This window comes from Bufo bufo, chromosome 1, assembly GCF_905171765.1.
Source record: "Bufo bufo chromosome 1, aBufBuf1.1, whole genome shotgun sequence".
NCBI lineage: Eukaryota > Metazoa > Chordata > Amphibia > Anura > Bufonidae > Bufo > Bufo bufo.
Window position 1 is genome coordinate 130,629,046 of NC_053389.1, and position 72,089 is coordinate 130,701,134.

Here is a 72,089-nt window from a genome sequence, read left to right on the forward strand (position 1 = left end):
TGTGGAGCTGCACACAGAGGACTTCACTGTGTGTTCCAGAAGAAGTGGGACCGTGTGTAGAGACCAGCCGGATCCCTCCTGCCAGAGGTGGAGAGCTGCATCTGTTGTGACCAGAGAGAGAAAGACAGACAAGCAAGCGATCAGACCTGGAGCCAGACTGCATCTTAGTGGATCCAAGAGAATCTGCAGAACTGTGAGTGGCACAGGTGCTTATCTGTGATAGGTTATAGAGTCAGGGACTTAGTCAGTGCGCTGTAGAAGTGTCCCCTGGGTAGCAGGGCTAGATAGGGAATAAGTGTGGAGAGTAGCCTGCAAGCTGACTGTTTGCTGTTTAGCTTATTCTTTTTCTATGCAAAATCTCATTACCACTGTTGTTGTTTTATGTTCACCTGTTCATACCATTCCTGTCATTGACCCATTGTGCCTCTGGTGCGGTGGTACTGTATTGTTACTCAGCTTTTCCGGCAGTTTCATTTTGCTCCTTAATAAAGCCGGCTTTTGCTTCAGTCTCCTTGTCCGCTGTACTGTACTTGAATCCTGCTTTGCGGTCTCTCCCACCTCTGACCGCTACACATGCTGTGTTTAAGTGATGGTAAATGTGGATCAATGGTTGTTTTAAAAATAATAAAAAGGCTCGTTCACGCCTGGGCAGCGGCAGAAAGTGCCAGGCGAGTGCTGGTGTTAATGGTAGAATAAGACTTGTATGCACGAGACCCACATTGCAGTCTGCGCATATGCTGGGACGAAGCAGAGTTGGGCGCTAATGGTTAAATGACTGTTGTTAGTATATTTTGTCCGGCTGTTTAGGGGCTTGTTGGGGGCTATTGCATATTGTTATTGGTGTAAGCATGTGCCTAGAATAGGTATGGTCGCATGTTTTCTGATACCTGTTACATACGGGACACGTTTATAGGTACACTATATGTCAATTAATTGGCGTTGCATCAGGGTTTATATTTCAACCACGTTTATGTTTTTCTTAGGCCAACACGAGGTGGTGTTGTGGTGACCATTGATATAAAAAAATAAAAATAAAAATAATAAGCACTCCTGCAGCATCATGTGGAGGTTCGTTCGCGCCTGGGCAATGGCAGAAGGTGCCAGGCGAGTGCTGGCATTCACGGTAGGATCGGACTTAGTTACACGGTCCGTGACTTGTAGCGCTCTGGGGCGAAGGGGTTTGGACGCTAATGGTCGAATGATTGTGGTTAGGATTGTTACCTTCAAAGCTACGTCCGTGTGTATGCATTTACATTTTGTCCTATACGCCATTCACTACTAGAGCTGCGTTCATGCGTCTGCTGTTGCATTACATTAATACTCTGCTCACTTTCAGATTGCATTCCTGGAACAGTTGGTGTCCGATCAGGGCCCTTGGCGAATGGTTGGAGTTAATTTAGGCCCTTCCAACAGATTCACCATTGTTTCAGTCTGCAGCTCTCAGGATTCAGACCTTCTCGTAATATGTTCATATGTTATTAGTCAACATAGGAGTAAATCGTTTCTGGTTACCGGCCACTCTTTCAATCGCATCAGAATTAGCCACCTCCATGAACGATGTGCCGGTGCACATGACAAAGAGGTAAGGTAGTTTGAAATCCCTGTGATATATACGGTATATTCCGCACGTTCATCGTGAGGGGTCTTTTGCGTTCAAAAGTGGGTGTCGTAACGGTATGTATATATTTACTCTAAACTAAGGTCTGCTCTTTTTGGCCCCTTTAGGCTGCCCTACCACAGCAGTTAAGGCATAACTCCACTGCTTGTTGTAGATAGGGTTAGATAGGTTAGGTTCACCTTTCTGATAGCCGATCCAATCACAACTCTGCTATGTGACGTTCTCTGGAACCTAAAGGAACATTACGATTAGAAATTGGTAATTCTTTCTTGGTAGCCTGTGCTGACCAGGTCAATTAACTTCTTAGGTGTTTAGATCAGCAGGCCCTTGCTCCTAATGTTTCATATGGTCTGGTCAGCTGTAGGCCCCCACTACAATGTTTCATACAGTCTGCTCAGCTGTAGGCCCTCACCTCCAATTTTTTGTGGGGTTAGCTGACATGGCATATTATTTTCTATGTTTCAGACTTGGAAGGAAACATAATTTGGTTTCCTTCAGTGGTGAATCTTTCACGCATGCGTTTTTTACAGGATTCTGGTTTTTATGTAGTGGCACATGGGTAAAAATGTCAATGTTTAAAAAAAAAAATATGTCAGGCTTGACTCCATTTTCTCCTCTCTCGTTTGAAGAAGCCTTTTCAGGAGATATTAGACCCTTTCACATTTGGGGCCTGGAGGAATTAAAATTGTATTCCTATTTTTCATTGTATGTGCCACTTTCCCTATACTTTTTTTGGGGTATACAATAGAATTCCAAGATAGTCTGATAGCAGCTTGTAATTGTGGTACAGTTCCATAATGTAAAGAGGCAACAAATGCTGACCGCAGTTCCCTGTGCTAACTCTGCTATGTGATGCTCTCTGGAACCCAAAGGAACATTAAAATGAGAAATTGGTCATTCTTTCTAGGCAGCCTGTGCTGACCGGTTCAATTAACTTTTTAAGTGTTTTGATCAGCAGGCCCTTGATCCAAATGTTTTTGAGGGTCACCAGTAGTGTTGATCACGAATATTCGAATTGTGAATTTTAATCGCGAATATCGGCACTTCGAGAATTTGCGAATATTTAGAATATCACTAAATATATTCGTAATCGCGAATATTAGATTTTTTTTTTTTTCTTAAATACCAGTTTATGCGAATTTTCGCAATCAAGAAAATAATGCCTGGAGATCATGAATTCGCGAATTTTCGAATATATGGCGAATTTTCGCCCAAATATTCGTAAAATATCGTGAATTCGAATATTGCCCCTGCCGCTCATCACTAGTCACCAGCAGGTCAATGATAATTTTTAAAGGGTGTGTATGATTCCCTCCTTTATGTGTAATAAAGGGTGCATTGTAGTGCCAGTTCCTTGTAATTTTTGGCAGCCCATTCACTTGGTGCATAGGCTTTATGAGTGTAGGAGTCCCACTACCTGAACAATTGTAGCACCATGTGAATGAGGCCCTCCTTTATGTGATATACAGGCTGTATCTCTTCTTCCTTGTAATTTCTGTTAGCACTTACACTGTATATACAATTGAATCTACAGGAAAGAATGTTTCCTAACAATTTTTCCTCTAAAAAGGATTTTTTTTTTTTTTTTGGGGGGGTGGTTTTGGGCGTTTTTTTGTCAGTCTGTAAAAGTGGCGTACATCTCGGACAACATGGTTCCCAGCAGCAACATTGGTGTCCAAGATGCATCCAGCTTTCAGACCTTTTCCTATGAACCAGGCACCCTTCCCTCATCCAAGCAGGGGGTGCCTGGTTGCCTCCCATTGACTTCCATTATACTCGGGTGCTCGGCCGAGCGCACGAATATCGCGATGTGTTCAGACCGAACACCCAAACACACAAACACTTTGGTGCTCGCTGATCACTAGTGTGCACATATTTACCCTCCTGGTGGAGGCTGGTGACAACCTCCTCCTCCTCTTCTTCATCATCAGGAGCTGGGGGGGGGGGGTAATACGGTTGCAGAGAGACCAGCCTCTTCGGCCTCCACCTTCACCATTTCGACAACATCAGGTGGTGGTGGAGCATCTGCATGCTGGGAGGGTCCAGCATGCTCTCCCTCCTCCTCCTCTTCCAATGCCGAGACCACAGCCACCACCATATCCTTTGTAGAAGGCCTGCGCCGTACAGAGGGAACTGGAACCCCTGTAATCACACAATGTTCAGAATTTAGATAAACAACTCAGAACTCATAACAAATGCAAATTCACCCCTTAATGACCGAGCCATTTTTATCCTTTCTGTCCAGGTCATTTTGAGCAAATCTGACATGTCACTATTAGAGTTGAGCGGACACCTGGACCCGAACTTGACCCCGAGCCCCATTGAAGTCAATGGGGACCCAAACTTTTGAGCACTAAAATGGCTCTAAAAATGTCATGGAAAGGGCTAGAGGGCTGCAAATGTCGTCAAAATGTGGTTAAGAGCATGGCAAGTTCTCTGCAAACAAATGTAGATAGGGAAATGACTTAAAATAACAAAATACGTAAAAATAAAAATCTTGATCTAGGAGGACCAGGTCCATATGGAGTAGGAGGTTGAGGAGGCGGTGGATGTGGCGGTGTAGGTGGAAGTGGCGGTGGAGGAGGTAGCCTACACTGCTTTTTGGTTTAAAATGTTTTTTTATTTTTTGAAATTAGGGTACACCCCAAAACATTGGGAAATAAAACCCTCCAGTCGTGCTAAACACACGTTCAGACAATACACCGGCTGCAGGGAAGGCCAGCACCTCCAAGGCGTAAAGGGCAAGCTCAGGCCATGTGCCCAATTTGGAGACCCAGAAGTTGCAGGGGCTGACCCCTGTCAGTTAGTTCGTGTAGGCGTGTGCATACTTACTGCCCCACGATGTCGCACGTCCCCGTGATGTTCACGATCCAATTTGATATCTGCTCTATCAACTTTCGATGTTCTTTTATGCGCCTACCATGGTGATCACGGGTGGCAGGGAATCTGGGTTCCAGGCCGGAGAGGGAGCGTGTGAAAAAGAGACCAAATTTAAGGGAGATAAATTTATAAAAAAAATTGGGGATCCAGCAGAAATGTGGGAAAAGCTATTCAGGCGCAAATGTGGGACAAATTACAGAAGCCCAAATGTGGGCCAAAAGAGTCAAGCGGAATTGTGGGAAAAGCTATTGAGGCGCAATTGTTGTCCAAAAGAGTATAGCGGAAAAGTGGGACAAAGTATTGAAGCTTAAATGTGGTACAACTTGCTTAAGTTTAAGCATTGAATCAAAGGAGGTGGCGCGCATCAATTAAAGAAGCATTTCAGAAATGTTATTCCCTGTCACCTATGCAGAGCAGGGGTTTATTCACGTCTAAAATTGTATGTCAACCCAAGAATGTAACAGAAAAATTACTGAAATTAATTAACCTGTCTACTTGGTACGATGACAGAAAACAATTGTTTATTGTCACCCTAAAATATAAAATAAAAATTATTGAAATTTATTAGGATGTCAACTAGGTAGAGGAGGGGTATATTACACCCAAAAATTGGTGAATTTGACCATAAAATGTAACTGACAAATGTTTTTTGTTTTTTTTACCGGTCTAATAGGTGGTACATCACACCAAAAAATTGCTGAATTTCAACTGAAAATGTAACTGACAATTTTTTATTTTATTGTTTAACCTGTCTACTAGGTATAGCAGTGGTACTTCACACCCAAAAATTGTTGCATTTCACCATAAAATGTAACAGACAAATTTTTTGAATTTATTTTACCGGTCTAATAGCTATAGCAGTGGTACTATATATACACCCAAGAATTGGTTAATTTCACCCAAAAATGTAAATGACAAATAAGTGAAATTATATAAAATAAAACATGTACAAAAAAAATAAAAAAAATAGATTTATGAGGTGGCGTTCCATCTGGAATAGGAGTTTGAGGAGGCGGTGGAGGAGGACGAGATAGCCAACACAGGTTTTTGGTTTTAATTTAATTTTGTAAAATTAAGGTACACTCCAAAAGAGTGTGAAATATCCAAAATACAAACATGAGCAATTGCGCTGCAGTATAACAATGGCTGGTTAGTGCCGGTATACATGTCTATTCTGGACAAGGTAAGGACAAGTCCTGAGGGATCCATGCCTGGTTCATTTTAATGAATGTGAGCTTGTCCACATTGGCTGTGGACAGGCGCCTGCGCTTGTCTGTGACACCCCCTGCCATGCTAAACACACGTTCAGATTATACACTGGCTGCAGGGCAGGCCAGCACCTCCAAGGCGTAAAGGGCAAGCTCAGGCCATGTGCCCAATTTGGAGACCCAGAAGTTGAAGGGGGCAGACCCGTCATTCAGTACAGTATGTGTAGACGTGTGCACACATACTGCTCCACCATGTTGGTGAAATGCTGCCTCCTGCTAAGACGTTCCATATCAGCTGGTGGTGCTGGTTGTTGTGGCGTGCTGACAAAGCTTTTCCACATTTCGGCCATGCTAACCCTGCCTTCTGAGGTGCTGGCGGTGCCCCAGCTGCGTTGGCGTCCTCGTCCTCTGCCTTCACCTTGTGCTTCCACTGTGTCCCTGCTGTCAGGTGGGAATGCCACCAGCATCGCGTCTACCAATGTGCGCTTGTACTCTCGAATCTTACGATCACGCTCCAGTGACGGAATTAAGGACAGTACGTTGTCCTTGTACCGTGGATCCAGCAGCGTGGCCACCCAGTAATCGGCACAAGTTAGAATGTGGGCAACTCGGCGGTCGTTGCGGAGACACTGCAGCATGTAATCGCTCATGTGTGCCAGGCTGCCCAGAGGCAAGGAAAAGCTGTCCTCTGGGGGAAGTGTATCATCTGTGTCCTCTGTATCCCCCCCATCCACGCACCAGTGATGGCCATGAGCTGGTCTGGGTGCCACCCTGCTGTGAACATAGTTCCTCCTCCTCAATCTCCTCATCCTCCACCTCCTCATCCTCCAGAACTGTGCCATGGCTGGACAATTGGGTTTGTGGGTGCAGGAAACCACCCTCGGAGCCACTTGGGAATGACTGGCCGGAAACCCTACGAAATGATCCCTCTTCCTCCTCCTCCTGTGCCACATCCTCTTCCATTATCGCCAGGAGCATTTTTTCAAGGAGGCATAGAGGGATAGTAACACTGAGAAAGGCGTTATCGGCACTGGCCATGTTGGTGGAGTACACAAAACAGCGCAACAAGAAACACAGGTCTCGCATGGAGGTCCAGTCATTAGTGGTGCTGTTCCGCCGAGCGACTCACCCATGCGTGCTGCAGCTGAAACACCACTATCGCCTACTGCTGCTGATGCTCGCACAATCTGGCCAGCATGTGCAAGGTGGAGTTCCACCTTGTGGGCACGTCGCATATGAGGCGGTGATTGGGAAGGAAGAAGTTATGCTGCAGCGCTGACAGGTGAGCAGCAGCAGGGTGAGAACGCTGAAAGCGCACATAGACGGCCCACACTTTATGCAGCAGCTCTGACATATCGGGGTAATTTTTAAGGAATCTATGTGCAGCGTCCCACACTGTGTGTTTGTGCACTGCTTAAAAGCACTTTTTACCTTGTCAACAGTATTATGTTGTAATGTATGATTTTGTATTAATATATCTGCAAAATCCCTGTTACCAGGCAGATTAGGTGTAATTTATACATCAATATAACAAAATAGCTAAGACAGGTGCACTCTGCGGTCTTACTAAACCCTCAAACTGATTTTAAAATTGAGAGATTAGTCAACATGTCCTACGGTGTAGAACATGTCTAAGCCCGGGCACCACGCCAAGGTTTCTCAAGTAGCCCGGGACCTAACACTCTCCTAACTGGGCCGTATGGGCAATACCAGGAGCCAGTGGGCAAATTACAGGAGCATGAGGCCGACTCACAAACAACTCACCAGTTACCTCCAGCATGTAACCATGCTTGCAATGGGAGGAGGGAGGAGTCTGCGAGTCCCACTCAAGACTGGCTGATATGGCCCAGGCCTCAGAGGTGCACCTAAATGTGGCCTGTAGATGGAAAATGCAGCATACGGGAAGGGTACCCGACACTGCTATATTATAATGTGTATCTCCCTTTAAGAAAGTTAGGCCTGCAGCAGGCAATTCATATTTCAGCCAGCAGAGGGAGCCCCCTGGTTAGTATAAGTAGGCCAGGGACTAGCCTAGGAGGTCAGTTAGAAGTTACTAGTTCAGAGTGAGTTCTGAGAGAGAGCTAGGACTGAGTAACCAGTGCAAATATTGCACCACTGGTGTGGAGGGTCATTCCCACCCAGTTCTCCAGGTTAAATATACCTGAGGTACTCCACGTATGAGCCTGTCTCTAACAATTTTGGGACAGAGCCGGTCTCCAGGAGAGAAGGGAATCTCCACAAAACCGCTGCTCAAGGGTCATCACCGGGATTTGGGTGTCTGGACCTTGAGAGGATTGTTTCCAGCCAGGAACTAAAGCAGGAGAGAAAGTAAGTGTACCCCTGCAGAGAGAATAGTTGCCTGAAGTATATTGCGGTATTTCAAGTAAGAGGAAAGCCCTGATCCTAGGAGGCCTGTCTTGAAAAGAGTCTTTTGCTACTGTGAATTATAGCCTGAACCACGGCTGTGACTGTATAGTAACGTGTGGAATAATCCTGGAACTGTACTACTGGCTGTTCATCCATTTTCGCATTTGTTCAGTAAAGTTAACCTGTTATACACATACGAGGACTGCTCAATTATTCCACCTATCACTACACGGTGTGCCACCGTTCAATTGGCACTGGCGTCACGACATTCATCACCTGCCTGTTCCAGTGTTGACCCGATTGAAGACGACAGTGAATCCCAGGTTAGTGGGTTGCCCTGCACTACGACTCCCCGCATACCCAAAGCGGCTACTGACCCCCTGGGATACTGCAAAAACAGGCACATTTAAATTGGAGTTTATACACCTCCAGGAATCTCTATATATACAAACTGAAAAGACCAGCGTGGTATTAGCAGGAGGTGCTCAAACCCACATGCAGTCGTGCATATATATAGGGGAGCAAATCCTGAACTTGTGGCCCTTTGCTAATGGCGATCCCCAGCAAAAATGCATACGGTGGAGGATGCCCGCAGCGAACCACAAGTACCACAATAGACATTTTACACAAGATAGCAATTATGTGGATGTGATAATTAATATAGCAATATAACAAAATAATAGCAAAGACAGGTGCACTCTGCAGTCTTAATAAACCCTCAAACTGATTTTAAAATTGAGAGATTAGTCAACATGTCCTACGGTGTAGGACATGTCTGAGCCCGAGCACCGCGCCAAGGTTTCTCAAGTAGCTCGGGGACCTAACACTCACCTACCTGAGCCGTATGGGCTATACCAGGAGCCAGTGGGCAAATTACAGGAGCATGAGGCCGACTCACAAACAACTCACCAGTTACCTCCAGCATGTAACCATGCTTGCAATGGGAGGAGGGAGGAGTCTGCAAATACCAACCACATTTACCCCTTCCCTGCCCAGCAGCATCAACCCCTGTTGGTGTAACCCCCTACAAATACCCTGGCACTGCATTGCATCTCTGCCCTTGCAGTACCAACCACATTTACCCCTTCCCTGCCCAGCAGCATCCAGCAGCATCAACCCCTGTTGGTGTAACCCCTGACCTCCCTTCCCATTACCTTGCCAACCCTGTTCCCCTGCTCCGCCCTGCTGTACCCCTGACTGTATTTCTGTGCCTGTGGCCTGCATTCACCCCTGCAGCGCCACCGTTAACCCTCGTTGTTCCCTTAGGAATAGGATTAGAACCAGGTGGGGTGGGCTGCTAATATATGTGTGTGTGTACTGTATTGGATAGCTTTGTGGGTGGAATTTGGGAACCGTGTAGTTTAGTGCTGTATTTATAGTACTGTATTGTTAGGGTATTGCGTGCGTAGTGTACTGTAGGTATTAATAAATATCTTGTTTTATTTGTAACTATCTGTGTTACGTGTGGTTATTAGCGATAGTTAGTTCAGTAAGGCGCATGCAGCTAGTTTAGTGATTGGCGTAAGGCAAAGTAGCATATTATTATTATTATAAAGGTATAAACAGGCAGAGTCATCGATAGACTGCTCCTTCTATTTATGAATATTAATTATTGATATTTGCATAAATATTGGTGATTAATATTCCCCCTTTACAAAAATGAACCAGGCATGGATCCCACAGGACTTGTCCGTACCTTGTGCAGAATAGACATTTATACCAGCCTCAACCATCCATTCTTGTACTCAAGTGCACTTATTCTTTGTTTTATTTTGTTATATATCCCAATATTTTGGGGGATACCCCAATTTTAAAATAAAAAATAACACAAATCAGTATTGGCTACCTATTCCTCATTCACCGCCGCTTCCACCTACACCGCCACATCCACCCATCCACCGCCTCCTCAACCTCCTACACCTAGATCCAGATTATTTTATGTTATTTTAAGTCATTTCCCTATCCACATTTGTTTGCAGAACAGTTGTCATGCTCTTAAGCACATTTTAATGCCTTTTGCAGCCCTCTAGCCATTTTAGTGCCCAAAAGTTCGGGTCCCCATTGACTTCAATGGGGTTCGGGTTCGGGGTCAAGTTCGGGTCCCGAACCCGAACTTTTTTTTCAAGTTCGGCCAAACTCGTCGAACCCGAACATCCAGGTATCCGCTCATCTCTAATTGGCACACTTTATAAGGGGGTATTTTTCTACTGGTGCACATTATAGGGAGAATTATTACTAGTATGGGCAATATTACTATTGAGGACATTGTTAACATTATGCCCTCTGGCAGATAATTATTACTATTAGTGAGACTTTGAAGAGCACTATTACTGTGGGGGGCATCATGGCACAGTATCAGCTTAGCACAATTATTTTTGGGGGATATTATGTTTACAATACTATTAGTGTTAGGGACACTATTTGCTGGGCACAGTTATTTTTAGGGCACTGTGTGCCAATAATTTGTGTAGTGGGCACTATCTGTGTGGTACTTGTATTTTAATGTGGACTGTTTTTGCCTTCCCAGATCATTATGTTTTTTTTGTTTTTATTTCCATTCACATATGACAGCCTATTTTTTTAGGGACAAGTTGTACTTTCTAATGGCACCATTTAATTTTGCATACAATCAGAATTTCGATGAAATTCGATACAAATTAGAATTTGTTGCACACCTCACCATAAGTATAGTAAATATAGAAGGATTGTAAAATAGTGTTCAGTGTTAGTGCTTAATTGATACATGATTCCACATTGTTTGTGCAGTGTCCCACTCCGTACCAGTAGTAGGGCCCTGTATATTTAAGGGTATTTGCTGAATGTCATTTTATGCTGTGTATGTATATAGTTGTGAATTCCTATTAACAGGCTGGTAACAAACACTGCAAATTAGTCACCACTAGATGGTGCTGGTACATTCCCCTTTAAAAGGGACAGGTGGCAGACAGGAGAAGAGGATAAGAGAAGTGTAGTATGAGGAAGTATGTTGTGAGGAGAGTCAGATGAAAGTTTACCATGTAGCTACCACTTTAGCCCACTTGACAATGGCCAGGTTGAGAGAGGCTGGAGGAGGAATAATCAGAAGCTACCCAGCATACACCAGAGTAGACTTGGATATAGAGCAAGTCTAGTGGAGATAGAAGCAGTTTTTAGCTTGTGGACTTCAAAGCACCTGGACACACCAGTAAGACTAAGCGCAAAGTTGTGTTTTACCACATTCCTCTATGGACCATATGGAACTATTTATGTTGGTAACCAGTACAAAGAATGGAGCAGAAGTTGTTTGCCTGCAGTTAGGGAGAACTGCCCTGTAGGTTGCAGAAAGGAAGAAAAACATAGAATATAAGATCATACCATTTTAAGTACCTGGCTGTTTGAAAGTGAACCAGTTGCCCAGTAAGCACAGATGAAGGACTCTGATACCAGCAAAAGGAAGCATAATAGTGTTATTAGCACATTGAAGCCTGTAGTACCATAACTGAGCCTGTTACCTGAAATTACAGCACAACTGAGATCAGAAGTGTATCCGAATACCTCCATGATAACTGAACCTGTACATCTATCTCAAGGCAAGTGATTCTCAGTAAATGTTCCAGTTATTTATTTAAACGGACTCCTCTTTATTTCTATCACTTCCTTTGCTCCCAAGGTTGCGGCGTCTCAAACCTCAGAAACCCTGCCTTCCCTGCACCTAAAACCCTGTACCATCAAGGGCACCTCAACTAACATCTGGCAGGAGGTCCCTGCCCCGAAGGAATCTGTTACCTTCCTTCCCATCACTGCATGCCGGCTCAGGGATCTGCAGATACTTAAAGAGGACTTTTCACCTCTCCTGACATGCCTATGTTAATAGCTTCATGCATTCCCCATGTAATAACAATTCTAGAGCATCTATTGTTATGGCTCTATCTTGTGCCATTTCTGTATTATTTGCACTAGAAGTTATGAATTGCTATTAGCCTTCAGTAAGGGTACAGAGGGGAGGTAACCAGTTGGGGAGGTAACCAGTTGGGGGGGGGGGGTGTACCTGCACAGTCTGACAATGGCAGAACTGATTGGATAGAGTCAGTCTGTGCAGGGACCCCCCCCCCCAACTGGTTACATCCCCTCTGTGCCCTTACTGAAGGCTAATAGCAATTCATTTATAACTTCTAGTAGAAATAATAAAGGAATGATACAACATAGAGCCATAAGACTACATGTTCCAGAATTGTTATTAAATCGGGAATGCATAAAGCTATTAAAACAGGCATGTCAGGAGAGGTGAAAGGTCCTTTTTAAGTATCAAGTACTACCTCATCAGGCAACCGCACTCAAACATTGCCCCTGTGGTCCCGGTCACTGCATTTGTCCCTGGCAAAATTTTGGATAAATGTGGCCTTTACCATGACCCTAGTTTTATGCTTAGCCTCAATGGTCAGTGTATTACTTAGCATGTTTTACTTGATGACTTTTTAACCTATTGCTGTGGTATGATATAAATATTTTCAGTCGATACCATCCTCGTTATGAGTTTTCTTGTTATTATTTCTACATCTCAATCAATACTGAAGCGCACAAACTGATCAATAATACTAAAGAATAATTAAAGGTTCTGTTACATAGGTAAAGATCCTGTATCGTTCTTAATTGTACACTGTAGTTGCAGACTCACATAGCTCATCAACTATAGCACTTGACCAGATATTATAAATTTAGTCTCATAAATTTTTACAAATTAACAGAATATGTGACGTGCAAGAAAAGGCAAATGGGGGTAAGATGGAAAAAAAAGTGCAAATGTTATCATTGTTGTTTTTGTCCTGTACTTAAAGGGTTTCTATCATCACAAAATTCGTTATGTGGCTGGCTGACATTAGCGATGTGCTAATGTCAGCAGTACATAACTGTAACTTTTATCCTACATGCCACCGTTCGCCCAGAAAACGAACATTTAAAATATGCAAATGAGCCTCTAGGTGCTATTGGGGCATTGCTGCAGCACCTAGAGGCTCCGTCTCCTCACCGTTTGGCACGCCCATTTTGCTTTGATGGACATCTCTGCTCTGCCCTTTGAAAGTAAAATCCTGCGCCGTCCCGTTTAGTATTCGTCGCAGGCGCAGTGAGGAAGCCGGCAGCAGGAGAGCGTCCTTCACTCACTGCGCCTGCGCCGAATACTAAACGGGACAGTGCAGGCACGGGATTTTACTTTCAAAGCGCATAAATTTGCTAATGTACGAGCTCCTATTCATTTTCATTCAGTACTCACACAATGACACTGCCACAATCATATGCAGCACTTCAGCAAAGGAATTATCCAGCTTTTTGTAATGCCTGTGGGTAGGGACAGACACAGACAGTGAGCCATGACCTTGAACTCAGCCCACTTTCCCTACCTAGTTGCAGTACAAGCCTTAGGTAGCAAGACTGCAACTGGTCAACTGCCTCTGCGCTACTTACTTGCAAACACCAAGAGACAAAAAATACAAAAAAAGGTCATATGTAAATGGATCAGAGGCAGACAGGCTATACAGTACTGAAAAAGAGACAGAGAGTGTTCAGAAGACAAGCCGATTTCAGAAGCAGATGGACAGTGCAGTACCAAATGAGAGACAGAGAGTGGTCAAAAGACAAGCCATGGTCAGAGGAACAAGCAATCCAATAAGCACAAGAACCAGGAACACAGCTAGTGGGTCACTGGCACTGGTTTATGGCCAGGAAGGGGTTTAAATAGAGCACCAAGTTCCATGATCAGAAGCTGGTGGGTCCATGACTCAGCGCTCCATTAGTCAGAAACACTACCACATAGTAATAGAGCAGCAGCTGAGCAATCACCCACTGCTAATCTCCTTCAGCACATGCCTGATGTAGGGAGAAACAGAGCATTGTTTTCTGTTGCTAAGGAATAAGGATGCAGTTGAGTCACCAGGGGCTGTGGCTTATTAATGCATCTCTCCCAGCGCAGCCATGCCAAAACCAGAGATTGCGCAGCTGGAACCTGGACAGGTGAGGTTCTGATGCTTTTTGAACATTTTAGCTGTTGATAGCAGCATACTATACATGTTGATAAATAATATTCGCCTGCTGCCTACCTCTCCATTCCAGCTCCCTGGGTCAATGGCTCCATTCAGGAGCCTTCCTGCCTGTAAGCGACCAGGATCACATGTGGTGCTGCAGCCAATGACCAGCCTCACCAGTGACATGTCTCCAAGCGCCACATGACCCCCATAGTGATGTGCCGCTTGGGGACACGTCATTGCTGTGGCCAGTCAGCAGATGCAGCAGCACAGATGTCCCCATCCCTCCAGATGTTTACAGGATGGGGCCCTTTGGACTACTGAAAATGATCCAAAAGTTGGACAACCCCTTTAACATAATCATGAGTGGGCAGACAAATGCTGACCAAAATATTAGAATACCCATCTAAACCGTTAGTGGACTTTGTTCATTGATCTATAAGATTGCCTTCATGCAGTCAGTGTTAGATCAGTGACCTTCATCAATGATTGTGAAAACCAGGTTTGGAGCCTCCAAAGAGATAAGATAAAATTAAAAGATTTGTACCTGTTCTGTGTTTTTGATCAGCACCTGGTATTGACTCACAAAAGTCACAATCACAATTAGAAATCACTGATAAAACACTGACTGTGTGAAAGCGGCCTTAAAGGGGTATTATCAACACGCCGTTTCATACTTACCTGCTCCCGACGCGCTGCCACTTCCTGGTTTTGGCACTCGGCAGGGGGCGGGCTCCATCTTGATTGAAGTCTTCTCCCGGCCAGGCCGCGCGCTGGACTGAACGCCCATGCCGAGGCCGTGCATGCACCCTGGTGACTTCTTCCTGGCAATTATACTATACTGGCCAGAAAGGAAATTACCATAGCGCATGCGCGGCCTTGGCGTGCGCTTTCGGGACTGCGCGCGGCCGGTAGAAGAGAAGTCGTCTGCGCAAGCGCGGCCACCGCGATTCCTGAGAAGGGCCGTAACCAGGGGAGACGGAAGACAACAGTCAGGTAAGTATATGTTTATTTTCTTCTAAGGGGTGGGAATTAGTTAATTAAATATATTTAGAAAAGTGATCACTGTTAAATCATTAACAGATTTAACAGTGATCATTAACATGAGAATACCCCTTTAAGCTTATTAGATGGCCAGATAATTGCACAGACCATTGCTAACAAGCGTTCGTCTGAACGCTCATTCGCGATGATCTGGCAGTGTAATACTGCCGTTGATTACCTGATAAATGAGCAAACGCTCGTTCATCGGTTAACTGGAATCTTTCAGCAGGTTTAAAAATCATTGTTTGCCGCAGCAGATCATGCCATCTAATCATGCTATCTTGCTGGCAAACAGTGATTGAGTATGGAGGCGAGTGATGGAATTAGTGATCACTCTTTCCCATACTGTGGAGGAGATTGCTGCATGCAATGGCAGCGCTCTCTTCTGCTGATGAGCGGGTGATTGTCAGGAAGGAACACTTCCTCCCCATCAGTTGCCTAGATGTTCTGCAGGTCTAATATAAGCTTTAGTCTGAAACTGTTTATTTTCAAGTTAGTTAAATATCGATGTCTTAATGTTCAGGGCCCCCTTCACACAATAAAAGTGGCTTTAGTCTGAGGCCAAAAACACAATAACGATACTGTCCTTATCACATATATCCTTGTCCTTACCAGAATCATAATGAAAAAAGCGCACAGGTCAATGACTGTCAAATAATCAGCACACTAGTCCCTTGCTGCTGTCATTACTCCATTATCTCATTGTCTACAGTGTGTTCTGTCCCTGCCTCCTTCACGTGTATGGTCACGATTTTGACATTAGATATTACAAGACAAGCTCACTCATCTCTTAGTGCTAACTTCAAGTCCATGGTCTGGCTAGTAGAGATGTTCCGAACTATTCGCTGGCGAACAGTTCCCGGCGAACATTGCTTGTTCGCGTTCGCCGCGGCGGGTGAACCGCATTCAGTTCTTTTTCTTTTTTTTTTAACACACACAGACAGCCAGGAGGTGCCGTAACTACCGGGGAAGCAGCTGCTTCGGGGCCCGACTGTTTATTTTTAAGTTAATTAAATATCAATGTCTTAATGTTCAGGGCCCCCTTCACAGCAGCAGTCTTAATGTTCAGGCCCCCTCGCTAATGTGATCTAATCTTACTGTATTCTAAAGTCTCCTGATGTGTCTGGGATTCGAACCCTCAACCTCCAATGTATCAGTGGCAAAGCATTTACCCTCACAACCATAAACAAGGCATTGCAACTGATTGAAAATACAGTATATGAGACTTCTACTGTTGTAGCTGGCTAAGTGTACATCTATACACATGACAGCTGCCCCAACACACCCAGCACTGCTATATCTCTATATGACAGCTGTCCCAGCACACTCAGCTCTGCTATATCTCTATATATGAGCAGCTGTCATGTGTATAGATGTACACTTAGCCAGCTATAACAGTAGAAGTCTCATATTTTTTCAGTCAGCAGCAAGGCATCTCTTATGGTCTTGTGGTTAGGTGCTTTGCCTCTGATACAGAAGGTCGTGGGTTCGAATCCCAGCAGAAACTTTTCTGACATACAGGGCGGGACACAGGAAGAGGCTGCATCGCATCGCTGACATGGAGGTAAGTAGAAGTGTTAATTATTTATTTTTTTAATACCTGACTGTTACTGCCATGGGGGGAGCGGGGGGCACTTGATACTGGCACATGGGGGTAGGGGGGTTGGCACCTGATACTGGCACCTGATACTGGCACCTGGGGGGGTGGGCACCTGGTACTGGCACCTGATACTGGCACCTGGGGGGGGTTGGCACCTGATACTGGCACCTGGGGGGGTTGGCACCTGATACTGGCACATGGGGGGGGGAGAGGCACCTGATACTGTGGATGGCACTGTTTAGGGTAGGGGGATCTGTGGATGGCACTGTTTAGGAGAGGGGGATCTGTGGATGGCACTGTTTAGGGGAGGGGGATCTTTGGATGGCACTGTTTAGGGGAGGGGATCTGTGGATGGCACTGTTTAGGGGAGGGGGATCTGTGGATGGCACTATTTAGGGGAGGGGGATCTGTTGATGGCACTATTTAGGGGAGGGGGATCTGTGGATGGCACTATTTAGGGGAGGGGGACCTGTGGATGGCACTATTTAGGGGAGGGGGATCTGTGGATGGCACTATTTAGTGGAAGGGGATCTGTGGATGGCACTATTTAGGGGAGGGGGATCTGTGGATGGCACTGTTTAGGGGAGGGGGATCTGTGGATGGCACTGTTTAGGGGAGGGGATCTGTGGATGGCACTGTTTAGGGGAGGGGGATCTGTGGATGGCACTATTTAGGGGAGGGGGATCTGTTGATGGCACTATTTAGGGGAGGGGGATCTGTGGATGGCACTATTTAGGGGAGGGGGATCTGTGGATGGCACTATTTAGGGGAGGGGGATCTGTGGATGGCACTATTTAGTGGAAGGGGATCTGTGGATGGCACTATTTAGGGGAGGGGGATCTGTGGATGGCACTATTTAGGGGAGGGGGATCTGTTGATGGCACTATTTAGGGGAGGGGGATCTGTGGATGGCACTATTTAGGGGAGGAGGATCTGTTGATGGCACTATTTAGGGGAGGGGGATCTGTTGATGGCACTATTTAGGGGAGGGGGATCTGTGGATGGCACTATTTAGGGGAGGGGGATCTGTGGATGGCACTATTTAGGGGAGGGGGATCTGTGGATGGCACTATTTAGGGGAGGGGGATCTGTGGATGGCACTATTTAGGGGAGGGGGATCTGTGGATGGCACTATTTAGGGGAGGGGGATCTGTGGATGGCACTATTTAGGGGAGGGGGATCTGTGGATGGCACTATTTAGGGGAGGGGATCTGTGGATGGCACTATTTAGGGGAGGGGGATCTGTGGATGGCACTATTTAGGGGAGGGGGATCTGTTGATGGCACTATTTAGGGGAGGGGGATCTGTGGATGGCACTATTTAGGGGAGGGGGATCTGTGGATGGCACTATTTAGGGGAGGGGATCTGTGGATGGCACTATTTAGGGGAGGGGGATCTGTGGATGGCACTATTTAGGAGAGGGGGATCTGTTGATGGCACTATTTAGGGGAGGGGGATCTGTGGATGGCACAGGGGGGGGCCCATAATTTTTTTTTGCTATGGGGCCCATGCATTTCTAGCTACGCCACTGAAGGACAGCATCCATCTTAGATTCATTCTGAAGCTGCAGTGTTAGTTAGAGCAGGGAGAGTGCTGCTGCTGCTGAATCAATAGGGAAATCGTTAGCTAGGCCAGTGTTCAGTGTCCACTGCAGTCCTCAAAGACTCATCTGCTGTAAGGACAGAGTCCTGACAGTACCCCAAAAAGCCCATTTTAGGGCTGGTACATCAGTCTGCTTTTATTTTATTTTTTCTATATATACACTGCGTGCAGAATTATTAGGCAAATTAGTATTTTGACCACATCATCCTCTTTATGCATGTTGTCTTACTTCAAGCTGTATAGGCTCGAAAGCCTACTACCAATTAAGCATATTAGGTGATGTGCATCTCTGTAATGAGAAGGGGTGTGGTGTAATGACGTCAACACCCTATATTAGGTGTGCATAATTATTAGGCAACTTCCTTTCCTTTGGCAAAATGGGTCAAAAGAAGGACTTGACAGGCTCAGAAAAGTCAAAAATAGTGAGATATCTTGCAGAGGGATGCAGCACTCTTAAAATTGCAAAGCTTCTGAAGCGTGATCATCGAACAATCAAGCGTTTCATTCAAAATAGTCAACAGGGTCGCAAGAAGTGTGTGGAAAAACCAAGGCGCAAAATAGCTGCCCATGAACTGAGAAAAGTCAAGCGTGCAGCTGCCAAGATGCCACTTGCCACCAGTTTGGCCATATTTCAGAGCTGCAACATCACTGGAGTGCCCAAAAGCACAAGGTGTGCAATACTCACAAGGTGTGCAAGACATGGCCAAGGTAAGAAAGGCTGAAAGACGACCACCACTGAACAAGACACACAAGCTGAAACGTCAAGACTGGGCCAAGAAATATCTCAAGACTGATTTTTCTAAGGTTTTATGGACTGATGAAATGAGAGTGAGTCTTGATGGGCCAGATGGATGGGCCCGTGGCTGGATTGGTAAAGGGCAGAGAGCTCCAGTCCGACTCAGACGCCAGCAAGGTGGAGGTGGAGTACTGGTTTGGGCTGGTATCATCAAAGATGAGCTTGTGGGGCCTTTTCGGGTTGAGGATGGAGTCAAGCTCAACTCCCAGTCCTACTGCCAGTTTCTGAAAGACACCTTCTTCAAGCAGTGGTACAGGAAGAAGTCTGCATCCTTCAAGAAAAACATGATTTTCATGCAGGACAATGCTCCATCACACGCGTCCAAGTACTCCACAGCGTGGCTGGCAAGAAAGGGTATAAAAAAAGAAAATCTAATGACATGGCCTCCTTGTTCACCTGATCTGAACCCCATTGAGAACCTGTGGTCCATCATCAAATGTGAGATTTACAAGGAGGGAAAACAGTACACCTCTCTGAACAGTGTCTGGGAGGTTGTGGTTGCTGCTGCACGCAATGTTGATGGTGAACAGATCAAAACACTGACAGAATCCATGGATGGCAGGCTTTTGAGTGTCCTTGCAAAGAAAGGTGGCTATATTGGTCACTGATTTGTTTTTGTTTTGTTTTTGAATGTCAGAAATGTATATTTGTGAATGTTGAGATGTTATATTGGTTTCACTGGTAAAAATAAATAATTGAAATGGGTATATATTTGTTTTTTGTTAAGTTGCCTAATAATTATGCACAGTAATAGTCACCTGCACACACAGATATCCCCCTAAAATAGCTAAAACTAAAAACTACTTCCAAAAATATTCAGCTTTGATATTAATGAGTTTTTTGGGTTCATTGAGAACATGGTTGTTGTTCAATAATAAAATTAATCCTCAAAAATACAACTTGCCTAATAATTCTGCACTCCCTGTATATATATATTGCAGTTACCTGCTCGTGTGTGAGAGGCCACAGGCCCACAGACTTTACTGTGTGCACACCACTCATATCGGGTGGCACAGTACCTTGCAGATAAAAAAGTCATGTAATTTTTACCCTTTAATATAATTGCAGTTGCCTGCCAGTGTGTGTCAGGCCCATAGACTGTACTGTGCCCACTGCCAGTGCCCACCACTCATATCGGGTGGCACAGTACTTTGCAGATAAAGTCATTTAATTTTTCCTCTGTAATATAATTGCAGTTGCCTGCCAGTGAGTGTCAGGCCCACAGACTATACTGTGCCCACTGCCCACCACTCATATAGGGTGGCACAGCACCCTGCAGATAAAAAAGTAATTTAATTTTTCCTCTGTAATATAATTGCAGTTGCCTGCCAGTGTGTGTCAGGCCCACAGACTGTACTGTGCCCACTGCCCACCACTCATATAGGGTGGCACAGTACCTTGCACGCATAGTACTACTAATCTAAAAAAAATGACAGGCATAGGCAGGCCACCCCGGAGGGGCCGTCGTGGTTGTGGTGCTGTGATTTCCTTTGGCCCTAGAATAATGCCCAGTGTTCAGAGGCCACGTACCCTGAACTCGAAAAATTCTGAGTTGACTTGCTTACACAGGACACCCAATCTTCTACAGCTTCCGCTCGGAACCTTGACGCACCATCCTCCTCCAGCTCCACTTCGGCCACCTCTCAAGTTACCACTCGCCCGCCCGCCGCCACCACCAACACTAGTACCACAGCCGCTTCACTTGATCTGTCAGAGGAGTTATTTACACATCAGTTGGAAGAAATGAGTGATGCGCAACTATTATTGCCAGAGGATGTAGATAACAGGGATATGTCTCAGTCAGGCAGCATTACACACATGGACGTACGGTGTGATGATGATGATGCTGTACCCGCTGCTGCTTCCTTTGCTGAGTTGTCAGATACAAGTGAAGCAGTTGATGATGACGATGTGTCCGTGGATGTCACGTGGGTGCCCGCTCGAAGAGAAGAAGAACAGGGGGAAAGTTCAGATGGGGAGACAGAGAGGAGGAGGAGACGAGTTGGAAGCAGAGGGAGGTTGTCGCAAGGAGCTAGTGGCATAGTCAGACAGCATGTATCGGCACCCGGGGTCAGCCAGACAGCACGCCAATCAACGCATGCTGTTGCCACCACCAGAATGCCGTCAATGCAAAGCTCAGCAGTGTGGCATTTTTTTTGTGTGTCTGCCTCTGATAACAGCAATGCAATTTGCAACCTGTGCCAAAAGAAACTGAGTCGTGGGAAGTCCAACACCCACCTAGGTACAACTGCTTTGCGAAGGCACATGATCTCACATCACAAACACCTATGGGATCAACACATGATGAGTACAAGCAGCACACAAACTCAAAGCCACCATCCTCCTCCTGGTCCAGCATCTTCAGCCACGTCAACCACTGCTGTCCTCCTTGCCCCCTCTCAACCACCCGCCACTCCGCCTCTCACCTTCAGCAGTTACTGCTCATCTGCCAACAGTAAGGTGTCTGTCAAGGAAATGTTTGAGCGTAAAAAGCCAATGTCACAGAGTCACCCCCTTTCCCGGCATCTGACAGCTGGCTTGTCGGAACTCTTAGCCCGCCAGCTTTTACCATACAAGCTGGTGGAGTCTGAGGCCTTTAAAAAATTTGTAGCTATTGGGACACCGCAGTGGAAGGTACCCGGCCGAAGTTTCTTTTCACAAAAGGCAATCCCCAACCTGTACTCTATTGTGCAAAAGGAAGTCATGGCATCTCTGGCACAGAGTGTTGGGGCAAGGGTCCATCTGACCACTGATACCTGGTCTGCAAAGCACAGTCAGGGCAGGTATATCATGTACACTGCGCATTGGGTAAACCTGCTGACGGCTGCCAAGCATGGAATGCGTGGCTCTGCAGAGGAGTTGGTGACACCGCCACGACTTGCAGGCAGGCCTGCTGCCACCTTCTCTACTCCTCCTACTCCATCCTCTTAGCTCACCTCCTCGGCTGAGTCCTCTTCTGCTACTGCGTCTTGCTCCACATCAACTGCACCCCCCCAGCTCCCCAGGGGCTATTCCACATCCCGGATACGACAGTGTCACGCCGTCTTCGGGTTGACTTGCCTGAAAGCAGAGAGTCACACCGGACCAGCACTCGTATCTGCCCTGAACGCACAGGTGGATCAGTGGCTGACCCCGCACCAACTGGAGATCGGCAAAGTGGTGTGTGACAACGGAAGCAATTTGTTGACGGCATTGAATTTGGGCAAGTTGACACATGTGCCGTGCATGGCACATGTGTTGAATATGATCGTACAACGCTTTGTGCATAAGTACCCAGGCTTACAGGACGTCCTCAAGCATGCCAGGAAGGTGTGTGGCCATTTCAGGTGTTCCTACACCGCCATGGCGCACTTTTCCGATATTCAGCGGCGAAACAACATGCCAGTGAGGCGCTTGATTTGCGACAGCCTGACACGTTGGAATTCAACACTCCTAATGTTCGACCACCTGCTCCAACAAGAAAAAGCCGTCAATGAGTATTTGTATGACCGGGTGCTAGGACAGCCTCTGCGGAGCTGGGTATTTTTTTGCCACTTTACTGGACGCTCATGCGCAATGCCTGTAGGCTCATGCGTCCTTTTGAGGAGGTGACAAAACTAGTCAGTCGCACCGAAGGCACCATCAGCGACATCATCCCATTTGTTTTCTTCCTGGAGCTTGCCCTGCGAAGAGTGCTGGATAAGGCCGTAGATGAGCGTGAAGAGGAAGAGTTGTGGTCACCATCACCACCAGAAACAGCCTTATCATCATCGCTTGCTGGACCTGCGGCAACGCTAGAAGAGGAGTCTAGGAAGAGGAATCAGAGGAGGAATGTGGCTTTGAGGAGGAGGAAGACCAACCACAGCAGGCATCCCAGGGTGCTCGTTGTCACCTATCTGGTACCCGTGGTGTTGTACGTGGCTGGGGGGAAGAACAGACCTTCAATGAGATCAGTGAGGACGAGGAACGGGACATGAGTAGCTCGGCATCCAACCTTGTGCAAATGGGGTCTTTCATGCTGTCATGCCTGTTGAGGGACCCTCGTATAAAAAGGCTGAAGGAGAACGACCTGTACTGGGTGGCCACGCTACTAGAGCCCCGGTATAAGCAGAAAGTGGCTGAAATGTTACCGAATTACCGGAAGTCGGAAAGGATGCAGCAGTTCCAAAACAAGTTAAAAAGTATGCTTTACACAGAGTATAAGGGTGATGTCACAGCACAACAGGAATCTAACAGGGGAAGAGGTGAAAGTAATCCTCCTCCTACCACGACCACGCCGGCAAGGACAGGACGCTTTACAGACGTGTTGTTGATGGAGGACATGCAGAGCTTTTTAAGTCCTACGCATCGCCACAGCCCTTCGGGGTCCACCCTCAGAGAACGACTCAACCGACAGGTAGCAGACTACCTCGCCTTAACTGCAGATATCGACAGTCTGAGGAGCGATGAACTCCTTGACTACTGAGTGTGCAGGCTTGACCTGTGGCCTGAGCTATCCCAATTTGCGATAGAACTTCTGGCCTGCCCCGCTTCAAGTGTCCTGTCAGAAAGGACCTTCAGCGCAGCAGGAGGTATTGTCACTGAGAAGAGAAGTCGCCTAGGTCAAAAAAGTTTAGATTACCTAGCCTTTATTAAGATGAATGAGGCATGGATCCCGAGGGACTGACAGTGGGGGATGCATTTGACTATAAAAGGCCTGCTGTATTTAATCTCTGCATGCCGGATGACTTGCGTGACTTCTCCACCACCAACTAGGGTTGAAGCAGCAATATTTTAGTGCACTTTCTGCCTGGAAAACATACATTTTTCTGGCCGCTGCAACAATACCTAGTTTTTCAGGCATGTGTACATGCCTAATTTTTCTGGCCTCTGGTGCTGCACTGTGGCTGCAAAAACAAAACAAAAAAAAAGGCACATACATGTGTCAATTCCCCTTCGTGATCGTTACCTTGTTGTGGTGAAGGGGCTTGCGTATCACAATGAAGCGAACACCTCTATGAGTTTGTTGGCAATGTTGACACACCCCAGATGATAAGGTCGTTGCTTCATTGTGAACAGACCAAAAGTGATCGGCTGAATAATTTTTCATAGAAAAAACATAAATTTTCTTTGTGATCATCTAAGGTGATCATTAAAGCCTACTATGCCAACAATGGGCCCACACTGCAGAATCATTGTTTTCTGGGTGACTTAACTGTCACTGAACTACCTCAGCATGACCATAGGCTTTGAAAAACCGCCATCGCCTGCAATCTCCCAAACGTGCGCACGAGCACAGTCATCACTACACCAAAATTGACGCATAGAGGAATAAAATTTGTCATGTGTGTCAACTATTGACAACTCTTTGCGGTTGTCTAAAATCTATTCGATACACCTCCCCTGATAGGGGACATAACAGGGATTAAACTGATAAGAATAGTACTACTTAATACACCACTCATATAGGGTGGCACAGTACAGTGCCCCAAATTGGAAGTAAGAGGACCGACTAACCATCTTTTTCCATCTCCTGGTTCCTAAAATCTATTCCATACACCAGCCCCTGATAGGGGACAAAACAGAGATTAAACCGGTAAGAACAGATTTTTTTAATAAAAAAAAAAAGAGGACAGCCTCTGCGGAGCTGGGTATTTTTTGGCCGCGTTACTGAACGCTCATGCACAATGACTGTAGGCTCATGCGTCCTTTTGCGGAGGTGACAAACCTGGTCAGTCAAACCCAAGGCAACATCATCGACCTCATCCCATATGTGTTTTTTCTGGAGCGTGCCCTGCGAAGAGTGCTGGATCAGGCCGTAGATGAGCATGAAGAGGAAGAGTTGTGGTCACCATCACCACCAGAAGCAGCCATTCGCGAACATTTGCGGAAATTCGCGTTCGCCGTTCGTGAACGGAAAATTTTATGTTCGCGACATCTCTACTGGCTAGTAAAGGATGCTATTTCGATCTACTGCATGACGCTGTCCATGTTTCATACAGTCCTGTTCTCACAAATCTCATTACATGATAAGACATATCACTGCCTCCTAGAGCAGTGTTCCTCATCTCCAGTCCTCAGGGCTCACCTACCGGTCATGGTTTGAGAAAAATCCCACAGAATGAATACCTGTGGTAAGTCCTGATGCACTGACACTAATTATATAGTAGGTGGGTCCTGAGGACTGAAACTGAGGAACTTTGTCCTAGAGCAGGGATGCTCAACCTGCGGCCCTCCAGCTGTTGTAAAACTACAACTCCCACCATGCTCTTCTGTAGGCTGATAGCTGTAGGCTGTCTGGGAATGATGGGAGTTGTAGTTTTGCAACAGCTGGAGGGCCGCAGGTTGAGCATGTCTGTCCTAGAGAATCAGCGAACTCCTCTCTCACTGCTGTTAACATTCCCACAGGGGAATGGGTGAATCCCTCAATGGGCCACTCACAAAGATATGTCCCCAGTCTCCCAGCACAGCATGTCAACCAGCAGGGCCGTCTTTAATATTGATTGGACCCTGGGCAAAAATTTACTTGGGCACCCTGGATCCTGCCTTCCCACACCTTAGCAAGCAATCACGGCCTCCACCACAACACACACACACAAAAAATCCACAGATCTGGTAGAGTACAGTGAATGACTGTAAATACCTCCAGTTCTGAAGACTCCAGCGGCTCAGGATCAGTGCTCTGGGCAGCTGGGCTCAGGCTGGAAGTGGGCACGGCTCTGCAGGAAGGAGACCAGGGCTCGGCTCACCCTAGTGTTACAGTGTTACAGTGCACCCCAGCACCCCACAGTATGCAGTATAGCACCCTATAGTATACAGAAACCCACAGTATGCAGTATAGCACCCTATAGTATACAGCACCACACAGTATGCAGTATAGCACCCCACACTATACAGTACCCCACAGTATATAGTAGAGCAGCATAGCAGCCCACAGTATACAGCACCCCACAGTATACAACACCTCACAGTCAGGGTCGGTGCAAGGATTTTTGCCGCCCTAGGCAAAGTTCCATTTTGCCGCCCCCTCATGTCACTCACTCACTGACAGACACACACACACACACTGACAGACAGACACGCACTCAGACACTCACTGAATGACGTACACATACACTCACTGACAGACACACATACACTCACTGACAGACAGACACACACTCACTGACAGACATACACTCACTGACAGACAGACACTCACTGACAGACACTCACTGACAGACAGACACACACTCAGACACTCACTGAATGACGTACACAGAAACTCACTGACAGACACACATACACTCACTGACAGACAGACACACACTCACTCACTGACAGACACTCACTGACAGACATACACCTACCCACTGAAACACACACACACACGGAAACTCACTGACAGACACTCACTCACTGGCAGACAAACACACACATATACTCACTGACAAACATACACATACTCACTGACAAACACACAGACACTTACTGACCGACAGACATCCACACTCACTGACATACACCCAACTCACTGACATACACACACAGACACTCAATGACAGACACACATACATTTACTGACAGAAAGACAGACCTACATACACTCACTCACTGACATAAATACACAGGCAGACACTCACTCAGTCAAACACTTAAATACTCACCTCCCTGGGGTCCAGTGTGGTGCAGCAACTCAGTCCTCCAGCGCGCCGTTTAGTATGCCGGGGCCGGAATTACGTCATATTCCGGCATCACAGAGGGCGCAAGAGGGAGGAGTGGGGAGCTGCTAGAACAGCCTCCCTTGCCGCACGCCTCCTCTCCTCCGGTAATTTACTGGCAGAGCAGGCACCTGCCATCAGGGTAAGCAGATGCCTGCTCTGCCATATTTAAGAAGGACCTCCACCTCCTGGCCCCCCTGTAATGGCGCTGGGGGCGGCTCAAGAGCCGCTCGCCCTGTCGCCCAGGGCTGCAACCCCAGTCAGGGGGAGCCCACCAGGGCACCCCCAGCAGGCCGGCGTCCTAGGCGAACGCCTAGTTCGTCTATATGGTTGCGCCGACCCTGCTCACAGTATACAGTAGAGCAGTATAGCACTTCACCGTATACAGCACCCCAAACTATACACGATACAGCACCCCACACTATACAGCCCCCCACACTATACAGTAGAGCAGTATAGCACTCCACAATATACAGCATCCACAGTATACAGTATACAGCCCCCCACACTATACAGTACAGCAGTATAGCACTCCACAATATACAGCACCCCACAGTATACAGGCCCCCACAGTATACAGCCCCCCACAGTATACAGGCCCCCACACTATACAGTAGTTTACAGTTTATTAGCATAACAGCCCCTGTCACCTTTTTCTTAAGTAATCTTCGCAAAAAAAGCTCCACAGTTAAGGCAAACTTCTACAGCAACACTCCTGGTAGGACCTTTGATGACCTCATAGCCATGTGACCAGTAATATTGCTAGGTTACTGGTCACATGGTGATGATGTCATCTAAGGTCCTAGAGAATCAGAGCTCTCACAGTACGCTGCCTGGAGTGCCGGCAGGCATGGCATGGCAGCACCCCCTGTGTAGCTGACAGCCTGACACCCGGGGCAGTGGCTAGCAGGGCTCAAGAGGCAGCTGCCTTGGGCCCCCCAGGAGCAACTGGGCCTGGGGAAGCTGCCCCTTTTGCCCCTTGTTAAAGACGGCCCTGTCAACCAGCCTAAATCAACATAAAAAAAACTGGGTAGGTTTATTATTATAGAGGCATTGGGAGGATAAATTGACTTCTAGGTTCAGAGGCAGGTCATCCAGTATCCTCTTTCCCCTGGGACCCACCTTTTCAAATTGTTGCAGAGACCCTCCTAATCAATCATCTTGCTGCTGTCTGCCTCTGTGTGAGCAGGTAATATCAACATGTAGCTGTACAGTGGGCCTCCAGAATAAATTTAGCTGGGAGGTCCTAGGCACCCCAGTCTGACACTGGTGACCTGTGCAGAGGTCAACAGGGAGTAGATAAGCTGTGATATCACCAATTATGAATTTGTGGATTCTGTGTTATTTATATAAAGGTGTTTCTTGTCATTTTAATTCTGCCTGTGGTGATAATAAGAGCAGCTACTGAAAAGTTCCCTGTACAGAACAAGAAATCATGAAATGTTATTACACCTAGTGGCCAGTGTGAAAATTGCATCTTGCATACTGTGCCACCAAGTGTGTTCCAGTAACTATGAAGCATGCTAAACCACTGTTGTAATGAAAATAAAATTAATTTATTACACTGCAAAAGTACTACCGGTATATCACTACACATGGAAAACTTTCTCATACACCTCCATGAATCTCTTTAACACTATATGGTTCTGCTGGGGCAGTATATTTTTCTGCATAATGGTATTGCTGGCCCTGCCTATATATGTTGGCCCTGCCTACTTGTGTTGCCTTCTGTCAATTTGGACCCAATTACAACATGGGGCCACTTTTAGTTTTTTTTTTTTCCACGGTTACTTTAAGTTCCCAGTCCTCTCCTGGGCTCATGTCTATCTCACGGTCCAGAGAAAGTGTTAAAGCCACACCAGATAGGAACATGGGATGCTAAGAGCTTTATACATAGCTTCAGGCATCCCCTCTGGTGCTACACGGGCTCTAATGGGCCACTGCACAAGATGTGTCAGCTAGCCAGATAGTGAAACACAGTAGTAAATGTTTTTTGATCCTGCACAACCACATCAGAGAAAGCTCGGCTAAATGCAAGCTACCTATAACTTTACAGGTGTTTTCTCTTCCTGGTGGGTCACTTTGAGATCTGGATGAACATAAAATGTCACATTTCCTCTCCTCTTTAACAGAAAATGAAGAAAAATAGAAGGCACTTGAAAAGACATCCTTATTAAAATTACCATACCTTTCGCTAGGACAGCCAGCTAGATCAATTTAAAAGAGAGGGAGAATACAGATGGAAGACATTTCCTCGATGCTGAAAGGTTACCATATTATATTGACACACAGAGAGATATTTCTCATTTGTACCTCGTGCATCGTCTTCATCTCCTAATGTTTAAAGGCTTTTTCCATAATGGCTGTCTGCAACTTTTAATGATATTATTCTGTCAATGAGAGCCAGAGGGGAAGCCGTTTGTCTTTGTTTTCTATCTACAATAACGGCACAAAGATCACTACAGTGCTTGATTTATTAACAATGCGATTTTACAAGCCAGCCAGTATTGATAAATGAGTGCAATTTTATAGAGCAAAATCAATACCCTTTAATCGAGTCAAATCTGAGCAAATTAAATTAACTAAGATTTCAAAAAATGCCTCAAGTAAAACAAGTAAAATTATATAAAACCTAACTCATCTGAATTAGCTGTTTGGGGAGATAGAAATGGACTTCCTTACTTATTTTTGGATATTGGAACATAACCCAAGAAGTACAATTAACTAGAGCTTCTGAAGCCATAGCACATTGCTCTTAATATTATAGGGGTTGTTCCGAAAAAAGAGAAAGTATACTTTGCTTAATGTCCACATTTTGACACATTTATATTTTTTTTTATAAAACAAACTTCCTTTTTCAATTTTTGTATTTTAGTCAGAAGAAATATATCACAATACAAAAACTATTTCAAATTGCTATCATGACCAACATCTGTCTGTATGGCCTATAAGAACCCATCTTTATTGTCAAGAGTGGAGAGCAACTTCTATGATGTTAGTCATTGCAGCCTGCACGCAGGGGTGGACACAGACAGCAGAGAGCCCCATGCAAAAAATGCGCCTGGGGCTTGTGTCCCCCCAAGCCACATTCGCAACCTAATCTATTCCATCCAAACATTACTTATAGCAATACAAAACATACAGGGTAAGGCTACTTTCACACCTGCGGCACTACGATCCGGCCAGCTGATCCGTCAGAAAATGCAAGGAATCGGTCGGCTGTGTCCCGCTGATTCTCTGCATTTTTTTCCAGATTGTGGCCGAATCTCTGCCGTACCCCATTGTACAAAGAGAAACTCGTCTGCACTGGGTTTGTGCGGCGAGCGGATGGACACAAGGCGCACAACACAACCCAAGCTTGGATACAAAGTTTTTTTTATTATAAATGGAAAGACAAAGCGTTTCGGGGTACACAGGACCCCTTTATCAAGTAACTTTGTGGCAATAGTTTTGGGAAGACCTGTTCCTGTATGACTTTTCCCTAGGAACAAATTAAGGACTATAAACACGTGCCTGATGTCACAAATGTTTGTTTAGCTGAATGGGACATATTCCAGAAGTCTTGTGGAAGGTCACCAAGATTTAAGACTTGCTTCATTCACATAAAATTTCATAAAAACTCATAGCCCGACCCGGGTTTCGCACCGCTTCATCAGGGACATGCCCCTGATGAAGCTTTGCGAAACCCGTGTCGGGCTATGAGTTTTTATGAAATTTTATGTGAATGAAGCAAGTCTTTAATCTTGACCTCCCAGGGAAATTTCCTGGTGGGCCGATGCCCAGGGAGCTGCCTTGGCCCTCCTCACGGCTGGCCAGTGAGAGTTTTTGGGGATGTATTTTGTGCTTATATGGCCAGTATTTTGTGATGAACTGTGGTATTTGGCTCTGTTGGGGTGGTATAATGTGTGACAATATGGTATTGCTGGCCCTAACTTCCATGAATTTGTACCCGACTACAAAACGGGGCCACTTTTAGTATATTTCCAGGGCCACTTCAAGTTCCCAGTCCACTCCTGCCAACAGTGCTGGATCCAGTGAATTCCAACAGGCTGTTCTCTGCTGGAACAGCCTGCCAGAATAACTAATGTAGATGGAAAGTATCTAGTAGATGAAAGTAGACTAATACAGGTCAACATACCTCTTCCATCCAGTGACGTCTCCTTTGATGTAGATGTTCTCTGTCCTCATCTTCTCTTTTCTGACCAGGCCGCTATGATTATTTCTTTCAGATATTTTTTCTCTCTGCAGAGTTTGAAAGACATCTTAGTTTCCTACTTTTCCATCATCCTCCCACCTTCTGAACACCCCATCCTGCCACCCCCAATACTATGCCCGCTGTGCTCCCTATACAAGTTACACACAGTTAGTTCCCCTTCAATAATTATTGGCACACAGTGTCCTAAAAAATAACTGTGCCCAGGAAACAGTGTCCCTGACACTAATAGTGTAAATTTTCCTCAAAAATAATTGTGCTAAGCTGATACCGTGCCAGGGTACTCCCCACAGTCCCACCAATATACATAATTATCTACCAGACAACACTTAGTAGTAATAGTGCCCCTACAGTAATAATATCCCCACTGTGTCCCAGAAGTAATAATGCTCATACTAGTATTATGTTCCTCATAGTCCCTTAACTGTAATAAAGCCCACCATAATGCCCACGGTAATAATAATTCTCTTTATAATGTGTTACAGTAAAAATAAAAATGCCCTGTTGTGTGGCAGTATAAAAAATACCTCCTCTTAGTGCCCCCTGTAGAGCCAATGTACCCATAGTGCCCTCATAATGTGTGCCAATGCCCCCTACTGTGTGCCCAAAAAACCCTCTTAGTACCCCCAGTTGAGACAAGGTACCCTTAGTGCCAGTATAAATTCCCTATATAATGACTCCAATAGTGCTCCTCTCCCCCCTTCTCCATAGTGCCCCCCATGTCTGCCAGTATATAAGATAGGGCCCCAGAAGATGCCCCTATAGTGCTCATTTCCCCCTTCTCCATAGTGCCCCCCATGTGTGCCAGTATATAAGATAGGGTCCCCATAGTGCTCCTCCCTCTCCATAGTGCCCCCCATGTGTGGCAGTATATAAGATATGGCCCCCATAGTGCTCCTCCCCCTCCATAGTGCCCCCCATGTCTGCCAGTATATAAAATAGGCAGGCCCCCCATATGTCAATTGCTCAGGCCCCCCCATATGTCACTTGCTCAGAATCCCCCCCTAATATCAGTTGTTAATTATTTATTCAGGCACCCTCATATGCTCATTCAGGCCCCCCATATCGATGTGACAGACGCCCATCAGACCTCAGATCAGACTAAAAATAAATAATTAAAACTTACCTCTCCTGCTCCGCTGCTCTCCATGTCTGCCGGGGTGTCCTGATGTGAGTGCCTGCCCTGCTGGTCTCCAACAGCCCGCGCTGCACAGTTACGTGACCTGACTGCGTACAGCGCCAGGTCATAGTGCGCGCTGTACGCAGTCAGGCTGGAGGAGACCAGGGAGGAAGCGGAGCCGGAGGGGTAAGTAAGTGTTTACCGCCACCGCCTCCGCCTCCGCCTCTCTCTTGCATACCAGAGGGACCCATTCATAATAGTGAGCGCTTCCAGAAGCGCTCGCTAGTATTAATAGGGCCCCTCACACGCCGAGCCCCTGTGCAGCTGAACCGGCTGCACAGGCGATATGTCCTCCCCTGCCTGTACGTTTGCTAGTATTAATAGGCCCCCTCACACGCCGGGCCCCTGTGGAGCTGAACCGGCTGCACAGGCGATATGTCCGCCCCTGCCTGTCAGTATTATGGACAGACTAGACCATGGAGAGATGGTTAACCATTCATTTCAGTCTCCAGCATGTATTACCATTATCACAGGGTTCTACTGGATATAGACCCTAGAGAGAAATTTTCTGGTGGGCCAATGCATTGGGGGAGGGCGCAGGTGCCCTCCTGAATTCAACTGTATTGCTGTCTGAAGGACGGCAATCCTGCCTACTTGTGTTGCCATGCCTTCTGTCAGTTTGGACCCACCCACAACATGGAACCACTTTCAGATTTATTCCAGGGCCACTTTAAGTTCCCAATCCGCCTTTGTATTACACAAATAGTATCAGCCAATATAGTAACAGCTAATTATCAATAGTCTCAGGGACTGAAACCCAGTGAACAACCGATTGCTCAGTGCTGTTTTTTTTTTTTTTAAAGCTTTTCTTCAGGACACACTCCCTTTAGAACTGCCTTAATTCTACATGACAATGATTCAACAAGGTGCTGATAGCATTCTTTAGAAATGTTGGCCCATATTGATAGGAAAGCATCTTGCAGTTGATGGAGATTTGATTGATGCACATCCAGGGCACGAAGCTCCCGTTCCACCACATCCCAAAGATGCTCTATTGGGTTGAGATCTGGTGACTGTGGGGGCCATTTTAGTACAGTGAACTCATTGTCATGTTCAAGAAACCAATTTGAAATCATTCGAGCTTTGTGACATGGTGCATTATCCTGCTGGAAGTAGCCATCAGATGATGGATACATGTTCTCATTCTGTTTATGCCAAATTCGGACTCTACCATTTGAATGTCTCAACAGAAATCGAGACTCATCAGACCAGGCAACATTTTTCCAGTCTTCAACAGTCCAATTTTGGTGAGCTCGTGCAAATTGTAGCCTCTGTTTCCTATTTGTAGTGGAGATGAGTGGTACCCGGTGGGGTCTTCTGCTGTTGTAGCCCATCTGCCTCAAGGTTGCGCGTGTTGTGGCTTCACAAATGCTTTGCTGCATACCTCGGTTGTAACGAGTGGTTATTTCAGTCAATGTTGCTCTTCTATCAGCTTGAATCAGTCGGCCCATTCTCCTCTGACCTCTAGGATCCACAAGGCAATTTTGCCCACAGGACTGCCGCATACTGGATGTTTTTCCCTTTTCACACCATTCTTTGTAAACCCTAGAAATGGTTGTGCGTGAAAATCCCAGTAACTGAGCATATTGTGAAATACTCAGACCGGCCCGTATGGCATCAACAACCATGCCACTCTCAAAATTGTTTAAATCACCTTTCTTTCCCATTCTGACATTCAGTTTGGAGTTCAGGAGATTGTCTTGACCAGGACCACACCCCTAAATGCATTGAAGCAACTGCCATGTGATTGGTTGACTAGATAATTGCATTAATGAGAAATAGAACAGGTGTTCCTAATAACTCTTTAGGTGAGTGTATGTTCTAAAGCATTTTTTGGCTTTTATTAGTGGGAAAAAAATAGCTTATTAGCTGTTGTGTAGTGAAGTGCTAAAATTACAGTCCTTTTTGTCCTGTATTAGTGGCAAAAGTAAAATATATTTGCCGTTCAGCGGTGCAGTTATATGTTGTAAAGCCTTTTGTGGCATGTATTAGCGGAAATATATTTGGCTCTCATCGTTGCAGTTATCTGTTGTAAAACCTTTTGAGGCATGTATTAGTGGAAAAAGAAAAAACATATTTGCCGATCAGCGGTGCAGTTATCTGTTCTAAAGCCTTTTGTGGCATGTATTAGCGGAAAAATAAAAAATATATTTGCCGCTCAGCGGTGCAGTTATCTGTTCTAAAGCCAGGCCCTGCACAGGGGAGTGGCAGAGGCGTAAATATTTCTGCCGCAGGTAGAGGTTGCAGCAGACTAAGGGGTTGTGGCAGCAGGGGTCACTTCGAGAGGCCTGAGCCCCCAGTGTCAGCTAGCGGTCGTGTCGTGACCAGCAACCCAGCTGTTCTTGAGTGGTTGACTCGATCTTCAACTTCGTCGCAAGTGACATCAGACACCCCCAGCCAAGAGTCAGTGGGTTCGTCAGACACAACCCTTAGTTGGCATAGCCCGGGAGACGGTTGAGGAGGACATCAGTGACGTGCAGACAGTACTCGATGGTGATGATGTAGTTGATCGCCCTTGGGAGCCGGGTGACGAAGGTACTTCATTTTTTTTCTTTATATAATAATGTAATATTATAAAATCCAGTGTCTCCATGAGAAATCTGAAGCGTGGGGGCCCGTGTAGCTTCTACACACTTTAAAAATATTCCTTCAGCGGTGCGAATAGTTGCCGGATGACCGGGACGCTCCATGCAGCGGGAAATTTCTGAGACGTCCGTATAGTGCAGGGGGAATCCGAAGACTCTCTCTATCTCCGTGCACCACAGGATGTCCTCTTTCCCATCTATGATGACTGGGAACTCGTGATTTTGTCCCTGACGAAGAGACCAGGGGCTGGTAGATATGGTTTGAATCTTGACGAACTTCGCGACTCTTCCAGGCTCCAAGTAATCTTGAAGCTTTTTCTTCTCATTATCTGTAGTTCCTAGAGGCCTGTTTATGCCAGACAGATTCCGCCAGAAGTATCTGGCTCGATGAGCAGCCGATACCGCACTTGCATCAATCTTGACAGGATTAGTCTCCAGGTGGAGAGAAATTTGTTTTTTTAAATGCTTTCTCCATCGCAACCAGATTCTCTCCTGTCTTAGGCAACACTTTATTGAGTAATCGTGGAAAGACAAAAAACTGTTGTTCACTGCCTCCATAAAGGCCTTTCCGGTGTGGGTTAACCACAGATTGAATTATCAATTATCAGATTGAATTGTCTCCATTCTTCAATCTGATAAAATAAATTTAAAATATTAAATTGAACTAAGAGTTGATTAAAATGATAAGAAACTAAACTTAAATTCGCCAATATATTATCCCAATCTTCGAAGGAAATTCCCAGACAATCAATTTGTCAAGCCCTTTGTCACGGAGAGCGCATATTAAATCGTGTTTTAAGCAACACTTTATAAAGTTGAGAAATTTTAACATTCTGTCCCATATTCCTTATAAATAAATAGACGAAGCGGGGTGATCGAGAAAACTATTGCACAGGGCATGGGGGAGGAGGGGTCAAACATGGAGGCAGAGGAGGACACGAAACAACATATATTCGATACTTCAAACTTAAAACCTGTAACCAGGTCTCAGACGACACCGAAGATCCAAGCAGGGGGGCGGAAGGAAGCAGCGGAGACCGAAACATCAGAAGGAGGGCAACCTTCCCGTCTGCGTACGAGGCAGCAAGCAGACAACGCCAGACAAGGAGGACAAACGCAGGGGATCCGCCGAGAGTCCGGACCAGAAGAACATAAAGGGCCCAGAGGAAGGGGTGTCCCATGGTTCAGATAGAGTTTTGTGTCTTGCATAGTGCGGCGGAATAGAACGGTCGGAGAGAGGAGCAACATAGCAAACCTACGTCATCGTGTCTTCACCCCCTCTGATGAAGGGGCTTCATCATCAGGAGAAGAGGGTGGCAGCTTGCCTGTGAGGCAGCGGTGGAGCCAGCAAGTTGCTTGCATGGCTGTGAGTCAGCAGGGTGGCAGCAGTGGGAGGTCGGTAGCCAAACGTGCTCAGGGTAGACCACCCACTTCGCAGGAGTCTACCTGCCCGGGAAGTAGCGGTGCACGGGTTCACGGAGGCAGCAGCTGTAGCAGTCAGTCAGTGCGTAGTGTTGGGGGTAAAATCACCTTCTTGGCGGTGTGGCAGTTTTTTGTTAAGCCGCCATAGGAGGTGAACATGGCCATATGTAGAATCTTTGGGCAGAAGGTGAAGCGTGGTCAGGGTGAAAATGTTGGAACCACGGCCCTGTGTTAACATATGCCATAAAGACCACCATAAAGTGGCCTGGGAGAACCGTGGCTGGTGATGTGGTGGTCCAGACTGCCGCAGCAACCGCTGCATCACCCAGCGGCACACACTAGATTTCAGGCAGTCAAGGCTCCACCACCTCAGCCGAAGGGAGCTGTCTGTCCTTTCCAATATCTGCCGGTCCTAATGCTCCTACTCCTCATCCTACTCCTCGTCAGTCATTCCATAAGCAATCGATCACCGAAGCGATTGCCAAGACACAACAGTGCACTCATCTAATGGCACAGAAGCTGAACGTGCTCCTGGCCAAGTTACTGGTGCTGTAGTCCCTCCCATTCCAAGTGGTGGACTCTGCACCTTTTAAGAGAACTAATGGCTTGTGCCGAGCATAGGTGGAGAGTCCCAAGCCATAATTTCTTTGTCAAAAAGGCAGTACCGGCCCTGCACACACATGTAGAACAGAAGGTGGGCCAGTCCTTCAGCCTATCTGTGTCTGCCAAAGTGCACGGCAGCTCTGACGTGTGGAGCTGTAACTACGGTCAGGGCAACTTGGCCAGGTGATGCTGCTTCCGCCTCCACGTTCTCACGCCGTTGGTGCTGCAACAATGTCTGCCTCTGCCTCCTCATCCTCCACCATGTTCTCAGCCTCCACTGCAGGGACAATTCACAGTGCCCCTCCATCATACCACCAGATGTTTTTTTGGGGTTATTGTTCTGACGGATCAGAGGAAGGGCAAAATAATCTTTGACGTCAACACAAATTTACTGCTGACACCCTCTCCACTCTGTCTGGGGGCTCTACTTGTATAAGCGTTTAATAGAACACGTTCTGTAGACATCTATGTGGAATCAGCTGCCGACCGTGTAAAAGGAGTGCGCTTCTTCTTGACGCTAACATTGACCTGTAAAACTGAGTTCACATTTGAGTTATTTGGTCAGTTTTGGCCTCATGACTGCCCAAATAAGTGAAGTGTGCAGTGATTCTAAGAGTGATGCCTGTCATCTGCATGTCATACAGACTAACAGTATTATTTCACTGCCAAAAAAAAACTCCCTATGTGTGTTACTGCAAGGAACAGTGTTTACACCACTATAAAGGCTCTCCGAAGCCAGGAAAAAGCTGATTTTTGACACAATTCATCGCAAATAAATCCAGATCGAACCAAATCGAACCAGCGGATAGGCTGGCTGCACAGCATTATGGGTGATCTTGTGTTCCTGGGATTGTCTCCTCTATACTTATTTTTGCTTTTTAATATATGCAGACGCTATTTTAGGAAAAGCTGATTCTATACCGCGAAGTGAGAGAAAATTTGGATTCGTTTAGAATCAAAGTCGGACCGAATTCCGCTTCGAATGCCTAGCTTCACTCTAGACAAAATATTTCCATCAGTTATTGTGTGACAAAAGCAGTGGTGAAGTCTTCTCAGAAATAAGGTGTAATGACCTGCACCTGGCTTTGGCTTAATAACTGATGGAAATAGCTGACCAAATATTGGCCTTACTTGAACAAAGTTTTGCTTTGGATTATAATTTTGAGGTAGTCTCTACAACATACAACATGCAATTCATATAAACAATTTTCCTAAAAATAAAATAAAAAAAAGTGCATTTCAGAAGCCAAATTACTGTATATCTTCTAAACCAGTCACATTTGAATGGGGGCAAATGGAGACTATAGATTCTGTTACCTCAAAACAATATTTTACACTTTGTTTGCTAGCATTGCGGCACTTGTGAGCACCACATCTCTTTGTACGTTCTCACAATCCATTAAAACAGAGGACAAGACCATCTTAAAATAGGTCCTTCTTATCCATGGGCCCTGTTAGTCACATGGGATGCCTCTTTAGTACAGACTGGAGCACTGGTCAACAGTTGCCACCATACCTCGTGCCTGATATGGTTAGGTCGGGCAACAAGGGATCAACTTAGAAAAATAAAAAGGTTTTAATGCCATCCAAGAGAAGTTCCTAGATGGTTATGAAGTCTATAACAAACATAAAAAAGACAAGCATACAGTTTGGACAATCTTGCCATAAAGGTCAATTTCCGTCCAAGATACAGTATTCTTGTTCAAAAGTTGATCTTCATATATTCCTTTTTAGTGCCCAGAAAACATTGTATCCTTGAGGCCATTACACCATATAAGAATATAATGTATGCGGGCATGATTGTTCATTTGGACATCAGGTGCCTATTTTGCTAGGAAAAGTAAAAATAATAATAATAATAATAATAATAATAATAATAATAAAAGTACATTAGTAATAGGTTTTAATCACATGTACAATATTATTTTAAAAAAAGTGAAACAGAAAGAATTTTACATAACTGGCTAAGGTCATCATGTTATCATCCACGGGATGTTTAAATAACATCAGGAGAGTCCATAATCTGTAAATAATTGACATCCCACATATGAAATTTGTAGTGAATTTTCATTTAAAGATCATAATTATTCAATGTGTCTAATTTAGCTGAGAAACACAGAGATTACAAGTAGTGATGATCGAGCATGCTCAGCTACACAGCCAATAAACATGCAGGTAAGTACTGCCCTCACTGAAATGCCGTAGCCATGTTGGCTGATGTCATTACAGTGATTGGCTGGCCGGAACACGTCATCGGGTGCTAAATAGCACCCGATGACGCATGTTCGGCTCATTCTTAGGAAGAGCTGTGCTGAGGAAGGGACAGACAGCGTAGGGAGTGATTTAAGAATATTATTACCACCAAAAACTTTTCAGAGACCCAAAAGTCCTTTTAAGAACTATTAAGTGTGGCAGCAGCAATCTATATTTTTAGTGCAACCTGCACTAAATAGCAAAAACTTTACAGACTCAAAAGTCCTTCTAAGTACTATTGTGTGTGGCAGCAATATCTATTTTTAGCGCATCCTGTGCTAAATAGCGTACAATAGTTAGGCCGCTGCAGACAGCGACATTAGCTGCACCACATCTCCAGCGTAAAGTGTGCGCATCAAAAAATATCTGACTTCCAGCGTACTTTTTCCGTAGACGGTGTCCGCTGCGGACAGTGACATTAGCTGCACCACATCTCCAGTGCAAAGTGTGCGCATCCAAAAAATATCTGTGACATCCAGTGTACTTTTTCAATAGACGGTTTCCACTGCGGACAGTGACATTAGCTGCGCCACATCTCCAGTAAAAAGTGTGCACATCCCAAAAATATATGTGACATATAGTGTACTTTTTCCATAGATGGTGTCCGCTGCGGACAGTGACATTAGCTGCGCTACATCTCCAGTGTAAAGTGTGCGCATCCAAAAAATATCTGTGACATACAGTGTACTTTTACAATAGACGGTGTCTGCTGCGGACAGTGACATTATCAGCGCCACATCTGCAGTGTAACTTGTGCGCTTCTAAAATTTATATGAGATATACAGTGTACTTTTTCCGTAGATGGTATCTGCGAGATTTACACGGCAGACGGGGCCAGCAGGAGAACCAACCCTGGCCTGTCCCTGTCAATCAAGACAGAAGGGCGTGGAAATGAGGTGGGCGAACGGAGCCTCTAGGAGCAGGTGCCAGCCTCCCCCCCCCCCCCCGCTCCTAGAGGCTCATTTGCATATAATACAAGTTATAATTGCATGAAAACGGGGGCACACTTAAATAAAAGAAATGCAGAATTAAATTCAGGTGACATTTTCACATCTATAATGTCAGCCTGTTTAATAGCGAAAATTGGGGTGACAGAAACCCTTTAATTCCACCTGTTCTGCATGGGTGGGCAGAAGAGGAGGAAGGGGATGAGGAGATTGAGAGTCTTGCCTGTTGGTACTCTGGCACACATGGCTGACTTCATGTCAGGCTACCTTTCCCGCGACCCACGCGTTATATGAATTTTAGACAACACGGATTACTGGTTGTTCACCCTTCTCAACCCCCGCTACAAAGAGAACTTCTCATCTTTCATTCCTGTGGTGGAGAGGATGAGCAAAACTGTGCAATACCAGAAGATCCTTGGTGAAAATTGCTCCAAAATTTCCATCTGACAACGCTGGCGGCAGAGTCCATACTTCCTGGTGCAACCGAGGAGGGGAGACGAGGGGAACACACAGCAGTTCCAATAGAGGCAGGGCAACACTCTCCAAAGCCTGTGACAGTTTCATGACACCCCGCCAGCACCCTCACCCTGATGCGCGGCCTAGTGTCACAAGGAGGGAAAAATGTTGGAAGATGGTGAAGGAGTACATAGCAGACCGTGTCAACGTCCTCAATGACCCCTCAGAGCCTTACAACTACTGGTGTCCAAGCTGGACACATGGCACAAACTTGCGCTCTACGCCTTGGAGGTGCTGCCCTGCCACCAGCGTTTTGTCTGAGCGGGTATTTAGTGCTGCTGGTGGCATCATAACAGATAAGCGTATCTGCCTGTCAACTGAAAATGCTGACAGGTTGACTCTTAAAAAAAATGAACAAGGCCTGGATTGACCATGACTTCTCGACTCCACCAGAGGAAAGCTGATGAACATAAAGGCACTTTTAGGCTCCATTCACACGTCCATGGTGTGTTGCGGACCCGCAAATTGTGGATCCGCAACACACCCGCCCGGCACTCCTATAGAAATGCCTATTCTTGTCCGCAAGCTGCGGACAAGAATAGGACATGTTCTATCTTTTGCAGAGCTGCGGACCCGAAGATCGGGCAGCGCTCTGCAAATGCGGATGCGGACAGCACACTGTGTGCTGTCCGCATCCATTCCGTCCCCATCGAAAATTAATGGGTCCGCACCCGTTCCGCAAAATTGCGGAACGGATACGGACCCATTTGCGGACGTGTGAATGGAGCCTTAATGTGTTGTTTATAAATGTACTGAATACAGTGTATTCCCATGCACCCCTTCCACCACAAACAAGGGTATATGGTTGAATCTTCCTTTTCTCCTCCTCCTCTTCCATCATATCAACATGCTTATTCGTCGTATATAATGCCCTCGCATATATGCCCTTCACATATAATGTTTTACAGGGTCAGCTCAGCTGCAGGGCCTCGTATATAATTTTTTAGAGGGTCAGCTCACCAGCAATCCCTCACCTACAATGTTTTACAGGGTCAGCTTACCAGCAGTCCCTCACATATAATTTTTCAGAGAGTCAGCTCACCAGCAGGCCCTTGTGTATAAGGTTTTACAGGGTCAGCTCATCAGCAGGCCCTCATCTACAATGTTTTACAGGGTCAGCTCACCAGCAGGTCTTCACCTACAATCTTTTACAGGGTCAGCTCACCTGAAGGCCCTTGCATATCATTTTTTAGACGGTCAGCTCGCCTGCAGGCCCTAACCTACAACCTTTTAGAGGGTCAGCTCACCAGCAGGCCCGCACCTAAAATCTTTTACAGGGTCAGCTCACCTGCAGGCCCGCACCTAAAATCTTTTACAGGGTCAGCTCACCTGCAGGCCCTCACCTAATTATACCTAATAGGTAATTTGCACGCTGCTGCCTTGCTTGGATTTGGTAGACGTTGCCGTTTCTCAGGCTCCCACTCCGGAATCGAACACTGATTCACCTTTATCCGTGCTCACCATAGTTTGAGCTGAAAATAACATCGAAAGTTGATAGGGAAGACATCCGAATGGATCATCGCCATCACGGGGAAGTGTGATCTGCCCCAGGTTATCTAGAGTCACTAAAGCGGCAGCAGGCCCTCTCCCATAATGTTCTAGATGGTCAGATCAGCAGACCCTTGCTCCAAATGTTTTTGAGGGTCACCAGCAGGCCATCAATCATAATTTTTCAAGGATGTGTATGATGCCCTCCTTTATGTGTAACAAAAGGTGTACTGGAGTGCCGGTTCCTTGTAATTTTTGGCTGCCCTTTCACTTAGTGCATAGGCTTTATGAGTGTAAGAGTTCCACTACATGAACAATTGTACCACAATGTGAATGAGGCCCTCCATTATGTGATATACAGGTTGTATCGGAGTGCCTCTTCCTTGTAATTTTTGGCAGCACTTGCACTTTATATACAAGTAAATATACAGGAAAGAATGTTTCCTAACAATATTTCCTCTGTATAAAATCGGTTTTATCTTTGGTTTGGTGCGTATTATTGTCAGTCTGTAAAAGTGGCATACTACTCAGACAACATCGTTCCCAGCAGCGACCTGGGATCCCAAGATGCATCCAGACATCTTCCCCATGCTGTTCCCGAACCATTTCGGAGGTGTTTCCATCAATTTCTGACCTTTTCCTATGAACCAGGCACCCTCCCCTCTTCAGAGCAGGGGGTGCCTGGTTTAATGCTCGGGTTCTTCCATAGACTTCCATTATATCCGAGCATCCCGATGTGTTCGGCCCGAGCACCCGAGGACTTTGGTGCTCGATCAACACTAGTTATAAGTTAATGGCCAGTTCTTACAACACAAAAATGAAATTAACGGCAGGGTAAATGAATGCCTAGTTCACTGGTAAATAAATAATATCTTTCCTGAAAATATTGCTGTTCAAGGGGCTATAAAAACCATCCACATGTGAAAATGCTATCTGCTCTCTGCAGTCATAAGCCAGTGACTATGAAAACCAGACAGAACAGTTCTGTAATTCCAGAGCACCTAATCTCCTGCCTGGTTCTTTCCAGGAGCTTTCTAGTGTTCTCATTATGCCTTCTGCTAACCATTCTGCTCACCACTTCTTATGCTAAGGATTCTAGCAAGGGTTCATTTCTTAAAGGGGTTATCCCATAAAAAATATTCTACAGTTTTCAAACCAGCACCTGGATCTGCATACTTTTGTAATTGCATGTAATTAAACATTTACTATAGCTACTAAGGAATAACATATATCTGGATAGCTTCACCTGCTGTTTGCTCTTTATCTCATTTCTCTGTCCTGCTCACTGAGATAGAAGCACATGCTCAGTTCCATCCTTCAACTGTCACCAGCTGCAGCAGACATGATTCGCCATCTGATAAAAGACACGTCTCCTGAGCTGCCAACTTAAAATAAATCTAGCAGAACAATTTAAGCAATGAATGGGGAGATCTCTGGATCCATGTGAGGTACAGGGCTGGTTCTAACTTTTTTTTTAGAAAAAGGTTGTCATCTAGTAGATGACGAATAATTGTAATTTTTTACATCAATCATGGGATAATCCCTTTAAAGAAGATCTGACTATGTCAGTGATTTCCATTCCTTGGGGTAATCCATGAATACTTCCACCAGCAGTGAACTTCTACTTAAAGTCAATGGGAGCTGAGCTGCAGTACCCAACAATGGCCACTTCACAGTGTACAGACCTTTGGTGTTCCTTCCTGGAACTTGTAACAGCAGATTGTTGGGGGTGCCGATGGGTTTTGGGCCCCCCACCAACCTGTTTTTGTTGACCTATCCTATGAAAAGGTCATCAATATCTAACTTGCGGGGAAACCCCTTTAATCAAAAATCTTTTAACATAAATTACCTTTACCATATAAATAAAAATATACAGTATATTAGAACTTTTCTTTCCCTAAGTTTAAAATGTTTCAGGTGTGCATCGTGTGCATTGAAGTATTGTCTCCTCTTAAGAAACATCCCTGAAAGGTGACCTTTGATATCCTCTGTCTGCAAATAACAGAAGAAATGTGACAGGTTGCGTTCTTCTCGCCATCTTCAAAACTTGTAAATCCGAGCACTATTACATTTTTGTGTGGATTTTCTGCCTAGATAACATAACAGGTAAGCAGGGCCGGTTCTAGGTGAAATGGGGCCCTGGGGCGAAAAACAATAAGGGTCCCCCCCATGACACTTGCTGACTTTAACGTCCCGTATTGACTCTGGAGATTTAATTTGTGGACATTAATACAGAAAAAACTGTATATTGTGTGGCACAGTGTAGGCTATATGTGTATAACAAACTTATTTCACATGAAAACTTACAATTACTTGGCTTGGCCCTTGGGGATCTTGGACACCACTTCAACACTTTGGCCGGGGGGCTCGGTGGAGCTGATGTTGTGTTTTATTCTAATGAGAAAGATTTCATAATAAGGATTTGGTGAAGGGACAGAGGGATAGCGGAGCAGGGAGAGGATGGTGCTGCTACTAGGGGGTCATACCATGGGGGAGTAATAAAGCCCACCATAATGCCCCCCCAGTAGAAATAATTCTCCTTATAATGTGACAGTGCAAAAATACCCCCTTGTAATGCCCCCAGTTGAGCTAATGTTCCAAATAGTGCCCCCATAATGTGGCACTATAAAATACCCCTATATAGTGCCCCCAGTAAATGCACCCATAGTGCTCCCCCCTCCCTCCTAGTGCCCCCATAATGTACCAGTATAAAATGTCCCATATATAGTGCCCCAGTAGATGCCCTCAGTGTCCCCCATAATTTGTAAGTATAAAATACCCCTTCTTAGTGCCCCCCGTAGATGACCCCATAGTACTCCTCTTCTACCTTCCCCATAGTACCCACCATAATGTGTCACAGTATAAAATGCTACTGTACAGAGCCCCCCATATGAAATGCACTTTCTTTGTGGCCTCAGTAGATGCCCCTATACTGCCCACCAATAATGTGCCAGTAATAAGTGCCCCCATAATGCCACCCAATAATGTGCCAGTAATAAGTGCCCCCATAGATGTCCCCCAATAATGTGCCAGTAAAATGTGCCCCCATAGATGCCTCCCAATCATGTTCCAGTAATTAGAGCCCCCCCACCATCTTGTGCCAGTAACAAGATCCCCCCATATCATGAGCCAGTAGCCAGAGCCCTCCCATATCAAGTGTCAGTAGCCAGAGCCCCCCCCCATATCATGTGCCAGTAGCCAGAGCCCCCATATCATGTGCCAGTAGCCAGAGCCCCATGTGCCAGTAGCCAGAGCCCCCCCCCCCCATCATGTGCCAGTAGCCAGAGCCCCCCATTATGTGCCGGCCTAGTGCCGGCAGCCTATCAGAGGAACAGGGGAGGGACACACCTCTCCCTCCCTTGCCCCACATCACAGCCATCTGTATCGCTGTCCTGAGAACGGCGATACAGATGACTATGGAGATGAGCGCTTCCACAATGGAGGTGCTCATCTCCCTGTGTGACTGTCCTGCCGCTGCTGCCCCCACTTGCCGCCACGGGGCCCACAAAAATATATTTAGTTGCGGGACGGCGGGGGCACCTAAGGACTTGGGGACCCGGGGGCAGTTGCCCCCCTTGCCTGAATGGAAGCGGCGGCCCTGCAGGTAAGTATTGTAATTACACAAATCCAGTTCTGTAGTCAATCTAATTTATGTATATGTCCAAGATTATAACTTCCACATGGATTGTCACAGGGGTGGCCACCAACAATAAATGCCCCCATGATATACAGCTCCTAATTTGATGGTGGATACAGTATTTTCACTCTGGGCTCCTCTGACTTAAGCTAGTATTGTGACAGCAGTTTTCTTGAAGGAAACCCATTTGTGATGTCACAGCCCCTCCCTCTCTTTATTGTCAGGGCCAGATAAAACAACTATGCAGAAACCTGGTCCTGACAATTATGGGAGAGAGATAGAGAGGAGCAGGCACAGGAAGCAGGAGTAGCAAGGGTGCACAGAGTGGCTTGGGCCCACCCTAAGTAGACTTAAAGGGAGATTCCACTTGTTTCAATTTATCCCCTCTCCTAGTGGTAGGACCTCCACACCGATCACGAAAATGGGTGCCCCATACCCCCTGAAATGAGTGGAGCGGCCATTCTTTCCTAAGGGTGTTCGGTTATCTCCGAAACTCCCATAGAAATGAATAGAGCAGCCATGCGCATATGCGACTGGCCATTCCGCTTATTTCAGGGGGGCTGCAGGGTATACAGAACCCCCATTCTCATGATCGGTGGAGGTCCCAGCGGTAGGACCCCCACCGATCTAATAGTTATCCCCTATCCTGTGGAAGAAGGAAGGAGTTCAGCATCGGATGGTTCCATAGTAGTCGCCTGGTCCGCCTGCATTGAAGGTATGCCATGGAATACATCCAATAGCATTAAATAACAATAACATTTGCAAGTACTCTGATCTGGGGTACTGCATATGTAGTTTTCAAAGATTCAAAACCAGAGAGAACGCATGAATTGTCTGACAAAAGGAAACCTCGAATTTCCCAAATTTGAATTTATTTGGTGTATTTCCATGTTTGCCGTTTAGATTTTTTCCTTTGCAGAGCCTGAAGACATATTGCTTCAAAGAGCAATTTTAATTGAAATGATAATGACTTAAGTTCTCCTAGTCAAAGTTTAAATATGTATTACAAATGTTCACGTAAGTTAGGAGCTGGGGATGAGGATTCCCATACATATGAATGGAAAATTACACTCAAGATGAAGAGTCTCCTTTTAATGCCCCATGGCCCAGTAACCCCTGCAGTTGTCATGTTATGTAACACATTAAGCATTCCTGCATTAAAGGGACACTGACAGGGCCAATAAGCATATTGAGGTATATATATGGCAGTACAGGTCTTATAATGGGTATTACAATCATCTAAGTATCCCCCCTGTCCACATAATACATACAGTAAACTTAAGTTTTATAACCTGCTCCAACGGTCTTCAATCTGCCCAAGGGGCGGCGTTTCACCTCTCTTGCGCCCAGCCAGCCTCCCCCAACTGCTGCTTTGAAGCGCCGCCCAGCTCATGAATATTCAGTTTGCTGGGCGGCTTCTGCGGTCCCCGCTCTGAAGCGCTGCGCTTAACAGTGCCCTGCGCATGCGCCGGATCTTGTGAAGTCGGGGACAGTAAGCGCCGCCCAGCGAAGTGAATATTGATGAGCTGGGCGGCGCTTACTGTACCGGACTTCACAAGATCCGGCGCATGCGCCGGGCACTGTTAAGCGCAGCGCTTCAGAGCGGGGACCGCAGAAGCCGCCCAGCAAACTGAATATTCATGAGCTGGGCGGCGCTTCAAAGCGGCAGTTGGGGAGGCTGGCTGGGCGCAAGAGAGGTGAAACGCCGCCCCTTGGGCAGATTGAAGACCGTTGGAGCAGGTTATAAAACTTAAGTTTACTGTATGTATAATGTGGACAGGGGGGATACTTAGATGATTGTAATACCCATTATAAGACCTGTACTGCCATATATATACCTCAATATGCTTTATGGTTTTGTCACGGCTGAGAATGGGGAAAACCCTCAGCCGTGTGATGGCAGAAGATGATGGTCGCTACTCAGCCAGGACCACAGGATCAGGGAGCAGGTCACCTCCTATCGTATCCCTAATACTGACCCTGACTCCTAGCTGTATGAGCCGACCCTGATGGTAGGAGGGCTCATACTCCGGAACCTTGGGGTCCCTACTAGACCTCAGGGTGGCCCTGAACTAGGAGCAGGGTAAGACGACCCTTTTAGGCACGGACGAACAGGAGTCTCACTGGCCAAGCTGCAAGGAGATGGGGAACATAAACAGACATATGGATATGACAGATGAACCAAGCAGTTCCACCCTAACCTGCCACAGCCTTGCTGACTGGAATCCGTGCTCAAATACGCTGTCCACACAAACACTAGGGAGACAGCACAAACAGCAAAACACACAGGTAACCAGGACATCCATAGCTGCAATAAATATCAAAAGTATAAAAACATCAACTTAACATCAGACATTCTTTTTTATGACCACAAGGGTGGCCCTTACTGGAAAGATGGTATATGAACCAGGAGGATGACTCCAGCAAACCGCATGGCTGAAGTACCCCTCAACTACTGCCTTCCAGCAGGAAGCTAAATAGCCCAAGCGGCCACACTCACACACACACTAGGAAAGGGGTTAACCCTTCCATCACCAAATAAGGTAAGTGTCACTTAAAGGGGGAGTGTAGACACCACAAACTCCCTCATACCAAACATAGAAAGTGCACACTAAGACCACACGTTGCCAGAGGCAACCGCATGCCGTGACAGCGAGCGCCTAGCAACCGCTCAGTCCGCTCCACTGCCAACAACCTTATGTTGCCAACGGCAACCACACGTGAGGCAAGATACAGAGCTCACACCTGTGTTTGACAACATAAAACAAACCGCTGACAACTGCATGCAAACCAAGGAGTCACGACCACAACCATGGTCGTGACAGGTATTATGTGACAGAAAAATTTATGTTTATTATTGTAATAAGGCATCTGATACATGGGGTGGCTTATGTTTATAAACAGTGACATAAATAAAGGGGGTCCAAAGGGAGCAGCCGCACTCATGGCCCAGGTGTCCGACACCCGCATAATTCAGGGTGGCCCATAAAAAAGTAGCCCACCTCCAGCGATAGTATGACAAGATGAGCAAGGAAGTGCATTGTTTTTTTTTATTTTTTATTACACACAAGTCACAAAAGATGCTGAAAGTGGTGGCCGTTCACATCTATGAATCTTTGGGCACCTCGGCTTATGTTGGTTGATGCTGCTTGCAGCTTTTTAGCAGTGATGCTGCAGATAGTGTTTGTGATGTTTTCCCTGAGTTCATCCAGGAGATGTGGATTGTTAGTGTACAATTTCCCCGCAGATAAAAATTGCATGTGGACAAGTCTTGGGAACGTGGTGGCCATAAACCTTTGCTCACAGTTCACTCCTCCGTAACAGGTCATGAAACCGTGCCGGTGAGTTCCGTGAGATGCGGCATGTTGCCCCATCTGGTTGGAAAAAGCACAACATTTTTTTCTTCTGGTGTTAGTTGGTTGTAAAACTGTTGAAAGATGTCCAGGTAAATTGCGGTGTTCATGACAATGCGCACCAAACACCAATTATCTGGTCGTGAAATGGTGTTTCGTGAGTCAAATGGTGATTTGCAGTGGACAAGTACCTTATATTCTGGGAATTTTAAGTTCTCAGTCCACCCTGGCAGCACTTGACTTTACCCTAAGAAATCTTATCACAGAAGATATTGTAGGTTAGGGTCGATAGCATTCCTAGACCTAAATATAGCCTTAGTAAATATACACATTATGGTCCCAATCATTCGATGCGAGTTCTATAAACAGTTACTGTAATCTTTATACATCTCTGAGTTAAAGCTAGAACACCAGAATGATCCTTCAAAATTTTGTTGTTTCCCATTTCCATATGAAGTGCAAACTTAGCAATGCCAGGTTTTCTAGAATAGTGAGTGACTAACAGGTTTACTGTTATACTGAACAATCAGGGACGGAGTGGGAACTTAAAGTGGCCCTGGAGAAAAAAACTAAAAGTGGCCCCGTCCAAATTGACTGAAGGCTGGACAACAGAAATAGATGGGGTCAGCAATACCGTAGTGCATAACAAAACACCACCCCAAGCAGAAACTAATACCTCTGTACAGCACGAAATACTGACGTCCGCGGCAAAATATGAAACTGTATCATTATCCTGAGGGATGCAACACAGTTCAGTTCAGGAGGGCCTAAGTGCCTGATGCTTTTATATTAATGCTGAGAGCAACAGATCATTATGTACCTGGTTGGCGGTGCACTACTGTGGTGAATGCAATCATCAAAATCTGACTAAACCCTCAAACTAATGTTAAAATGAGACTTTAGCCAATATATCCTTATATGAAGGACATACCAGAGCCCGCACACCCCGTCAAGGTATCTCAAGTGGCACGGGACCTAACGCTAACCTACCTGTGCCATATGGGCAGTACCAAGAGCCAGTTGGCAAATTACAGAAGCGTAAGGTCCGACTCACAGAAGCGTAAGGCCCGACTGTAAGATGGGACACTTTACACCCTGTGAGGGATAGTCTGTCACTTCCTGGAGACTGTATTAGTCTATTGACTCTTTTGTGTCCATTAACACCCATTCATTACAGCTGCCATAAAGCACACACATCCTGCATTACTGTCTATACAGTTAGGAGTCGTGTGGCTCCATTATGACCATTCTAAAATAAACAGTGCACCATATTGAATGTATACTACCTGTCAGTGAAATCCAGATCATGTGATTAGATTTACATTGGAACTTGTCAATTGCCCATTACGATACCCCATGTCCAATATCTGGGGAATAGATCTCCAGGAGGAACATCTTTGTATCTTGGTGAACATGAAATATGAAAGGGATTCTACTAGGAGCCTGGGGAATCATCTTCAGTCATTATATAGAGCAAGGATTTAAACTTCTTAGTGTTCAGATTAAAATGACAGATCTGTCAGAAACTATAAAAGCATAAAAAGAGGAGGCGAGAGACTCACACATACAGTGCCCTTACTCAGCATGAGACTATGATGCACCGAGATGATCCTGCTGAGAGACAATTGTGGAGTTGTGTCTATTGTAATGGAGTTTTATGCATTATAATGACTAAATGTGCCTGAAACGTTCAATACACAGCCTGTATTATTGGGTTATTCAATGACTTAAAATAGATTCACCTTATTATTTCTGCCCTTTTTATTTGGTTCATGCAACAATTATTTGCAGAATAAGACATGCAGCAACTAAAGGAAATAATCATTGCATACACAAAGTGGCGGGATGGAGGGAACAGTAGATATATTTATTGCACACAGGTCCTGTGAAAAGCAGGGTAATAGCTTACATGGGCACTGTTCAGACTGTCACTTGTAATTGTCACCTTTTGAAATCATCCTCTGGACCTTTCACCTCTCATGACATGTCTGTTTTAGTAGCCAATTACATTCCACAATGGAGATTTATTTTTATTTTTTATAACTATGTTGTGCTATTACTCTATTAATCCTACTAGAGGTTTATAAATTACCGATTGAGGCTCTTCCCCTGCTCAGTCTGAAAATGGCAGCACAGCCCGTGCAGACCCACACCCCAGACTGGTAACACTCGGTTGAGTACTAATTCATAACCTCATAGTAAGAATAATCTGAGGAATGGCACAACATAGAGGAGGGATCAGCAATCTTTGGCACTCCAGCTCCTGGGAAACTGCAACTCCCAGCATGCACACTTACTTGGCTGTTCTTGTAACTTCCATAGAAATGTAAAAAGGATTCTGGGAGTTGTAGTTTCAGAACAGCAGGAGCGCTGGAGATTGCTGATCCCTGACATAGGGTGCTCCAGAATGGTCATTTAATATGGAATACAATTATTTAATGTCAGGAGAGGTGACATGAGGCTGCATGAGACAGGATGCTACCATTCCCTTTATAAATAGGGAGTGACCGTACTTATCTAAGGGCTGTTGGAATCACGCTCCGTGTGTGATCCTCCGTTCTGGACTTGCAGGAGCACAGGGCATTATACTGATTTATAATGCTATGTGCCTCTGCGTGACTTTATTGCAACAGAATCCTAGTGACAGCTTTATTTCAGTATGATCCTGTGGCAGGGTTGCCAACCAGAATATTTCTTTTTTCTGGACAACTCATCCCAAAATCACGGTACAGCTAACCTTTTTTGCGGATAAATTAGAAATGATAAATAATAATGAATGATAAAAATTATATGTAATACATATCCAGGCTCAGACTGGCCCACAGGGGTACAGGTGAATCCCCCGGTGGGCATCTGAGCAAGGTGGGCCCCTAGTCTCCCACCCCCTGCACAAGTGGCACATAACACATGAAGAAGGCATTGGCTATTCGTTCCGTCCTATAACCCTACCCAACCCATAACCTCCACCCCTCACCCTCACCCATATAAATAAACACACCACACCACTGCTTGGATTTAATCGGCCACAGCAGCCGTTTATTAAAAAAATACAACATAAATATAACATGAGTTAAACCCATGACGAGGGAGGTCCTAGAAGCCCCAATAACTTTATACACACGGGAACACCTGCGTCTCCATCTTGCCCCCAGCCGTTGAACCCAGCTCGGAGGCAGCAACTGATGGACGTGTAATTAGTTCCTACCAGCTCCTCAATGAGAGTCCAGCCCCTCCCGCGGGGCCCTCCCATCCTCAGGTACCACCATATTCCACCACTTCAAGGACCTCCCCCTCCTCCACGACTGCCGCGACATATCACAACACCAACCCTCACCATTTCCACTTCAAAAAGGGTGGGGGCGGTGGGCGATTCAGTCTCCTGGCCAACACTGCTCCTACTTCCGCCTTCTTCCTCCTTCTCACCTCTGGCCACGCCCCCCGCCGCCCTAGCAACTCGTGCTTCCCTCAGCTCCCGCCCCCACTCACTATTGACCCTTTCCTCACCAGTCCTGCACTGCCAAGCCCCTTCATGAACGTCCTCCCCCACCGCTGCGCTCCTGTCCGGACTGACTTGAAGAAGGCATTGGCTATTCGTTCCGTCCTATAAGCCTACCCAACCCATAACCTCCACCCCTCACCCTCACCCATATAAATAAACACACCACACCACTGCTTGGATTTAATCGGCCACAGCAGCCGTTTATTAAATAAATACAACATAAATATAACATGAGTTAAACCCATGACGAGGGAGGTCCTAGAAGCCCCAATAACTTTATACACACTGGAACACCTGCGTCTCCATCTTGCCCCCAGCCGTTGAACCCAGCTCGGAGGCAGCAACTGATGGACGCGTAATTAGTTCCTACCAGCTCCTCAATGAGAGTCCAGCCCCTCCCGCGGGGCCCTCCCATCCTCAGGTACCACCATATTCCACCACTTCAAGGACCTCCCCCGCCTCCAAGAACGCGCAGCTTGACTACCTCAACCCTGCGCGTCCCTCCACATACGCAGAGCTATCTCCACTTCACTCTGGAGCCCCAGAGCCCACAAATCCGTACCCACCGCATTCAGGTGCACTCCATCTGCTCTCCAAAACGCACCCTCACCCTTCTCCAATACCTCATGCCGCACCACCACACCACCATTCCTCGCCATAAAACGGCCCACCGCTCTGTTTACCTTTATCCTAGCCTTATTAAGGCTCACCACTGACCTCGCACCTCTCCACGCCTTCCGCGGCACAATGTCAGACCAGACAATGATCACCCCCGGAAACAACGCCCAAATCCTGAGTAAGTCAAACTTGACATCCCGAACCAATTCCCTAAACGGACGCTTTCCTAAATCATTCCCCCCCACATGCAAAACCAACACATCAGGAGGACGATCCAAACGAACGAAATGATGCACCTCCCGCAACACTCCGCCCCACAACATACCTCTGACTCCCAACCACCTGACCGTAGCCAACTCCGGACTCACACCCAACTGCCGACCACTCTGCCTCACATCCACTCTGATTGCACCCCAGAACACATAGGAGTGCCCCAAAATCCACACCAACGCCGCCATCATTCGACCTGTGAACACAAAAGAACAAAATCAACATCACCTACCAACATCCTTACTCTACAACAATGCAGGCCGCACATACGATTTAAAACGAACCGACTCCCAACGCCCAATCCTCCTAATCACCTCCTCACTGGCGCCCAACCTGGCTGCCTCAGTTGCCGTACCAATTCTGAATGAATGCCCAGAATAATCCTTGACCGGCACCCCCAAAACCTTTAAACATTTTTTAAAGACCGCCAAAAACTCAAACCTAGACAAAAAGGAACCGTCCTCATGCCTCAAAAACGGGACCTCGTTACTCTGCAGACCCGCACCATACGATCCCGCACACTTCACCGGGCACATACTACACCCCGGCACTGAAAACAACGTAAAACGCTGCCCTCTACCCTCCTGATCCGTCTTTGACCTGCGAATCCGGACATGCAACCTATCCCCCACCAACTCAATATCATCACTCCTAAGCCCCCCTGCTCTCCTAACACTATCACACACCAACTCCCCCAAGCGAAAAGCCCCAAAAAACGCCAAAGCAAACGCAGCCTTAAACAGCCCCAGCTCCCACCCCGAACTGCAAACACCACCCAACTTATCACCCATTTGCACCAACAACTCAAAAGACACCGGCCTCCGACTGTCCGGCACCCTGCCTGCACCCCTCCGCCAACCCTTCAAAACCTGCCTCACCAGAAAACTCTTAGTCAAATCAGGTAACCCCCGCCACTTAAACCCAAACGCTATACCTGAAATAAGATGATTCACCTTTGACACCGACCACCCCTCGCTCTTCAACTGCCCCAACAACATCAACAACCTCACATCGCCATCCACTCCACCGGCACCCCAAGCCCCATTCCACGCCTCCCAGGTCGTCCACGCCTTACCATACTCCCTCCAAGTACCCGGACTCAACGAATCCCTCAACAACCCCATCACTTCTCCTCCAGGATCGCCCACAGCCACGACGGACACTCCAGACCCTCCACCTCCGCTTCTGGCGCAAGAAGCCGGAACCGCTCCCACTGTAAACGAGAAAGAGAATCCGCCACTGAATTAGCCACTCCAGCCACATGTTCCGCCACCAACCACACGTTAATCGACAAACAACGCAATACCAAAAACTGTAACAGCCTAACCACCGGCGGGGAAGATGCGGACAAACTGTTGATAGCCTGAACCACCCCCAAATTGTCACAATGAAAGCGCACCTTCCTGTTTCCCAATTTTTCGCCCAACAACACCACCGCCATTGCAATGGGAAAGAGTTCTAACAAAGCCATGTTTTTTACCCACCCACGACTTACCCACGACTCTGGCCACACGCCTGCACACCATTGTCCCTGGCAATAGGCCCCAAAACCCACCCCCCCTGACGCATCTGTATATAACTCAAAATCCACGCTATCACACAACTCCGTCATCACCAAAGACCTACCATTGTACTGACCCAAAAACTCCGCCCACACCCTCAAATCCCCTTTTAACTCTTTACGTAACCTGATAAAATGATACGGCGCCGATACCCCTGCCGTAGCCGCGGCCAATCTTCTACAAAAAATTCTACCCATAGGCATAATTTGACACGCAAAATTCAATTTACCTAACAATGACTGCAACTCCCGCAACCTAATCTTCTCCCTCCCAATGGCCCTATCAATCTCCTGTCGTAGATCCACCAACTTATCCTGGGGAAGCCTACACTCCATCCGTTCCGTATCTATAACAATCCCCAAAAAACACAATTCCGTCACCGGACCCAACGTCTTCTCCTGCGCCAACGGTACCCCAAAGCGCGCAAAAACCGACTGCACTGTATGCAGCAACAAAGAACAAACCCGTGAATTTGCCGGCCGTAAACATAAAAAATCGTCTAAATAATGGATAACGGATGAACAACCTGAAACTTCCACCACTACCCATTCCAGAAATGAGCTAAAAGTCTCAAAATACGCACATGAAAGAGAGCAGCCCACCGGCAAGCACCTATCCACAAAATATTCCCCATCCTAAAAACAACCCAACAATCCATGCTCTCTACGTGCACCGGAAGCAAGCGAAACGCCGTCTCCACATCAACCTTAGCCATCAACGCCCCCTGCCCCAACCGCCTCACCCATTTTACAGCCGCATCAAATGAAGTGTAGACCACCGAACAAAGTTCAGGATCTATCCCATCATTGACCGACGCACCTTTTGGGTAAGACAAGTGATGAATGAGCCGAAACTTGTTCGGCTCTTTCTTCGGCACCACCCCCAGCGGAGACATCCTCAACCCCCCAATCGGCGGCTCCTTGAATGGACCCGCCATCCGCCCCAACTCCACTTCCTTCCTCAACTTCTCCGTTACTACCTCCGCGTGAACAAGCGCAGACCTAAGATTCTTAGGAACCACAGGCCCCGCCGTAACAACCGATGGAATCCGAAAACCAAACCTAAAACCATCCCCCAACAAACCAGCCGCAACCCGATCCGGGTATCTATCTAGGAACACCTGCATCTCTTCCACCCGCACCGGCGTCCGTCACTTTTCCAGAACCATCCCCCCCTATTCCTTCCCCCTTTGAAACAACGGTTAGCTCCATGAGCTCCCCCACACCCCGTGCACTCGTGCTTAAATTTGCACTTGGCCCCAAATCTGCAATTTCCTTTGTTGAAAAGGAAGCACAACCCTTTTGCCGATGCCGCTGCCAACGCCCCCGGGGATGATCCCCTGGACTCCCCCCGAAAGGACTGCCCAGCTCTAGGAGGCGCCGTCACCCTCAACCACAACCCAATATCCTTATGATCCCACCGGATATCAGGCCTCACCGCCTTACGCTGCCGGAACTGCTCATCGTACCTGAGCCAACCCACCCCACCATAAACCCTATAAGCCTCCCCAATAGCGTCCTGGTAGCAAAAAAGTGCCGAACAACATTCAGGAGACCTTTCACCAATGACACTTGCTAATATGGCAAATGCCTGAAGCCAATTAGCAAAGGTACGTGGGATCAAACGATGCCGCCGCTTCTCCTCCTCCTCCTTTTTTCCCTCGTCCTTCTTACCCCTATCCAGATTAAACCTTTCCAATGGGAGCAGCGAGAATATCTCCACGTACTCACCTTTCCAGATCTTTTCCCTCACCTCTTGCTTCAAATGAGCCCCCAGCGGCCCCTCAAAGCACACATACACCTCACCACGAGCCCTATCATCTAACCTCTGCCCCTCCCCTTCTCCACCAGCCTGCGTCTCCACTGACACCGACCCCAACCCCGCCGCAGCCCCTTGCACACCAAACCCCTGACCCCGGCACCACTCCCCAACCAGGCAAAGGAGACCCGCCGCCAGCTCCCATACCTGACAACCATCCCGCCAATCCCCCCAAAAACTGCCCCAAACCCTTACTAAAATCCCCCATGGTCCCCCCCCCACCAACCGGGAGACCCTGCGCTAACATGGAGCCCCAAGCAATCTCACCAGGCACCACGGGCGCTGTGACTCCCGCTGCCGCAGATCCTGACTCCTGCCGCACGGACACTGCACCATCATAGCTCCTGGACGTCGACGGCTGCTCCTCCTGGACCACTTGCACGACCCTCTGCACCACACTGGCCGGACACTGGGACGAGACCGCGGCCTCCACCACTGCAAGGGGACCTTCTTCCACGCTGCTCAAATCTTCTCTGGACCTGCGCTGGTATTCGTCCTCCACCAGCGCAGTCCGAGGAACCCGGACATCATCAAACAGCCGAGTGGACCGCCCGCTGAAGGAGGGACTGGGCCGATCCACCGTTCCTGGTCCCGAATCCAGCTGCACAGCCGCAGGGAGCGGGGGAAGGGGCGTCCCACTCCTCACAGGGCCCCGCCGCGTAACGGGATTCCTCCCACGGCGAGAGCGGCTCGCAGAAGGCTGAGCGGCCGCTCTCCGCCGCTGAGGGTCCACAGGGGGGCTCCCTACTCGGCGCCGGGCCCGGGGGCTGACTTCAGGGCTTAGGCGCGCCGGTGGAATACTCCGCCGCGGCCGGGCAGCCCGAACATTAGGGGTAGCCACAGGAGCAGGTGAAATTATGCATGCACCAACCTGCTCCTGCAGCCAGCCAGGCCCCCGCACCTCCGCTTCTCTCCTCAGCCTCTCTAACATCTCCTCCACCGTCATCACAGGCGCCGACATGCTGCAGTCCGTCCGATTCAGTCTCCTGGCCAACACTGCTCCTACTTCCGCCTTCTTCCTCCTTCTCACCTCTGGCCACGCCCCCCGCCGCCCTAGCAACTCGCGCTTCCCTCAGCTCCCGCCCCCACTCACTATTGACCCTTTCCTCACCAGTCCTGCACTGCCAAGCCCCTTCATGAACGTCCTCCCCCACCGCTGCGCTCCTGTCCGGACTGACTGTAGACTTACTGCACTACATACATAGATTCAATGTACAGCACCTCAACCAGCCTATGTTCATATGAAAAAAACGTGATAGATTATTAAAGAAACTCCCCAGTTTATTATTCTAGACACAATCAGAGCTGAGATGACTTCTAGGTATAGAGGAAAGCTGCCAGTGTCCTCTTCTCCAGGACCTACCTTCTCAGAGCTGAGATGACTTCTAGGTATAGGGGAAAGCTGCCAGTGTCCTCCTTCCCCAGGACCTACCTTCTCAGAGCTGAGATGACTTCTAGGTATAGAGGAAAGCTGCCAGTATCCTCTTCTCCAGGACCTACCTTCTCAGAGCTGAGATGACTTCTAGGTATAGAGGAAAGCTGCCAGTATCCTCTTCTCCAGGACCTACCTTCTCAGAGCTGAGATGACTTCTAGGTATAGGGGAAAGCTGCCAGTGTCCTCCTTCCCCAGGACCTACCTTCTCAGAGTCGCTGCAGGGACCCCCATATTCAATCATCTGATATCATCTTGCTGCTGGTAATATTTGAATGTATCCGTATGATGGTCCCCCAAAATAAATTTGACTTGCGGGCCCTAGGCACCCTAGTCCGACACTGTACATGTCTATAACTGATAACACCTCATTACCAGCATTTACTGTGAGCTGTAAAATAATGATAATTGCTACCAAAATAATCTAGTCAAGAACCACCACCGTAAAAAAAAAAAAATCTGACGCATCTATGTTTTTTAGACACAGGAAAATTGGCGCCTATTTTTACGAATTGACCAGAAATTTCTGGACAGGTGGCAACCCTGTCCCGTAGAAGTAAGGTCAAGCAGATGCACAAAGGATTATAAATCATGATAATGCCTTGCGCTCCTGCATGTCCAGAACAGAGGATCATGCTCACACATGGATTGTGAATCTCACAATGGACTCGCTCGTGTGAAACAGCCCTAACACTGTCAGCACTGATTGGAGAGTGTCAGAGTTTCTAGAGACAAGAAAAATGATAATACTCAGCTATACATGTATTCATACATTTCCAGAAGGAATAACAGAGAGACTGCATAATGCGGAGCTCTACAAAATGCTCCAGAATCTATCATTTCATGCAGGGGCAGATTAAGTGCATGATATGCCCAGGGCTGTGTACCCCCTCCATTTTAGTTTTAGGGGGGTTTTCTGTATGAAGAGGCTGTGGTGCTTCGTAAGTGCCACAGTCTCTTCCTAGATCATATGACATCGTTCACATGGTCTAGGTGCAGCTCTGTCCCATCTGAGTGATTGGGGCTGAGCTACAGTACTAAGCACAGTGCTATCAAATGGACAGAGCTGTGCTTGGTAACGAGCAAAGAGGCTGCGGCGCTCACTGGGACATCTCCTCAAACAGCTGATTGGCGGGGGTGCCAGAAGTCAGACCCCCACCATCTCATAACTCTCTGAGTACAGATGTCATAGATGTTACCTGCAGTCCTATGTAACACCCCACATAACACAGTGAACTATTGTGTTATGTGGGGTGTTACATAGGGCTGTATGGAACAGCTACTGCATTATCTGCAGACAGAAAGTTATCACTGTTATCTGGGCTGTTACATAGGACTGCAGGTGACAAATTAAGATTTTAGTTGCCAAATTTAAAATACATATTATTATGATAAAAAAGACTTGGAGGAGAAGATAAGACGCAGGTCACAGTAGTGAACCAGCTCTACGTATAGGGGAATACAGCACCCCATACCTGTTATATCCAGTGACCTCTCCTGTCATGTAGATCTTCTCTTTCCTCTTCTCCTCAGTTTGACCCAGACCGCTATGACAAATTATTTCAGCCGCATATTGTTACACAGGCACGTTAGATTTCTCATAATTGAGGTCATTTATCAAACTGGTGTAAAGTAGCTGGCTTAGGTGCCCATAGCAATCAATCAGATTCCACCTTTCATTTTCCAAAGGAGCTGTCAAAAATGAAAAGTGGAATCTGTTGCTATGGGTAACTAACCCAGTTCTACTTTACACCAGTTTGATAAATTACTCCAAAGGTCCCTATAGTGTCTACAGCAATTACAATGTCCCCTAGAGTGCCCCCAGTAATAATAACACCCTATATTATGCTCCAGGTAATAATGCCTGTATAGTGTCCCCAAAAATAATGTCCCCTAAAAGCAACACCCCCACACTACCTCGTATAGTAATTTCCCCCACACTACGCCCATATAGTAATTTCTCCCACACTGTCCCATATAGTAATTTCCCCCACACTGCCCCATATAGTAATTTCCCCCACACTGCCCCATATAGTAATTTCCCCCACACTGCCCCATATAGTAATTTCCTCCACACTGCGCCCATATAGTAATTTCCTCCACACTGCACCCATATAGTAATTTCCTCCACACTGCACCCATATAGTAATTTCCCACACACTGCTCTATATAGTAATTAACCTCACATTGCCCAATATAGTAATTTCCCTCACACTGCCCCCATATAGTAATTTCCCCCACACTGCCTCAAATGCAGTAATTTCCTCCACACTGCCCCGATATAGTAATTTCCTCCACACTGCCCTTCATTAAGTAATTTCCCCCACACTTCCACCCATTAAGTAATTTGCCCCCACACTGCCCCCCATTAAGTAATTTTCCCCAACACTGCCCTTCATTAAGTAATTTTCCCCCACACTGTCCTTCATTAAGTGATTTGCCCCCACACTGCTCCCAATTAAGTCATTTTCCCCCATGGAAACATTTGCCCCCACTGTCCCTGTAATAATATATCCTCCTCTTCCCCCCAAAGTTGGTACACACACGAAAAAACTAGCAACAAAAAAAGAAATAAATAAAGGCTAATACTTACCTGTGTCTGGAATAGTGAGGCAGGCGCGCATACATCACTGCCCTGCCCATATATGGGCGTGTGATGACTTCATCATGCATGCCGCACAATGACGTCACCACGCATGCCGCGCCAGGCTTTTACCACCACATAGGCCTTAGGCCTACTAGGCTTGAAGCCTATGGCGGTAATAGGCGGCGGGGAAGGGAACTATGTGCTCCTGTGCCCCGCCGCAGTATGTGAGCATTCGGGTCAGGCCCAGGGCTGCCGACCTGAACTTCCCTATTATAATCCGCCACTGATTTCATGGAGGATGCAAATATTCACAAAAAAATAGAGTTGAGCGGACACCTGGATGTTCGGGTTCGACGGGTTCGGCCGAACTTCGGAAAAAAGTCAATGGGGACCCGACCTTTTGAGCACTAAAATGGCTGTAAAAATGTCATGGAAAGGGCTAGAGGGCTGCAAATGGCGTCAAAATGTGGTTAAGAGCATGGCAAGTGCTCTGCAAACAAATGTGGATAGGGAAATTACTTTAAATAACATAAAATATGTAAAAATTTAAAATAATAATCTTGATCTAGGAGGACCAGGTCCATATGGAGTAGGAGGTTGAGGAGGCGGTGGATGTGGCGGTGTCGGTGGAAGCGGCGGTGGAGGAGGAGGTAGCCTACACTCGTTTTTGGTTTTAAATTTTATTTTTAAAATTAGGGTACACCCCAAAACATTGGTATATATAACCTGTGATAACCCCCTCAAGTCATGCTAAACACACTAGCTGCAGAGCAGGCCAGCACCTCCAAGGGCTAAAGGGCAAGCTCAGACCATGTGCCCAATTTGGAGACCCAGAAGTTGCAGGGGCTGACCCCTGTCAGTCAGTTCGTGTAGGCGTGTGCACACTTACTGCCCCACCATGTCGCACGTCCCCGTGATGTTCACGATCCAATTTGATATCTGCTCTATCAACTTTCGATGTTCTTTTATGCGCTTACCATGGTGATTACGGGTGGCGGGGAATCAGGGTTCCAGGCCGGAGGGGGAGAGTGAGAAAAAGAGACCAAATTTAAGGGAGGATCCATTTTTAAAAATTAAAAATCAAACCCCTGTATGTATAGGGGGATCTCACACGCCCTGAATCAGTGTAGGCCTGAATGAAAGATTTCTTTGCACAAAATGGCTGTATTTCAAATGGCTGTATTTCAAATGCCTGATTCAAACACCTGTATGTAGAGGGGGTATCTCACAGGGCTGGAACCACTGTAGGCCTGAATAAATATATCTTTGCACAAAGTGGCTGTATTTCAAATTGCTGTATTTCTAATGCCTGATTCAAACCCCTGTATGTAGGGGGTATCTCACATGGTCTGAACCAGTGTAGGCCTGAAGTAAATATATCTTTGCACAAAATGGCTGTATTTCAAATGCCTGATTCAAACCCCTGTATGTAGGGGGGTATCTCACACGGTCTGAACCACTGTAGGCCTGAAGTAAATATTTCTTTGCCCAAAATGGCTGTATTTTAAATGGCTGTATTTCAAATGCCTGATTCAAACCCCTGTATGTAGAGGGGGTATCTCACAGGGCCTGAACCACTGTAGGCCTGAAGTAAATTTATCTTTGCACAAAATGGCTGTATTTTAAATGGCTGTATTTCAAATGCCTGATTCAAACCCCTGTATGAAGGGGGGGTATCTCACACGGTCTGAACCAGTGTATGCCTGAAGTAAATATATATTTGCACAAAATGGCTGTATTTCAACTGGCTATATTTCAAATGCCTGATTTAAACCCCTGAATGTAGAGGGGGTATCTCACACGATCTGATCCACTGTAGGCCTGAAGTAAATATATCTTTGCACAAAATGGCTATATTTCAAATGGCTGTATTTCAAATGGCTTTATTTCAAATGGCTCAATCAAACCCCTGTATGTATAGGGGGGATCACACACGCCCTGAATCAGTGTAGGCCTTAATTAAAGATTTATTTGCACAAAATGGCTGTATTTCAAATGGCTGAATCAAACCCCTGTATGTATAGGGGGATCTCACACGCCCTGAATCAGTGTAGGCCTGAATTAAAGATTTCTTTGCACAAAATGGCTGTATTTCAAATGGCTGTATTTCAAATGGCTGAATCAAACCCCTGTATGTATAGGGGGGATCTCACACGCCCTGAATCACTGTAGGCCTGAATTAATGATTTCTTTGCACAAAATAGCTGTATTTCAAATGGCTGTATTTCAAATTCCTGATTCAAACCCCTGTATGTAGAGGGGGTATCTCACAGGGCCTGAACCACTGTAGGCCTTAAGTAAATATATCTTTGCACAAAATGGCTGTATTTTAAATAGCTGTATTTCAAAAGCCTGATTCAAACCCCTGTATGTAGGGGGGTATCTCACACGGTCTGAACCAGTGTAGGCCTGAAGTAAATATATCTTTGCACAAAATGGCTGTATTTCAAATGGCTGTGTTTCAAATGTCTGATTTAAAACCCTGTTTGTAGGGGGGTATCTCACACGGTCTGAACCACTGTAGGCCTGTAGTAAATATTTCTTTGCCCAAAATGGCTGTATTTTAAATAGCTGTATTTCAAATGCATGATTCAAACCCCTGTATGTAGGGGGGTATCTCACACGGTCTGAACCAGTGTATGCCTGAAGTAAATATATATTTGCACAAAATGGCTGTATTTTAACTGGCTGTATTTCAAATGCCTGATTTAAACCCCTGTATGTAGAGGGGGTATCTCACACGGTCTGATCCACTGTAGACCTGAAGTAAATATATCTTTGCACAAAATGGCTATATTTCAAATGGCTGTATTTCAAATGGCTGTATTTCAAATGGCTCAATCAATCCCCTGTATGTATAGGGGGGATCACACACGCCCAGAATCTGTGTAGGTCTGAATTAAAGATTTCTTTGCACAAAATAGCTGTATTTCAAATGGCTGAATTAAACCCCTATATGTATAGGGGGATCTCACACGCCCTGAATCAGTGTAGGCCTGAATTAAAGATTTCTTTGCACAAAATAGCTGTATTTCAAATGGCTGTATTTCAAATGGCTGTATTTCAAATGGCTGAATCAAACCCCTGTATGTATAGGGGGGATCTCACACGCCCTGAATCAGTGTAGGCCTGAATTAAAGATTTCTTTGCACAAAATAGCTGTATTTAAAATGGCTGTATTTCAAATGGCTGTGTTTCAAATACCTGATTCAAACCCCTGTATGTAGAGGAGGTATCGCACACGGTCTGAACCACTGTAGGCCTGAAGTAAATATTTCTTTGCACAAAATGGCTGTATTTTAAATAGCTGTATTTCAAATGCATGATTCAAACCCCTGTATGTAGGGGGGTATCTCACACGGTCTGAACCAGTGTATGCCTGTAGTAAATATATATTTGCACAAAATGGCTGTATTTCAACTGACTGTATTTCAAATGCCTGATTTAAACCCGTGTATGTAGAGGGGGTATCTAACACGGTCTGATCCACTGTAGGCGTGAAGTAAATATATCTTTGCACAAAATGGCTATATTTCAAATGGCTGTATTTCAAATGGCTGTATTTCAAATGGCTCAATCAAACCCCTGTATGTATAGGGGGGATCACACACACCCTGAATCAGTGTAGGCCTTAATTAAAGATTTCTTTGCATAAAATGGCTGTATTTCAAATGGCTGTATTTCAAATGGCTGAATCAAACCCCTGTATGTATAGGGGGATCTCACACGCCCTGAATCAGTGTAGGCCTGAATTAAAGATTTCTTTGCACAAAATGGCTGTATTCCATATGGCTGTATTTCAAATGGCTGAATTAAACCCCTGCATGTATAGGGGGATCTCACACTCCCTGAATCAGTGTAGGCCTGAATTAAAGATTTCTTTGCACAAAATGGCTGCATTTCAAATGGCTGTATTTCAAATGGCTGAATAAAACCCCTGTATGTATAGGGGGGATCTCACACGCCCTGAATCACTGTAGGCCTGAATTAAAGATTTCTTTGCACAAAATAGCTGTATTTCAAATGGCTGTATTTCAAATTCCTGATTCAAACCCCTGTATGTAGAGGGGGTATCTCACAGGGCCTGAACCACTGTAGGCCTGAAGTAAATATATCTTTGCACAAAATGGCTGTATTTCAAATGCCTGATTCAAACCCCTGTATGTAGAGGGGGTATCTTACACTGTCTTAACCACTGTAGGCCTGAAGTAAATATATCTTTGCACAAAATGGCTGTATTTCAAATGGCTGTATCTCAAATTCCTGAATCAAACCCCTGTATGTAGGGGGTTATCTCACACGGTCTGGACCACTGTAGGCTTGAAGTAAATTTTTTCTTTGCCCAAAATGGCTGTATTTTAAATGGCTTTATTTCAAATGCCTGATTCAAACTCCTGTGTGTAGAGGGAGTATCTCACAGGGCCTGAACCACTGTAGGCCTGAAGTAAATATGTCTTTGTTTAAAATGGCTGTATTTTAAATGGCTGTATTTCAAATGCCTGATTCAAACCCCTGTATGTAGGGGAGTATCTCACACGGTCTGAACCAGTGTAGGCCTGAAGTAAATACAGCCATTTTGTGCAAAGATATATGTCAAATGGCTGTATTTCAAATCTCTGATTCAAACCCCTGTATGTAGAGGGTGTATCTCACAGGGCCTGAACTAGTGTAGGCCTGAATTCAATATTGGGACACCAAATGGCGGTATTTAAAATCTCTGAATGTAACCCAAATGTATTAAGGGTGTATCTCACAATGACATCTGCATCAAAGGCTGCCAGCTAAATTTTTTGTGCCCAAACGAGTGTTTGTTTAACAACTGAATTTGTCAGCAGTATATAAGCCTGTAATTTCACACGTGCTGATGCTGCAAGGCCTGAAAATAGTGTTTTTTGTCAAAAATGAGCATTTTTCAAACCCCAGAAAATGATGGGTGTTTTTCTAGATTAGAAAAAATGTGGGGGATTCAGTCAGCACAACCCTATATGCAGGTGCACATCGCTATGGCGAAATACATATACAAAGAAAAGAACACAAATGCAAGGGTACTCTGCAACCAGCACTCCACCCTGCCTCCATGCTGGATGTTGAATGAGGCATTGGTGTACATTTTGGCCAAAGCGTAATAAGCCACTCATTACGTCAAGGTCACCTTTATGAGTGGTCCCTAACACTAGTTCCTACCTGTTTATGGGCAATGACAGCTACACTTTGTGTTCTTTTCTTTGTATATGTATTTCGCCATAGCGATGTGCACCTGCATATAGGGTTGTGCTGACTGAATCCCCCACATTTTTTCTTTGTAGTATATATTGGAGGTGTGGCGATCTCCATGCAGTCATGCACACCTGACCAGCTAGTCTGCCCTGGAGGCTGGTTTTAAAGTCAGTATAAAACTGAGTCTACTTCTACAGGGCCTACCAGTAGCCATTTGGCTTTAGGAGAAGTATATCGTGGGCTCAGCATGCATGTTGGTACTTGCATCCCTGGATCCGATGAAAGCTGTAACGGCACCGGACGGGGTTAAAAGCAGAGTGTGCCTGGCGTTCATGCTGTACCTGCGCTCCCTGGACTTTGTGTGGCTGTCATGGCCCATAAACAGGTAGGAACTAGTGTTAGGGACCACTCATAGAGGCGACCTTGACGTGGTGAGTGGCTTATTACGCTTTGGCCAAAATGTACACCAATGCCTCATTCAACATCCAGCATGGAGGCAGGGCGGAATGCTGGTTGCTGAGTGCTATTGCATTTGTGTTTTTCTAGCTTAAATTGCACACTGACTAATCAAGATGTTGTAGATTCCCAAAATTGTGTTTTTTTTGGTAGGTAACAGAAATATGAAAGATGTATATATTACACTTGAATTTAACACTTTTCGATCTGGAAAATACTGTTTTTTGAAAAATAAAGTGTGTTTTTCAAACACCAGAAAATTATGGGTGTATTTCTACCTTAAATTGCACACTGACTAATACAGATGTTGTAGATTGCCCAAAAAGTCTTTTTTTGCTAACAGAATATGAAAGCTGTATATATTAAACTTGAATTTAACACTTTGCGATCTGGAAAATACTGTTTTTTGAAAAATAAAGTGTGTTTTTCAAACCCCAGAAAATGATGGGTGTATTTCTAGCTTAAATTGAACACTGACTAATACAGATGTTGTAGTTTGCCCCCAAAAAATGGTGATTTGCAATGTCCCAAAAGCTCAGATGCAGTGCTGGTGCACTGAGCATGCATAAAATTGCCGCCGCCACCCACCTTACGAACAGAATTATAAAAGTTATTTTTTTTTTGGTCAATGGCCTCAGGGCAGGGTAAAACGATTGTGTCCTGCACCCACACAACTATTTCTAGGTAGATCGCTGAGTTAGATTCTCTCCTATTCTCTCCCTGAAATCACAAGTCCAGCAGCATCCTCCCCCTACACTTGTAACAGCAGAGTGACGTGCAGCGCTACGTGACTCAAGCTTATATAGAGCCTGGGTCACATGCTGCTCTGGCCAATCACAGCCATGCCATTAGTAGGCATGGCTGTGATTGCCTCTTGGGGCAAGTAGTATGACGCTTGTTGATTGGCTGCTGTGCAGCCTTTCAAAAAGCGCCAAGAAAGCACCGAACACCGAACAAGAACCCAAACTTTTACGGAAATGTTTGGGTTCGGGTCTGAGGTCCAAAAATCCTAAAGTTCGGTACGTACGCAAACTTTACAGTTCGGGTTCGCTCAACCCTACTAAAATACACACGTCAGGAGAGTGGACAGGTCCTGTTTTAAGATTTCTGATGAGGCTACAGATGCCGATATCTTTGTTGTTCGCTCAGTACATATGCAAATCATAGTCTTTGAATTAATCTTATAACCCCTAAATTATAAAGTTATAACACACTTGCGTGGTGGTTTGATGAAGTAGCAGTAAATAGTACAGGAAATAAAGGAGGTAATTTAGAAAACACAATTAAAGCAAAAATGCTAATTGGTCTTTTACTAATTTATTCTAACATGCATGTCTACAATTAGAGGAGGCCACACTGTGATGATACTACGCTTACCTCCACACCTTGAGAGCATTCAAATCTATGCATCTTATATAGATATTGTCATTTTTACACTCGCTAATCCATATGTAGTCTTAGGGTCATATGGACTTATAATTAATATTATTAGAGTTGTACAAAATAATTTTTACCTTATTCCCATTTTCAAATAAATAACCTGTTGGGGAATTCTGTATTAATAGGGAGGATTTCCCTGTCTTTACTGTACAGCAGCAACTAAGAACATACACAGATAATATTGATTTAATTAAGAGCTATGTTTTACATCATTTCCCCTGTGGTGAACTAGTGGATCACTGCTAAAGATTTGATATTGTGGAGGATCATCACTAAAAAGTTAATTTTGTAAGTAACTGCCAAAGCACTTAAATTGTAAAAACATTATTTTATCCTTATCCCAAATGGGTTTATATAGACATCAAATAGTCAAAACTAGCAGTCTTAGTGCAGTTGCAGGGGTGATGGGCTGGTCCCGCCCCCTTGTTAGCGAGTCTTTGCTGAGCAGACCTAGAGGGAGGACGTGTTTATGTAAGCTGCTGAGAACTAGGCCTAGTCTAGGAGCCCCAAAGCTAGGGAATGCCCTGAAGGGAAGAATGAGTGCACCACTGCATGCCTGGTCCATGGAGTAGTAATTAGCCACCCTGGAGAAACTGCAACCACCCTGGTGTACTAATGCGGGGGGCTTGGAAGGAGTTGTCCCCTTGGGTGCCATCTGATGGAAGCTCTCATTGCTAGAGTATTGGGAAGCTGGAGCCACACTCATCCCCCCCACACTCCTTCTCTCCTCCAGGCCTAGCGCAGTAGTGACATCATGATGTGTGCACCATGGCCGCACTGGGCCCGGAAGAGAAAAGGAGTGTGGGGGGATGAGTGCTGTCAGTGAGGGAAAGGATATCCCGCTCCCCGGTGCTCCAGCAATGAAAGCTATGTGAGGAGGCCACTAGGAGTCATGATACTGTATGGAGGGCCACTGAGGGTCATTATACTGTGTGATGGGACACTAGGGGTCATTATACACTATGAGGAGCCACTAGGGGTTGATTATACTATAAGGGGGGCACTGAGGGTCAATATACTAAATAGGGGCACACGGAGGTCATTATACTGTATAGGGGGCATTGGAAATCATTATACTGTGTGTATTTGGGGTGTCACTGGGGGTCTCTGTATGTGGGGAGCTACATGGGGACATTACACTGTGAGGGGCCACAGGGGGACATTATACTAAGTGAGGCCAGAGGATAGCATAAAACCAAGTGGAGGGCCACAATGGGGCATTATAGTGTGTATGGGGCCACAGGGGATGTTATATAGTGTGTGGGGGACACAATTAAGCATGATAGTGTGTGGGAGAGGCACATAAGGCATTAAATAGTATGTGGGGGCCACAGGGGGCATTATAGTGTGTTTCGGGGGCCACATGGGGCATTATAGTGTGTGGTGGCTAGAAATGAGCAAAGTTGTTGATTCAGACTCTTCATCATATTTTTCTAATAGAATTGCTTATCTATGAAACAAGGTGGACACCCGAATAACATAAAATAAAATAGATAGCTTTTTCACCCCAATTTATGAATCAAGGCTTCATAGAATTGTTTATCTATTTAACAAGGTGGACACCCCATTAATAGTAGAACTAGACAATTTATTCACCCCAATTTGAAAATTAAGGCCTAATGGAATTCATTATATATTAAACAAGGGGTACACTGTTCAATTAGATAGCTCTGTGCCCTACACAGGGATTGAGGCAAAGTTTCATATGGATTCCTTCAGCTTTAGATTACAGAGCCTGCACTGTCCCACAGTCTCCCTATTCTCTCCCTATGCTCACCCTATGGTGTCTAAAAACTCTCCCTACAACAGTGAAATGGCGGAGCCCGCACGGGATGAGACTTTTAAAGAGCTGCGACATTGCACAGAATGGCCATTTGCTAATTGGCTGGCTGCATAGTATTATGGGTTATATCACATTCTTGGGCTTCTTACTTTCACTTTGTAACATTTGTAGCCGCAATTTTAGGAAAAAAATGATTTGTTACCATAAAGCGCGAGGAAATTCGGATTAATTGCAAATCGAATTTTTCCTAAACTTTGAATCAAATTCCACTTCAAATGCTTCGATTCACTGAACACTAGTGGGTGCCACAGGGGGACATTACACTATGTGAGGGCAACAATAGGGCATTTTAGTATGTGTGTGGGGACACAAGAGGCATTATATAGTGTAGGGGCCACAGGGGCATTACACTATGTGTGGGGACCACAATGGAGCATTATAGTGTGTGGGAGGGGTCACAGAGGGCATTATATAGTGTGTGGGGGGCACAGTGGCCATTATAGAATCAGCCTCTTGTCAATTTTTTTAATTTATTTTAATAAAAGTTTTAAGATCCTGCCCCAGAAACAAGTATTTTTACTTTTGTTCATGTTCTTAGGAATCTGTTGATTACTGGTGTGGAGCTGCCAATCTTTCATGCTGTGGAGCTTTCCCAGGATGTCGAAGCCCAATAGGCCACCAGAGCCCCCCGCAAGACGTCGGCCAGATACATACATGGGAGTCGCAACAGGATAACACAGTTGGGACACCAGAATGGGAAGTTTGTTTTGAGAAGGCAGAGCGGATGATGGAAAAGTGAGAAATCTAAGATGTCTGTGTGGCGAACTCCAAGATGTGGCTGAAAGTCATCATGGCAGGCTTCATAGAAAGGAGATGAGGAAAAAGACAACACTGGAGACACCACTGGAGGTAAGAGGTATGTAGTGGTAAGAGATATGTAGTGCTGTGTACTCCTGTATGAACAGGCAGTATGCAATATGCTGTTGGTTGGGCTTGCTCACGGCTGTAGCCTGCATCTCACTTCCTCAATCCCCTCCTCCATATTGTAATTAGAGACAACAAGAAGACGAGGAGGAGGTCAGAATATGGCAGCTGGTGCTGGCTACCACAGAGAGGCAGCTTCTTGAGAGGCATTTTGTGCTACTGGGGAAGTATATTGTGCTACATTGTGGTATTTGGTTTTTCTGCAATACTAAATATCAAAGTGTAGCACAATATATTACTCTGACAAGCAGAAAGAAAATGCTAAAGTGCAGCACAATGTATTGTCCGACAGAACTAAATACCCGAGGGCAGAACAATATAACACCCCCGCAGAACCAAATACCACAGTGCAGAACAAAATACAACCCCAGCAGAACCAACTACCACATCAAATTGTACTGCACTTTTGTATTTGGTTCTGCTGGGGTGGTATATTGTCCTGCACTTTTGTATTTGGTTCTGCTGGGGCAGTATATTTCGCTGCACTTTTGTATTTGGTTCTTCTTCAATAGCGAATACAAAAGTGAAGCACAACATATTGCTCCTCTATGGTATTGCTGCCATAGAGGGGCCTCTTTGCTGGCCCTGCCTACTTGAGTTGAACTGCCTTCTCATGTTGGCCCTGCCTTCTGTCTTTTTTGGGCCCACCCAGAGGATGTGGCCACTTTTATTTTATTTTTCAGGACCACTATAAATTCCCACCCCTGGATGGGAAACTGAGGCTGTGTATGTAGAGGGCTATATTTTATGCAGAGTGAGGTAGGGAGACAGCTAAACTAAGTTCTGGAAACTTTGAGGAACACACTACAAAGATTCATGCTGCAACACACTGGGAGATCCAGCTTGAGAGTCACGTGGAGTGGCACTGATGCCCGCCACATCAGAAAATGTACAGAGCTGAGGTGCACAGAGGTTATTAAAGGGTTTCTGTCACCCCACAAAACTCATATTTTTTTTTTTGGATAGTTAGATTCCTCATAGCGCGATATAGGGGAATATAATAGTCTTACTTACTTTCATGCGGCCGATTTTTTATAAAACAAAGTTTTATAATATGTAAATGAGGGCTCTGCCAGCAAGTAGGGCGTCTACTTGCTGGTAGCCGCAGCAGAAAACCGCCCCCTCGCCGTGTTGATTGACAGGGCCAGCCGTGATCTCCTCCTCCGGCCGGCCCTGTCAGTAATTCAAAAATCGCGCGCCTCTGGTCATTCGGCGCAGGCGCTCTGAGATGAGGAGGCTCGTCTCCTCAGCACTCCCTCAGTGCGCCTGCGCCGATGACATCACCGAAAGAGAAGACAACATCGGCGCAGGCGCACTGAGGGAGTGCTGAGGAGACGAGCCTCCTCATCTCAGAGCCCCTGCGCCGAATGACCAGAGGCGCGCGATTTTTGAAATACTGACAGGGCCGGCCGGAGGAGGAGATCACGGCTGGCCCTGTCAATCAACACGGCGAGGGG

The 72,089-nt window shown here is 46.1% G+C and overlaps 1 protein-coding gene across 1 annotated transcript; it reads right to left on the reverse strand.

The window, feature by feature from the left end:
- Window positions 1-638: 638 nt before the first annotated feature.
- LOC120994679 (EZH inhibitory protein-like) lies at window positions 639-57,694 on the reverse strand. Its single transcript, XM_040423458.1, has 4 exons — window positions 57,001-57,694; window positions 53,409-53,549; window positions 3,573-3,760; window positions 639-737 (listed from the first exon to the last, which is right to left on the reverse strand). Exons 1-4 carry the CDS (start codon window positions 57,692-57,694, stop codon window positions 639-641), a joined length of 1,122 nt encoding a protein of 373 aa, XP_040279392.1.
- Window positions 57,695-72,089: the final 14,395 nt, after the last annotated feature.

What these genes read in the sequence shown, in the direction of transcription:
- LOC120994679 (XM_040423458.1), bottom strand. Translation starts at nt 57,694, where the DNA reads ATGTCGGCGCCTGTGATGACGGTGGAGGAGATGTTAGAGAGGCTGAGG. An exon ending in CACAGCGCCCGTGGTGCCTG is followed by an intron (nt 53,550 to 57,000) that starts GTGAGATTGCTT and finishes TTGTGTTCACAG; the next exon opens with GTCGAATGATGGCGGCGTTG. An exon ending in CAGGTGGTTGGGAGTCAGAG is followed by an intron (nt 3,761 to 53,408) that starts GTATGTTGTGGG and finishes GTGTGATTACAG; the next exon opens with GGGTTCCAGTTCCCTCTGTA.